This window comes from Oryza brachyantha, chromosome 2 (genome assembly GCF_000231095.2).
Source record: "Oryza brachyantha chromosome 2, ObraRS2, whole genome shotgun sequence".
Classification (NCBI taxonomy): Eukaryota; Viridiplantae; Streptophyta; class Magnoliopsida; order Poales; family Poaceae; genus Oryza; species Oryza brachyantha.
In genome coordinates this window covers 5,111,418-5,182,685 of record NC_023164.2, presented here as the reverse complement: position 1 = coordinate 5,182,685, position 71,268 = coordinate 5,111,418, and the positions used below count along the sequence as shown (strand labels likewise).

The 71,268-nt window shown below is 39.3% G+C and overlaps 5 protein-coding genes, 1 long non-coding RNA gene and 1 pseudogene across 7 annotated transcripts; 3 read left to right on the top strand and 4 right to left on the bottom strand.

Annotated features, from left to right (window-relative positions):
• Positions 1-21,025: 21,025 nt before the first annotated feature.
• On the bottom strand, positions 21,026-24,463 carry LOC102720853 (annotated as a pseudogene).
• A 6,693-nt stretch (positions 24,464-31,156) lies between these two features.
• LOC102720578 (cysteine synthase-like) lies at positions 31,157-34,748 on the bottom strand. The gene is made up of 7 exons (XM_006647015.3): positions 33,865-34,748; positions 33,633-33,760; positions 33,107-33,309; positions 32,914-33,042; positions 32,444-32,602; positions 31,865-32,058; positions 31,157-31,537 (listed from the first exon to the last, which is right to left on the bottom strand). Exons 1-7 carry the CDS (start codon positions 33,943-33,945, stop codon positions 31,406-31,408), a joined length of 1,026 nt encoding a protein of 341 aa, XP_006647078.1. The 5' UTR covers positions 33,946-34,748; the 3' UTR covers positions 31,157-31,405.
• Positions 34,749-36,126: 1,378 nt separating this feature from the next.
• LOC102709341 (cytochrome P450 711A1-like) lies at positions 36,127-44,400 on the top strand. Of its 2 annotated transcripts, none has more exons than XM_040520670.1 (7): positions 36,127-36,311; positions 37,193-37,378; positions 40,340-40,482; positions 41,771-42,264; positions 42,372-42,521; positions 42,778-43,705; positions 43,790-44,400. In XM_040520670.1, exons 4-7 carry the CDS (start codon positions 41,999-42,001, stop codon positions 44,123-44,125), a joined length of 1,680 nt encoding a protein of 559 aa, XP_040376604.1. In that variant the 5' UTR covers positions 36,127-36,311; positions 37,193-37,378; positions 40,340-40,482; positions 41,771-41,998; the 3' UTR covers positions 44,126-44,400. The 2 variants fall into 2 exon arrangements, with proteins under 2 accessions (XP_040376604.1, XP_040376605.1); XM_040520671.1 differs by having other exon boundaries at positions 37,198-37,378; positions 43,790-44,305.
• Positions 44,401-44,578: 178 nt separating this feature from the next.
• On the bottom strand, positions 44,579-48,688 carry LOC102709056 (reticulocalbin-2). The gene is made up of 8 exons (XM_006648403.3): positions 47,926-48,688; positions 46,755-46,857; positions 46,609-46,674; positions 45,833-45,994; positions 45,646-45,742; positions 45,259-45,385; positions 45,063-45,179; positions 44,579-44,966 (listed from the first exon to the last, which is right to left on the bottom strand). The coding sequence occupies exons 1-6, from the start codon at positions 48,530-48,532 to the stop codon at positions 45,269-45,271; spliced, it is 1,152 nt and encodes a 383-aa protein (XP_006648466.2). The 5' UTR covers positions 48,533-48,688; the 3' UTR covers positions 44,579-44,966; positions 45,063-45,179; positions 45,259-45,268.
• A 3,737-nt stretch (positions 48,689-52,425) lies between these two features.
• On the top strand, positions 52,426-56,450 carry LOC102708774 (glycine-rich RNA-binding protein 3, mitochondrial-like). The gene is made up of 7 exons (XM_040520672.1): positions 52,426-52,547; positions 52,653-52,882; positions 52,977-53,017; positions 54,568-54,731; positions 54,861-54,963; positions 55,041-55,210; positions 55,673-56,450. The coding sequence occupies exons 2-7, from the start codon at positions 52,683-52,685 to the stop codon at positions 56,186-56,188; spliced, it is 1,194 nt and encodes a 397-aa protein (XP_040376606.1). The 5' UTR covers positions 52,426-52,547; positions 52,653-52,682; the 3' UTR covers positions 56,189-56,450.
• Positions 56,451-61,114: 4,664 nt separating this feature from the next.
• LOC107303709 lies at positions 61,115-68,526 on the top strand. The gene is made up of 3 exons (XR_001549707.1): positions 61,115-61,472; positions 66,219-66,393; positions 67,918-68,526. It is a non-coding gene; the product is annotated as an uncharacterized LOC107303709 (long non-coding RNA).
• Positions 62,068-66,308, bottom strand: LOC102708498 (ATP-dependent RNA helicase DRS1-like). The gene is given in 8 exon segments (XM_040520769.1): positions 62,068-63,012; positions 63,154-63,579; positions 63,696-63,772; positions 63,949-64,003; positions 64,245-64,316; positions 64,319-64,543; positions 64,792-64,902; positions 65,043-66,308. Coding segments are annotated over 8 exon segments (2,835 nt in total). The 5' UTR covers positions 66,292-66,308; the 3' UTR covers positions 62,068-62,392.
• Positions 68,527-71,268: the final 2,742 nt, after the last annotated feature.

The window sequence follows — 71,268 nt, the reverse complement described above, 5'->3', positions numbered from 1 at the left end:
GGGTAGCTTAGCCGTGCATCTGATGGCCCGTCCGATTCAGAGAACGACGTGTCATATCCACAATTTAAGCTGCCTCATCAAGCCATCGGTACACCCAACGTGTTCATCTCAAACACAAATGAAATGGGCCTTACTATTCATATATATTCTCTCTTCGTATTTTAATACGTAACGCGGTTTACTTTTTATTACATATTTTACTATTCATCTTATTAAAAAATATATAAATATATAACTATGTAAGTTATATTTAAAATAAATTTAGTTGTAAATGCAACCAGCTAGCCATGCTCTCCTTCTCTTCCTCATAAGACTATAGCCACCCAATCATTTTCTTGTAATGGCTCATGAGACCCAATCCACTAAGGTTTCCATATCTATAATCACACGGTCTCCTCGTGCTTTTGTTGCCTACCCTGCTCACTAGCCTCGCTCTCCTCATGGTTCCGGCGCCTCACCTCCCACCGCGAGTCTTCCACCATCCTATCCATCTCGCTAAATCCTTACCGCCCTTTACACCCTTCCACAGTCTCTAACCTCAATACATAATTTGATAAAGCCTATACGAGTTTAGGAGTCATCGAGAAAGTTAACATCACCGTTTCTATTGATCGTCGCCAATAAATCCTTACTACATCTCTCCCTAACATGGCCACGTACGCTTGGCTGGTCATGGATCACAATTACGTAAAATGGACACATTTATTTTTTTAGATAGAAAGGAATATACTACTAATAGATTTAATGTCATGTCAATCATATATATATATATATATATATATATATATATATATATATATATATATATATATATATATATATATATATATATATATACACACACACACATCCATTTACAACCACATAATTAACAAAAAATCTCCCATGGTGGAATGGGTCGAAAAAGAAAATCATGTCACATGGTAATATTACTGTCGCAAAATCCAATTTGGAGGTGTGCATGAATGGGATCGAAAGAAGGTGGCTATCAATTTTTTGTAGGGACGATATTATCGAAAGGAGGTTGCTGCTAGTGGTGGTGGTAGGGAGGTCGATCGATCGATCGTTAATGCTCTCTTTTTGTGTCTTTTTGGGTGCATGTATGTGTATATGTTCTTTTGGCCAGCTTCACGAATTAATTCAGGATGAGATTTTTGTTTTGTGTGCGTGTGTGCAGATCACAGGGGAGTCGAAAAGGGCCGGGAATGTATGCGTGGTTGTCGCCACTCTTTTTTTTTTATTGGACGTACGTGACTTTTGGATTTACGTTTAACTATTTCTCTTATTTATAAAAAATATATAATTATTAGTTATTTTATTAGAATTTTATTTACTGTCAAATGATACTTTAAGCGTGACTTATAATTTTGCATATTTGTTTAAAATTTGTAAATAAGATAAATAATTAAATGTAGATATAAAAGTTAACAGCAGTAAATAGGGAATGGGATTCGGTGACATTGTACCGTGACATTCTGTTACTGACATGTGAGTCTAGGCATATGTGGGTCCTACATGTCAGTGACAGAATATCATCGAGAATATATATAGTGTAAAGCTCAAGCGATTTTTTTTATAGAAATACCTCAGAAATGAACTAACATTGCTTTTGGCATTATCTTTTATAGAAAAAGGGGGAAGGTGTAAGTTGTTTGCATTGAACAGATGTCAGGCTCAGAACACCGTATGCAGACACAGGTCCTACTACCACGTGAAGAAAAGAATGTGCTGGGTTAGAGCAACCACATTGTAGCTCAAACTAGTTCATAGAAGTGGGCTCTACTACAGGTGGAAGTAGCTAAATTATTAAGCACAGTATATTCAGATGAAATAGTCTATAGGAGTGGGCCCCATAGTAAAATAAAAAGTCTTGTCTACAATAGATGTTTACTTTGATGGGTTAGATCTACAGTGAAAAAAATTTGTCTTATGGGCTACCCATAGTGCTACGGTAGCTTTTGCTATTTGTTTTCTATGGATGAGCTACTTTCATAATGTTTTAGTCACCTAGTACAGAATATTTAATTTGCTATAGACTACTTTTTATTAACATTGTGGTTGCTCTTAGGGCATCACCAATGTTTATTACCTATCTTGTGAATAAGGGTGAGTCATGCGTTATTGGGTATTAGGTGTTGTTATAGCCACAATGGTAAAAAAACAAAAGTGGGTAGTAAGCTGGACCCCACCATCACTAGCTTGAGAGAGAAAAAGGAGAGAAATTATTTATTTATTCCTTATGACTAGGTAGTAAGCATATTACCTGGTATTAGCTACTTACTACTCTCACAGTGTATACAACTTAGGCCGCGTTTTGGTACTGAAGGATAAGGTAACTTATTCTCGGTACAGAAAACATAGTAGTAGATTAGTACATGATTAACTAATTATTAATTATTAAAAAAAATATAAAATAGATTAATATGATTTTGTAAATAATTTTTCTATAGAAAATTTTTGCAAAAAATATACCGTTTAACAGTTCGGGAAACGTGCGCACGAAAAACGAAAGAGATAAGGTAACTAATAGAGCTACCGAACACAGTCTTAGTAGTAGGACTATTTTATTCCTTACTACCTACGTTATATCCACATCGTGGATGCCCTTATGGTCATGGTCGAGTCTCATGGCATGGAGCCAATTGAAATAACATGCCCAATTGACATAAAGCGTGAGGAAAAAAAACACAAAGTTCAGTGCATGCATACATCTGATTTCATTTTAGTTCATACATGAAAAGTTTTTGTAAACAATCTGATATCCACTTCATCCATCTAAAAATATAAGCATTTTTCTAGGGAGGGATCGTTTGGTATATTTAGAAAAAAGCCAAACGACATATCTATAAATAAAAAATAATTTATGACTAAAATATTTATAAATGTGTTCTAGACGATCTAAAAGTCGAGTCTGAAAATAAACTATGATAAAACCCTTAAATATACTATACATTTAATGTTCAAAATTCAAAATTTTGTTTATAAGCCTGAGCAGAAGTTAAAAAAGATTGGCTGTAGGTTTAGAAAATATTAAGGTTGGATCATCTTAGGTCTTTCTTGAATTCTGAAAGGTTTAGATTCCATTTTGAAGCTTCTGATTCGTTTATGTGATGATAGATAGTTATAGGAATCAGCATACAAGTGCTTATACAATGGTTTAGGTTAGCCCTAACGGTATTTCCCTGACGTGGAATAATGTTCCTGACGGGATTTTCTTTCGTTCTGACAGGTTTTGGCCATGTAGTGTACTGTAGTAAAAACTTTGAATTTAGAAGTACTTATATTTCAAAAAGGAACAGTGTATAACTTTTTTCTGTTATATGTACCAAATCAAAGAATATGAAAAAGTTACGTAATTGTGCCTATGGATATATAGCTATATCAAATAGATTTGTGTATTTATGATTTGATTTTGTAGAATACATATATATGTGTGATGTGTCAGATGCTCAGTGCACGCACATTCTCTATCATTCTGTGCCTCCTCTTTGACACTGACAGTATATATATTTCGTGTTCATCTCGGTACGGAAACATGCATGCAGTATATATATATATATATATATATATATATATATATGGAAGGTAAGGGCTTGTTTAGTTTGTAAATTTTTTTTAAAAGCATCACTTTAAACTTTTGGACATATATTTGAAGTATTAAACATAGTCTAATTATAAAATAAATTTTAGATTCCGCTTGAAAACCACGAGACTAATTTTTTGAGTCTAATTAATCCGTCATTAGCACATATTGGTTACGGTAGCACTTATGGCTAATCATGTCCTAATTAGGCTCAAAAGATTCGTCTCGCGATTTCTCTCATAACTGTGTAATTAGTTTTAGTGTCCATGTATATTTAATACTTTATTTAGATACTTTATTTAGTGTCCATGTATGTTTTGGGAACTAAACAGAGCCTTAAGTACCAGTATATAACGTACGATGGACAACTACATACACGAATATATATATATATATATATATATATATATATATAATGATAAAAATTAAATAATACGTGGCCATATAAAAGAAGGTTTGGAGATGCAGGGGGTGGTTGTTGGTTTTCTCCTTAAAAAAAGCCTAACACTATATTCGCAAATGTTACTAATAAAACTTTTATACACGATCTAGAAGCCTATATAAAAAATAAACTTGGAAAAAAAAACCTAATCATCAACTTTAATTAAATTTAGCTTATAAGTATAATCACAAGCGAAAATGCACTGTGAGAGTATATGAGGTGATTGTTTGACTTTTTTTTGCCAAACGATATATTTTCAAACAAAAACAATTTATGAATAAAAAACTTTTACATATAAATTCTTAACGATACAAAAGCGAAGGATAAAAAATAAAATTCGATGACAAATATTAAAATTAATGTAAAATTTTAATTTTAATTTATAAATACAAGCCTAAGCGAAAATACGGGGCGCAAATATAGATGGATGGATCGTTGGGTGAGGTAGACCGGACAGGTGCTGCTCTCGATGAATGCTGCAGCGAAGAAAGGAGCGAAAGGCACAGCGCATATAATCCGGCCACCACCACCATCGATCATCTTCAACTCGTTGGTTGCGAGCTCGATCGACACGTAGGTGATGTGATGTGAGAGCTCCATGTTGCGTTACCGCAAAGCTACGTGCCTAAATGCTACTTAAGCTGTTTTATTCACCAATCAATCCCTCCATGATCCATTCGTCCGGTGGTGGATATAGCCAATGAGATTAGGAGACATGAATATTTTAGATAGAGTTTTAACTTCTTTTATTAATCTTTGTCATAAAATTTTACGGGGTTTTCGTGAGGACTTCAATGGCTTTAACGAGAGTAGCGGAGGCTTGAGCCCCTGCCATGTCCATATTGGATCCGCCCCTGCATCCGTCCGCATCCATCCATCGTGGCCCGTCGATACATCGCGTGCTATCCTTGCAGTGGCGCATCGAGAATCTAATTTTGGGTGATTCAATTTACCGTAGAATGCACAAACTACTTATACTTATTTTACATATTTTATTTATCATTCTTTAAATTTAATGGCTAAAATCACCTATGTAAGATTGGATGATTAGAACGAACTCTACCTATCTTTACATAGAATTTCTATACGTCAATAGCTTTCTAAATTAAAAATTATTTTACCAATTATAGAGTTTTCATAAGTTGAAAAATATCTTTTCAATTAAAAACACTTCCTGTATATTAGACTTCATAAAAAGATAAATATATAATTTTTAATCACAAATACATATATGCAAATATGCACACATATATACATTTAGAATCAAAGTTCAATTATAATTTTTAATCATACCGTTAGAACACCGATGATGATACTAAGGCAATAAAATTCATTATCAGTGTCATACCATATTCATGCTAAACACAAGATCGATCAAGACACTGTACCATTATTATTGGATGCCAAATAGTCAAATCATTAATAATAATATCAAATATAAATCTCTAATAAAATAGGAATGTGTATATTGTGTTCCAGAAATATTTTGTTAGTAGCATGGTTTTATGTGAAATAAGTAAATTTTCTGATATGTCAAATGATTCATCAATGTAGATTTTCTTTAAAATCATAAAAAGATATGTGCACCTCCTGATAATAACGAACCATAAACATAACTAATGAAAAAATCTTTAATAATTTCACTTTGTTAAAAACTATCATATATTTCTTTTAAGTACAGAGAACTCGTGTGATAAATATTTGCTATGAATTATATGTTCACTTAATATTTAATTTAAATATCTTTTTATGTAATATAAGAAGACATGAATAAATTTGTCTTTAAACTCGTAATAAATTTTGACTTGAGAGTAACACAGTTGTTTTGTACTTTTGATATATACGATGTTAATAAAATTTCATTTATTATAGGAAGATGGAAAGTGGTATGTTATGCAACTTATATCTGTATAAAGTGGGTTTTATTAAATTTAGCTTTATAGAGTTTAAATTTTCTGCTAATATCATAATCTAATTTATGACCATTTTCCTCATCTTAAAAAGTTCATCAGAAATTAAATTTAATATTTGTGAAGAATCTGACCATGCAATTTATTCTCTTTATAAGACCGTAGTGCAAAAATGTGGCTGCTACGGTTTGGAACAACTCTTTCAGCTCGATTTCAGCATCTGCAGCCGAGATCGCATCGACATCTACAGACTACATGCCTGCTTTGCCGATCAAGGAGACAGCTCTGCCAGGAAGGCAGGAAACGAGACAAAGGAGGTCATCTTTTGTTTTTTTTTAAAAAAAACAAATTAACGACATATTTACAAACAAAAAATAATTTATAAATAAAATTTTGATACACTTATTCCTAGAGATCTAAAAGTAAAAAGCTAAAAATAAGTGAAACACCTAAAATAAATTTTAAATTAAGATTAAAAATTTAAATTTTGGCTCATAAGCAAAAGATGATGATGGAAATATAGGATCTCTCCTATGCTCCTCTCCTGCATGTACTTCATCAGTTCATAGTAAACCTTGTTGCTTTCTTCCCAGCAAAGTGGAGTCCATGCATGGTTTTTTCTTTTTCTTTTTGATGCATATTTCGTTATCTCTCCATATGCATATAAGCCCAAAAGATGGCTTCTGTACCATTTCGATCTGTAGAGAAAGATATATGCATTGGCTGTGTACTGTACCTAACTCAATAAGATTTAAAAATCCAGATCAAAATTTTAAACTATACAAGTATGCGTTTAATTGGTTTGTGTTTAGTGTAGGGACGTGTGTCTGAGAATGAGAGGCCTTATCAGTCCTGATGAGTATACCATGACCGATATTGATGGCCTGATCGAAATGAGCTGTAGTTATGTGGGGTATGCATATTTTAGGAATGTTTTAGTTACTTTGATAAGTTTTAACCTTGTCTAGACAACACATCTTATTTTTTTTCATGGCATCATATTTTCCCTAGTAAAAAAATATTTGATGTTGAATAAATTTTACTAAAGAAAATATGACATCCCGTTTCACATTATGGACATTATAAAATATTATCTGAAACACATATATTCCTATGCATATGAATAAATTTAGATATTTGTATAAAACATATAAATGGATCTGTCGATGAATACATGGAACCAAAATACTCGCTCCATCCCTAAATGTTTGATATCATGGATTTTTTTATACACGTTTGACTATTCGTCTTATTAAAAAAATTTACATAATTATTAATTATTTTTATATTATTTTATTAATTGTTAAATATACTTTTATGCATATATATCTTTACATATTTTAAAATAAATAAATAAAACGAATGGATAAACATGTATCAAAAAGTTAACGGTGGGTACGTTATAATATGCAACAGAGGCGGTGTATGTACGAGACGAGGCAGCCAAAGCAGTGGATAAGATCACGAGAGATTGCATTAGAGCTAGCCGGAGAGAGATGCGTGCGTTGGAGCAGTACTTAGTGGGGGTAGCTATCGTTCGCTGGAATGGCGAGGAGTAGAAGCAGCAGAGCAGAGTAGTACTCCACTTTGTTTGCGAGGCGGAGCAGCAGCATAAATGCTGCCGGCTCCGGCGATGTCGATCGATGGGTGGTGGTGGGCTGAAATCGACCTCCCGCGCGCAGAGGCGATGGAATTCTCAACATTTCCTCGCTGACGGCGACGCCGCCCGGCCAGCGGCAACTCCATCAATGATTGATTGCTAACCGACGACGGACGATCGATCGCCGGCAGGCCGGCCGCTGCAGATCGGGTCTTGGATCATCATCCGTCAAGGCCGGCGATCTTCCGATAGATGTAGCTTAGGTAATGACCGGCCCGGTACCTGAAAAAGTCTGCCTTACGGAAGTCGAGTGTTTTCTTATTTGAATTCTTTAACAAAAAAATAGAAAAATATTTATTATCTAATAAAAATAAAAATATTAATCGTATTTTTTTAAATAAGATAAACAGTCAAACATTATATCTAAAAGCCGATAACTTGATTTGTTTTAGTAACGTAATTTAATTATGTGGTTACGTACATTTAAGTTTCACTGAGCCTCAAGATGCCTGGGATGGGTAGCTTGTGTGCTTTGACATGACGTAACTTAGGAGTTGAAACTCTGTCAAACAAACACTCCGTTTACTCCTATAAATTTTGTACGGGTCACTGTCTTATCGTTGTGGGTTTTATATAGCTTAATCTACAATTAAAAACCATAACAAGTATTATGACGGTTTATAGGTGCGCCTGTTCCCCTAAAATAGGCACCTGTGGGGCATTTTTCCGTCTCCATCAGGTCTAAAAGTACAAACCAATATATTAGTTTTTAAAATAAACTACAATTATGAAGGGTTATAGGTGTTGGTTTATTAAAAATTCGACAGCACTAATTGAGCCTCGCACTCTTGCTCTGTCGCTCGCCCTCCCCGTCGCTAACCCCCTTTCCCTCCGTCCTGCGTTGATCCTCTCGCAAAATTTAACTTTTTGCTACTCTTATGGATGGTCAGAACATATTTGTTACTCGATGTCAATGACATGTGGGTCCTCATTAGTCTATGATATGTGAGTCTAGTAACAAATATATTATGAACACTCATAAGAGTTGTAAAAAGTTAAGTGCCTCGATCCTCTCTGCCACCTCCTTTTCTCTTTCTAACTCTCCTCCACTATCCCCCTCCCCTCTCGAATTCCCCTCGATCCTCTCCACCACCCCATCCTGTCTTGTCTACGCCACTTGTTACTGGGTAGGGTTAGAGCTTAAGAGCAAGTTGAATAGGATAGCCAACTACTAGCTCCAATTCATCTATAGTCAATCTAATAACCAATTCATACAATAGTTACCTACGAAACGTCAATGCATGGTCCCACATGTCATACACACATTTTTACCATGGTGAATCCACTTGCTTTAATTTGCTTGTGTACTGCTTGATTATGCTCTTGCTTTGCTGGTGTATGTAGTTCTTGATGGATGATGAATATAATTAATGAAATGTGAATGGGGGATCTTCATATATATGTGACGTGGATGGGATCGATCAAAGGTACTCAACTTGAGCCCGATGCTTGCTTCTGCCCAGTGGATTCTGTAAATCGAGGAGAGCATGGTCAAATATAGGGTGTTGATGAGAAGAGGAAAGGAGCACGACGTGGCGAGGACGAAGACCGGTGGTATTGTGTAACGCCATGCCTCGTCCTTGGGTTAACCCGGCAAAACTATAGTTAGACTAACAAGGCTTCAAGCCGAATCTCACCCACCTAAAGTTTCTAACGTGGTACTAAACAACCACTATTCAATCACTTCTAAACCACATGAGCAACCACTGTTAGGCCACTATTAGGCTTGAAACGGCCCGGGTATGCATTGATACCAACTATAACACCATGCCTATAAAATAGTATTAGTCTGTTGTACACACTGAGTAAACATATGTTTTATAGTATCCCGCTTATACTTCCGTTTTCGCTTCATGTGAAAGGGTTAATCCAATAATAACATGGTTGGAGCATCCATGTTCATAAGCAGATCCTCACCCACCAAAACTTCTAAGCTGTACTAAACCATCACTACACAATCACTTCTGAGACACATGGTCTAAACCATAATACTAAGCTTCAAACATGCTAGGTGTTACACATTAATATTATTAGTGTTGTTTAGTTAATAAACTAGCAATAATGATGTGTTGTACGTGCTGGTTTTAAATTTCAACGCTCCTCGGAGCTCGTGTGGACATAAAATGGGTCATATATGATGGTTTTTTAAAAACCGTTACATACGAGGCACCTAGATCAAGAAAATAATAACATTTTTAAAATTGTGTGTCTACTAGTGGGCCTAGGTAAGATGCACTTCTGGCAAAAAGAATTCATTTTTTTAAAATGTAATATATCTGTTTTTTTTTGAAATTTTGTTCTTAATTTGGTACTGAAGAGACACGCATGATCAATTTCATCTCCCCTGTCGCCACAAGCTTTCCAGGAGTATATTTTCTTGCAGTCTTCCCTTTCTCAAGTTATCCTCGATGATTCTAATGATTCCTGGGAGTATATTTGGAATTCTGAAAAATACTCATCTTAGCGCTTCTATCGGCTTTCATTCTGGTCTTGGGCGCCGCTCCAGCCTCTCAAATGGATCTGGCAGAGCAAGTTAAACATGAAGATTGGGTGGTTGTTTATGATTGACAGGCTTAATACCAAGGATTTATTGGACAGGGAACACTGCATCCCACCGAATGCTTCTGCGGTCTATCTGAGCTGCTCCCGGTCATTAAGAGAAAACAGAGATCATCTTTTCTTCCATATAATCATCAGCACTTGGTCATACTATGTTTTTAGAACGTTTACAGGGGCCATATAATCATCAGCACTTGGTCACATGTTTGCTAATCATAATTATTAGTACAATGAAATCTGGAAGAGATTTAGAATTCAAAGCACCATTGCAAGTTTCAAATTCAATTCAAATGTATACATTGTTAGGGCAGTAGTAGTATACAGAAAGTATATTTTTAAAAGATATTTCTGATCCAAATTTAAATCTTTATCAATTCTTAAAATATTAAATTACCAGACCATCAATTTGTTGCAATATTAGCAAAATAATTGCAGATAGCTACAACAATAATGTTTGAAATTATTATGTTACTACCAGGTTCAAACTTTTAAATACGTAAGAAAAAAAATAAAGTCTAAAACATAAACTACGATAAAATCTCCTAAAATCAATCTGGAATCAATAACAACTCCATTCGAATGACCTTATTTTTACTCAGAAATTATGCTCACACGCCATACATACTGTGCTTGGCGAGATAGAATGGCGAGCCACGTCATCATGCCAAGCGCGCAATAGTTTGGACTGTAGCCACATTAGTTGAATGACACGATAATGGCTACAGCACTAGGTCGTTAGACTGGCACCCCAGCCCAACTCGATCGATCAAGGTTTCATCTAATTGAGATCAGGTGCAGTCACAACTACCGTAACGACTTTATACAATTTTAGCCATCTATTTTGATGATCAACGGTGCACAATCGTCACTATAGTAATTCTGTCAACAAAACAGTGTTTTGAGCAGTGCTCACGCAGATTTTGTTCATCTGATCTTAATCCAAGGCTGATAGCACCAACTGCATAAGCTGCACTCACAGTAATAACTAACGCTGATTCGGATCCGGTTCCAAGGGTTATCCACGTGTTATCTGACGTGTCATGGCTACACACAGTGCAGACGATGACATATCTAACTGTTTCACGATAATAATCAAGTTATATGAAATTCATTCTAATGTTCAAATTATTTTTATAATAAAGTAGTTAGTCGTTGATAATAATCGAGTTATAGATCATGCCAAAATTTTTTGATGAAGTTCTCTGTATTGGATCATAGGAAACTGACTATACACAAGCAGCTTTAATAACTCAGATATTTTTTTGAGTCCTATGTAGACACCAGCTAGAGTAACAGGTACCAAGATGGGTACATGTATATGGGACCATGTTTATCTAGAGGCCTAGAGACACGCAACGATAGTAACCCGTACTTAATTACCTTTTGTTGCACTTGATCGAGAAACATACCGAAAAATATCTAAGAACATAAGCTGGCTATTTAGGTGTCGTCGAAGCTATATACGACATTACAGTGACGGATCTAATTAGGCCGTGTTTAATTCCTAAATTTTTTTAAAAAAAAACATCACATTAAATTTTTGGACACCTAAATAAAACATTAAACATAGATGAACTAAAAAACTAATTACATGGAAAAAATCTTGAGACGAATCTTTTGAGCCTAATTAGTTCAGGATTAGCCATAAGTACTACAGTAACCAACATGTGCTAATGACGGATTAATTAGGCTCAAAAGATTTGTCTCGTGTTTTCTAGGCTAGCCGTGAAATTCGTTTTTTATTCATGTCTGAAAACCCTTTCCAACATCCGATAAAACGTTCGATGTGATGTTTTTACCAAAAATTTTGGCAACTAAACATCACCTTAGACTTAGACTTGTCCAGTTGCCAAGCTCACTATATAGTGCTAGCGTGAGTAGGTATGCCCCTGCCCTATCATAAAGCAGTACCTTAGGCTGCTTTCTTCTCGCGGATTATTATCGATTTTTTTTAGATTTTACACGCATATTTTTTTAAACTACTTATATATTCTTTTAGAAAAAAAATTATACATAAGTTAATCATCACATAATTTTAAAATAGATTCTTAATTTTATAATAGTTAATTTCATTGTTAGATTCTTAATTTTATAAAGTTTTATAAGAGTTAATTTTATTTTTTATACTATTAAATAGATGCCATAAAAGTTAAATAATCTTTTATCCTTTGTAGAAAAAAAAACAAAATCATAACTGGCTTCGACAATCGAGATCAACCAGTACCTACAACATCAACTATAGGAAAGTATGCTCTGCCTATTTTCATATATAAATAATGAAGATGGTTTATATCTTGGTTGTTTAGCCATGCATGCTCTCTCATTTTTTGGAAAATTTCTTGGTACACCAATGTGTAGGCCTCAGTCTGCTCGAGAAGGTGAACATTACGACAAATAACTGATATGGTTGACGATAATGTAGAAACGTTGTCGGTTTCAACAATCATTGTTTCCGTACTTTCTAATGCAACCGCAGATCATAAAACCAACAAAAACCACTCAGTTTGTGACAAAATTTTGATGTTTTGAGCCGGCTCAAAGTTGCCAAGACCCAGGAGCGGAACCAGAAACTAATCACATGTAGGACTGAATTAACATGCGCTTTATTATTTTTAGAATTTACATGATAAATTAACAAGATATAAGTGGGATTATAGAGCTAAGCATAGGGCTTAAGCCCTAGCCGCCCTACACTTGATTCCGCCCCTGCCAAGACCGTCAATAAATTGGAACGATTTTTAAAAATATGAACAAATTTTAATGAGCATTTTTTCATCCTTAAGAAGGTGCCACCATTTTTTACGTAAAATTTGATGGGGTTTTTTTACCATGCTTAAAAAATACCTCAAGGTATCAAGTACAAATATTTGGTACCTCAATGTACCCCACTTTTTATACTATAAAAAGGTGGAAGCTTGAGATATTTTTTCAAGAATAGTAAAAAAACTTAAATTTGATACCTTTTAATATCTAAAGTACCAAGAGGTATCAAATTTTATATAGAAAACAATTGTACCTCGAGCTACCTTCTCAGGGATGGTAAAATTGCTGAATTTTCATTTACTTAACAACATTAGGCAAGTATTTCCACGTACTCTTTTAAAACCAATAAAACCACCATTGTACTATAGGCGCTTTTTTTTCATAAAGTGACGACTTATAAAACCTGACCAACTTAAGACAGGGCCATAGAATCATGAAGTACAGAGAAAAAAAACAAGCATACCACATGTAGCAGGTGATTGTCAAACGGTATATTTGTAAACGAAAAATAAATTATAAATATTTTTTTACATACATGTTGTGATCTAGAAACCCAGGCTAGAAAATAAACTACGATAAAGAAAACTCAAATCAACAAATCAAATTTTCACTATAAACATATGTAGAAGAAAAAGATGGAGGGTGATAGCCTCCGCGAATCATTATGTGTGGCTAGAGCGATTCCGGATCAGCAAGCCATACGCACATGTACCAAACTAAAATTAAGGAAGGTGTTTGCTATCTTTCATCCTATTTTTTTTATATCTGCTCGTGCTTATAAGCCAAAATTTGAATTTTCAACCTTCAAAGTTGATTTTAGGATTTTTTTACTAAAATTTATTTACCAGTATTTGCTTTTAAATCGCTAAGAATACGTATATAGAAATTTTATTCCTGTAAATCATTTTTTATTTGTAAATATACCGTTTGGCGGCGAGCTAAACAATCACCCCGTTTTGGCGGCAAGCTAGATGTCCTTCTCCTACCTCCGGCCGTGCGTACGTCTCGTCTACCTCCAGCTAGCCCAGCCACGCCGCGATCGACATGCGAGCGGCAACAGTGGTCACTACTCACTACCCACTCAGATCTCACTCCATCGATCGATCGATCACTCCCCCCATGACGAATTTCTGCAGGAAACCGGAGTAGCTCGCCTCTCGATCTCTCGCCGAAAGCGAGAGCTTAATGGAGCACACACCGATCGATCAGTTAATTAGCAAGCTCGCTAGCTAGGGTTCGTTGAGGCGTCCAGCTCGCCCGACCGTACTGCCCGGCCGTACCAATGGCGATCGAGATCTATAATAATGAAGTAATGGTCCTAGCTAGCTAGCTGCTGGTTTGTTTAATTACAGACGTCGATTTTAATTTCCATTTTCCTCCTTCTTAGTGTGATGCTATATACCTTCTTCGAGGTAGATGTTTGCACGAAAATATCCGGAATATATACACTAAACATATGTGTTTATTTAGGTCAAAAAGATATATTACCTCTGTTCCTAAATATTTATCGTCATTGACTTTTTTATACACGTTTGATCATTTGTCTTATTCAATTTTTTCAAAACATATAAAGTTATATATATGCATAAAAGTATATTTAACAATAAATAAAATAATATAAGAATAATTAATAATTATGTAAATTTTTTGAATAAGACGAATAGCCAAACATGTATAAAAAATCAACGACGTCACATTTAAGGACTGAGAGAGTAATTGTTTATAGGTTGGTTACCAAACATAAATATTCGTCAAAAGATTCTGTTTTGGTTATTTTGATGGCAAAAAATGAATTTTGAATTGTTCATGTTTTTTTCAGGCACCTAATTAACTATATATAAAAACCAATAGAATCACGTGAAACCATAAGAATTAACGCAGAAATGCTTATACCGTGATGCAAAATTTGAATCCTCGAAATGATTACAATTTCATGGCACATATATATGTTTGGTGTACGTGGAGTTATAATCGATTGGGCAGTTGGGCGCGGGTTAATGCACGGGGGCCGGTGTGACTGTTCCCTGTCAAGTCGATCACCGTCTCTGCTTAATTATGGGAAGCTAAGCTGGTATTATCTTTGCAATTTGCAACCAAGTACTTTCTCTCCAAAACTCTAACTCGTGTGGGCGCCAGCACCGGTCCTTGCTTTCAACGATCTTATTTTCATCAGTTGGCACGTGAAAGCTAGAGCTATATATAGCTCGATCTGTTGTTACATGTGTGTGCGAGAAGGAAGAGAAAAAAATATCAAAGTTGGGAGTTAATTAGCACACAACCATCGCCTCGTCTTTTCGGTTTTGTTTATGCTTATAACTTACTCCCTCTGTCCCACAAAAAACCAACTTTTTGGTTTTTTTACCGAGCATTTGACCATCCGTCTTATTTTAAAAAATTAAAAAAAAAATTAAAAAAATTAGTCATACACAAAGTACTATTCATGTTTTATCATCTAATAAAATAAAATTATTAATCGTAAAATTTTTTTAATAAGACAAAGAGTTAAACATTGTATCTGAAAACTCAAAAGTTAATTTGTTTTGGGGACGGAGGGAGTATAAGACATGATTTAAATTATTAACCTTAATTTTACAATTGATTTAAATTATTAACCTTAATTTTCAGCTTGTGATTTTAGATTGATAAAACTCATATATAATTTTTTTTCATAAATTCTTTTAACAAATAAGCCGTTAGGAGAAGAAGCCAAACAACGATCGCCCCGTATCCGTAGGAGCACCTACCGAAACTAATCCTACCGAAATTTGTTAGCATTAGGTGTTAGCGATAACAAAATTTAAGTGTTTTCTTCGTTACAAAATAAGTTGTCTTTTACATTAAAATTTAAATTTATAAGATTGAATTATTTTGGGATGGAAACAGTAGAGTCAGAACATGAAGACAGTGTTTGGTCCGAAACCTTACAAGATTTCGGTGTATAATTTTGTGAATAGAATGTGCCAAATTTTTAATGATGCTTATGAAATTTTCACCAAAGCTGACATACCAAGAATATGTTACTTAACTATAACATACCCACCAATTATAATGGATCTATATAGCTGGAAATGGAATACACCAGGGTCCCACAACTCGGAGCATGGATCAAACATAAACAACTTATTTCCTCCACTTTCATATTTTTTTAAGTGTATAGATGGAGCTTCTATCTAATAAAAATATAAAATTTCTCAATATTATACGGGTTTAATAATAAAATGGAAGGACTTAACTCAAACCGAAATGAGCAGTAATTCTTTTCGGAGAAATTAAAGCGAGGCTAAACGCAATCATTTTCTAGCCCTCAACTCCTCAAGGCCATCAAATTCTGAATTTATGGGCCGGCCTTCCTCTTGTTTCTTCATCAGATTTGGCCCAATAGCTCGCCCATCTAGGTAAATTCAAATTCTCCGTTCTGGGTTATAACTGAATTCAAATGTATTTATTCATGTTCAACTTTTAGAAAAAATATATTGCACAAAAAATAAGGCCCTCCAACTTATAACTACACTGGCTAAATGCTCGTGATTTGCTACGGATAAAAGAGAAAAAAAACCATAATATTGCCTAAAATAAATTAAAACATATTTTCATGTGATATGTTCCCCACTTTTTTGTTACATGAAATGCTCACATCAATTTAATTTTATATGCACCTATCCATATAGATTTAGTTGTTATAATGTATAATGGTTAATAAGTTTTAAGGGGTAACATGTAAAAACTATAATGGTATTAAGTAGAGTGGAAGATTCGCTGCTATTATAACAATTGGAATCTTTTAAAGGTGTATAGGTATAAGGTTTTAGGTTTCACGCGACGGAGGAAGAAAATATTGGTGAAAAAGAAAATTCTTCCAATACATATTAGTTAAAATGAGGAATATATTTACATCTAGTGCAGAATGGTGTAGGCATGAGGGACACGGAGTGTAGATAAAGTGCACTTAGCATGAGCTCATCACTAGGTATACAATACACTTAGATTTTGTATTATGTTTGCAATGCCATTTTCATTCATCAATTTAGTCCATTGTGAGTAGGGTGAAACAGAAATCAGTTCTACCCTCGCTAATTGTAATGCGTTGATTTTTTTTTTCTTCAAAAAAACAGAATTAATGTTGAAGGAACGTTAGAAATTGTTAATTGTGATAAGTATTATGAGTTATTGGGATTGATGGCAAAGGATGAGAGAGCCAAGAGGGCTAGAGAGACAACTGCTAATGGTGGTGATGTAGATGCAAATGTGCAGCAAGGAAATGCCCCTCAAGTGGACGATAATGTAGGATCAAAATACAGAAACAAACCTACCAAAGGGCTGAATAGCAAGAAAAACAAATCAACCAAATCTTTTTAGTTGAAATAAACAGAACCCTCTGACCCAGTGAAGTCATCGCTACCGTCTCACCACCAAAAACGTAAAAAGATACACTATAAGTAGATCAACTTTATTGTATTAAGTTGTATTTACAAAGTGCACACAAAGCACTCCTCTCAAACCATAATATTGTCTCTTACACAAGTTATACCTATAGGGTCTCAACCCTTCATCTATTTATAACTAAAACTCATCACCAACTAGGAGCAGAATTTCATGTACTAGTAGGACTCATCCTCTTAATTTACAAAACCAAATTTAATTTAACAAATTAAATTCTCTCCTTCCAAATTCCACTGCCCAAATCATATTTTTCTTTATTAACTTTTCATTCATATTTTTTTACAATTTCCCGGATGTTTACACACACAACTTGTAAAGCATGTTAGATATCTACCATCCCCATAAAGTGTTCCACCACCGTCACGTGACACCTTGTATTCAACATTATCATGGACATACTCGACCATCTGGACCTCAACTCCTCAGTAAATCTAGTTTCAATTCTATTGTTGACCAATGTTGATCGACTACATATGGGTTAGTTATGTAGTATATGTTTATGTTTGTTTCACTCTAACATCTCGTATGCAACCAAATACTGCTTCACCCCATCAGAATTTAGATCCATAAAAGATTTTAAATGATTCGACAGTCAGATCAAAAGTAAACTAAACTTTAGTACAAACAGTGCTCTAGATTGCATGGTTCTTAATTTCCTTTTATACTAATCCTTTTGTTTGAAGCAAGGAAGCACACCAGTAATGTGTGCACACCTCCAGAGCTAGCCTGGGACTGATACTGTTCATGAGATAGCAGTGCTTTTAGCTTGTTGGTATGAGTAAGATGCCAGTGAAAGAAATATAGTTCATGATCTGTCATGCTTGATCCATGATGGACTGGAGGATAGCTCATGCATATGTTGATGCACCTTTGACAATTAGTCCACATGAAACCTTTTTTTAGTTCTCTTAACATGGATCTCCTTTTCTTTTCAAGAAGGAAAACAGAAAACTTGTGCCTTCTTAATTCTCATGAACTCAGGACGTGCCAGTGTCCAACTAGGCAACTATCCTCTCTTATCGTCTCTACTTAAGTTGTTGATTCTGCCCATCCGACACCAAGAAAATCAACTCGACTGTGCGAGCAGCGACGGCCAGCACATAGATTATTTAAATTTTTTCATAGTTATTTGATAGTATAAATGACAAAATTAATTACTACTCCGTATAAAATAAAATGTGAGATAATGAACTCCTACATATATATTTTTTTTGCAGAAGAATATACCGTTTGATAGTTCGAAAAGCATGTGTACAAAAGCGAGGAATAATCTAGCAAATAGAACTCACATTGCTTGGGGTTGGCGTGATTCTTTTAGCTTACTCTCGGCAGGGGTGGGCATTCGGTTCCACCGGTTATTTTGATTCAGTGTTATTGGTCACAAGTAAAATTCACTTATCAGAAAGTCAGTGCGAAAATTAGTTTGAAAAAATGGCAAGACCAAAGCACTTCGATTTTAGTCATGACCCGTGGAAGCCCAAGTTTTTGCCCGTGCCGATCACCGACGACGGATCAACGACCTATGGGGAATTGGGAATCAATAGGAATCAAGCCACTTAGAGCATCTCTAATAGCATGGTCATTTGACTCTTCAAGTAAAAATTTGTTAATTTTGGCCAAAAATAACTTGCCAACCTAGCCTCCTCACTTACCAAAATTGACCAGCCAAACCAGGGTTGTCATACGTGGCCCCATGCCTCTCTCCCCCTTCTCCTACCTCTCTCCTCCCATGCCTCTCTCTCTCCCCCTCCTCCTTCCTCCATGCCAGGAAGCCATCGGCCGGCCGGCCTCCACTCGTGTCCTCGGCCTCCTCCCCGCATCGGCGCCACACCACGCCTCCCCGCGCTAGCGCCTGGCCATGCCGTTGTTTTCCGCCTCCCCGCACCCCGCGGCGTCATCGCCTTCCATCTCCCCGCTCTAGCATCCTCTGCGCCACCGCGCCGCCTAGCATCTCCCCACGCCGCCTCTGTCTCAGCAAAAGAAAAGGAAAGAGAAAGAGAGAGAGAAAAAAGAAAGAGGGAGAGAAAGAGGAAGAGAGAAAAAGAAGAGGATGACAGGTGGGGTACTAATGACCAAATAAAATATAGAGTGACCAAATAGGTATTTGGAGAGTCCAATGCTCTTATGGAGTACTTAGGCTGTTTTCGGTAGAAGGGGTGCGGTGGGTAAGTTATCCGACGCGAAAAACGTAGTAATATATTAGTAATTAATTAATTATTAAAAGAATATAAAATATATTAATATAATTTTTTAAAATAACTTTTCTATAAAAATTTTTTTAAAAAAATATACCGCCGTTTAGCAGTTCGGGAATTGTGCGCGTGACTGCCGAATGTGGCCCAGGTATCTGAAGTATTCTTTCTTTTTTGTGTCATCCATAGAAAAATTGGATAATGTTTGAACATTTAGCAAAAGAGGACATTTAACTTGTCGTCACTCTTATAAATGTTTATAACAGATTTTTTACTGAATCCACATGTTATAGACTCGTGAGAGTCTACAGTGAGTGGCAAATCTTTTTGACCACGTGGCAAAAAGTTAAATTTCGCGGGGAACAGTTTCTCGTCCGTGTATGCGTCTCCACTATGCCATGCTGACGGCTGGGTCCACATGTCAGTCTGTCGGTCGCTCAGGGCCTTCGCATCTTGTCTTGCTTCCTGGCTCCCCCACACCTCCCCCGCCGCGGTCGCCGCAACCGCAAGCCTTCTTCGAACCCTTGCTGCTGCTGCATTCCCACCGGAACGAAGCCGCCAGCCGCCACGCCGAGTAGAGCCTTCCCCGTGTCGGCGGCGGCGTTCCCGTCGCGCAGTCGCCGGGACCGACCGGCCGGCGGCTCCTCCGCCGCGGGCGGAGCCTTCGTCGTCCCCGCTCTTCGCCGTGACCGTGCGGGGCGGGAACCTTCGAGTAAGCCCGCCGACCCTTGTCCCTCTCAACTCCGCGTCTTGCATTTCCCATTTTAGATGGATTTCGACTAACATGAAAAGTATACGCTTTTTCTCTGGCAGAAAAATATATTTTTTTATAAAAAAAAGTGTCTTTTTTGAATTCGATTTTTGAAACTCCGTGTCTTGCTTTTTCTAAATAAAAGTATAGTGCATTGTTTTTTCCCCCGTATAAATATAAATTGTTGGAATTAATTCAAATGTCCGTTTTCCTGTTAAAAAAGCTGTGAATTTCGCCTCCTGTAAGAACGAACGAAGTTCTGCTATCTGGGATGATCGCTAGTTAATTGCATATGCACATTGCATTTTCGTTTCTCTGGAGATAATAAGGCTCGATTTGTCTTCAAATAATAAGGGATTTTCTGCATTACCATTTTTTTGTTAATGCAAATGTTCATATAAAGCTAACATAGACACATGGTGCATGCTGGTCAATTGAATTCAAGAAATTTCATTGTCAAACATGAGGCAACAACCATATATAGTTCCATACTACTTACTCTCAGTGGCTGCGCAGTGCCCTTTTTAACGATTAAAGAATAATTTATGTGTGCCTTTCATTTGGAAAATGGAGTGTGCGTATGCGAAAGCATTATTTTAACGATTAAAGAATAATTTATGAGTAAAACTTTTATATAAGTTTTCTTAGTGGTATAAAAGATGGGGGCCATGATCTGAAGATAACTTTATGTACTGTGTGCTGGCATTTAGTTTGCATGTTAAACAAAATTTAGACTGCACACTGGCACTTCACATTCTTTATCCTGTCAGCATAGAAGTTAAAACAGTAGTAATAAAAAGCATGTCCTAAACATCATCTAGTTGTAGCAAATGAGAAGAATAATCACCTATGCCATGAACCATATATTCTCATTAGGTGCAGTTTAGCTATGATTCAAGATGTGCTGTTTCATCAGAGATAGCATGGTTTAAGCTTCCCTGAGTCCTTGTAGTTTTACAGCCAAATTGGATAAGCACATTCAGTATATCCTTCATTGATGGCCGCATTGAAGGATGCTCCCCAGTACAAATCATACCAAGTGTAAACACCTCCAATGCGTCTTCAACATGGCTTGGGTTTCTGATACCCTCATCAAGAAGATCAACCGACAAACCATATTCTTGGTACTGTCTCCATGCCCACTGTGCCAAGCAATAGTATTCTCCACCATCATTTGCCACTCAACCAGTTATGAGTTCTAGAAGAACCACACCAAAACTGTATACATCGATCTTCTTGTTCACCTTGACATGATGTCCATATTCTGCAAGGTGCACACAATTTAGACATTTAGTGTTTCAGCTTAATATGCAGTATGTACTTATCAAACGGCAAACGACATATTTGCAAATGAAAAATAATTTGTGAATAAAATTTTATATATGTATTTTTAGCAATCTAAAAGCCAAGGCTGAAAAATAAACTTCATTGAAGAAACCCCAAAATCAACTCTAAATTTAAGGTTAAAAATTCATATTTTGACTTATAAGCATAAGCGAAAAGATGGAGGGGGGGTGCAAAATTACTCTTTTCAGCTCTCACCTGGTGCCATGTAGCCAAAAGTTCCAGCTATAGCAGAAAATGACTCGGAATCTCCAGATCTGAGAAGAATCCTTGCAAGCCCAAAATCTGCCATCTTTGCTCTGAAGTTGGGATCTAGAAGGATGTTGGCAGACTTGACATCTCGATGCACTATGGTAGGCGAGCAATCATGGTGCATGTAGCAAAGACCTCTCGCTGAATCGATGGCAATTTGCAATCTTGTGGGCTAATCCAAAGGTGCTGGTGCACCAATTCTCTCCCTCTGGTGAAGCCACTGATACAGGCTACCATTTTCCATGTACTCGTACACAAGAAGTTTTGCCTCTGAACTTGAGATGCAGCAGAGTAGCTTGACAATGTTTGTGTGCCTGATCTCCCCCAATATCTGGACCTCTGCAAGGAAGTCCTTTTCCAGCTTGTTATCAAGATTTTGCATGTTCCATATCTTTTTGACAGCCACCATCCTACCACCACTTGCTGCATCGCCTGCATAAATCCGGTATACCTTGCCAGACCTGCCACTTCCAATCCAATTCTGCTCACAGAGCCCGGAGAGAATGCTGTTCTCAGTGAAATGCAATACGTGAAATGGTGTTAACTTCCATGACAAGTGATCTTGTGTATGCCTTTTTCTTCTTAAGCGCATGAAACCAACCACTGTTGAAGCCAAAAGCATGATGCTAGCAACTGCAGTAAAGAGCGCTATAAGCTTCCTGGATAGATCATTGCTGATGTTTGTTCTCGCCCTGCAGATAGGGAAATTATGGAAAGAACTTTTTGATGAGAGACAGATGCCTGGGTTGAATAGGAAGCTTTTCTCATACACGTCGTTTTGCAATGATGCTGGGATTCCTCCTGTGAGTTGATTCATGGAAAGGTTTAGAAAATTCAACCTGAGTTTATTGAAATCATCTGGGATTTTGCCAGATAGCGCATTGGATGACAGGTCAAGGATGGTTAGCACTGTCATAAACCCAAATGCTGCCGGGATATTGCCAGATATCTTATTTCCACTTAAATTAAGTTCATTTTAGCCTGCTCAGCACTCCAATTGTCATTGGTATTGAGCCACTAATTAGATTCCTAGAAAGGTCAAATTCTGTTACCTGTGAAATACCTGTCAGATCCCAGGGAATTTCACCGGAGAGCAAGTTGTTTGCTGCTCTGAATACTTTCATTTTGCCTGCCAACGTTGGAATGGGGCCTGAAAATCTGTTGTTGCTGATTTCAAGACGTGTGAAGTTCCATGGGAGCTGGTTAGGAAATGTGCCAGAGAAGTTGTTGTTATGTATCATAACTGTACTTAGCTGATTTGTCACCACTGACCAAAGGCTCTTGGGGAACTCTCCAGAAAAATTATTATTGTACATCATCAAAATTTCCAGTAGATAGCAACCGTCCAACGATGATGGAAGTTTTCCAGAAAAGCTGTTATTGAATACAATGATTTCAAATAGCTTCCTGTTGATGCAGAGGCCTTCTGGTAGCTCACCTGAGTTTGTTATTATTGGAGACCTCAAGATTGCCCAGTGGTGAGTGCTTACCAAGCTCTGGTGGGAGGGATCCAGAAAGCATGTTGTTGAATAGGCGGATGTCAGCAAGCTTTGGTAGCAACCCAATGCTTGGTGGAATTGATCCATTGAGTTTGTTATTGTAGAGAAACAGTATGGTAAGGTTGGTAAGCTTACCAAAGCCATCCGGTATTGTTCCTGTTAATTGGTTTGAAGAAAGATCAATCTCCAGCAAGTTCAGGGCACTGAATTTGGGTTCAATCACCCCTGTGAATTTGTTACCATACAAGTACAAATACTGAAGTTTCTTATGCCGCCATATCCACGTTGGGATTTTTCCTTGCAGCTTGTTCATTGAAAAGTCAAGGAGGTTGAGCTCGCCGAGGCTGGACAGGCTTTCAGGGATTTCACCAGTGATATTCATATCTGACAGCCACAAGTATGCAAGGCGTGTCAACCTGCCAAACTCCACTGGCAACGGAGCTGGCACAAATGGGTTGACTGCTAGTGTCAATGTCTCAAGTTCAGAAAGATTGCTGATATCCACAGCTGGGTACCTCCCACAAAACTGATTGTTGTCAATGATCAATGACTTGAGCCTTGGTAACCTTCCAATGGATGGTGGAATTCTGCCGGTGAATCGATTAGATGATACATTGAGATGCTCAAGCATTACTGATAGACTATTTATGTCATCTAGGAGCTGTCCAGCAAAGGCATTGTTGGAAAATATCTAGGTACTTGAGACTGGAGCAATTGTAGAGCAGGGTTGGGAATGATGTGGAGAAGTTGTTGTAGGAGAGGTCCAGGTGTGTCAGGTTCTCAAGGAGGCAAATGGAGGGAGGAAGTGGCTTGATGAAGGTTTGATGTGGTAGAGAGATGGCAGTCACCACACCATTTGTGCATGCAATTCCTCCCCAGTTGCAGTGAGCAGCAGAATCGGAGTTCCATCTACCAATCAGAGGTGAGCTCCCCCAATGTTTCTTCAGTTCTAGGAGGATTTGGTGTTCATCATTTGATTGATTTGTGGACTGTGGGCAGGATTTGTGCAGAAGAGAAAATGATATCACAAAGAACAAGAAGAAGCTCACATACCGTCTTTTGGCCATCTGCTGAATCCTTGTGACTGGAAATCTCTTGCCAATAAAGGAGGAATGCTTGAGAGCTTAGCTTATATGCTCCAGTGGAACTGAATTTTATCAGTCTGTGTGACCATTGACTGGCAAGTCAACGATTCGCCTTGATCCGGAACTTTGCAATTGGCTATTTGGTACATTTTGCCCCTTGATTGACTATGAATTTTGTTTGATAGCTTCTAGAATGGAGATTAACAATGTGGCCGGCAACGACAAATATGTATGTGGCGTCGTTGGTGTTTCCACCAGATCGGCTTCACTAGCTGTGGTGGTGACAAATATTTAGCTAATTTACAGCTCAATTAATCTCCAATTTTATCTTCTGCTTCGTTCGACGCTAGTCACTGGTGGTGACATGGGCCAAATTTCAAAGATTTTGTTTCTTGGTTTGAGAAAGATGATGATCACACGACTTGCAAGCCTTTACACAGAAAATGATTAGGGATATTTCCATAGCGGTAGGTGTTATGGTTGTTCAAAGTAGTTTTATTGTGTTTCAATCAAGTTATGATACTAACCTGTACAACAATCTAAATAATTGGTTGTGACATTTTTTTTAAAACAAAAGTATTATGATCCTTATTAGTAACTAAAAAATATTATTTCATATAATACATAAGTAAACAATGATCAAATTTTGGTCCGCGCTGATAAGAGTCATCCAATTTCTCGAATTTCTGATTATCCAATCCATGAACTTGCGGTGCCTTCTGTCTTAGTGCCCGTAAACGATTTATTTTGTATACAGTATTTTTTTGGGTTAACTAGATTCATGCCATTATAAATATAACGGTTTAGAAAAATACCATTACAATTCACCTAATCGTAAATATGCCATTACAATTCTCACTCTTTCAAAAACAAAAACATACCACTTTATACATCTTGAGAGTTATTGGATCCACATGCAGACTAATGTATTTCTTTATTAGCTAAAATACCCCTGCTTCATCTCTTCTTTCACCACTCAACCCCACCCCGCACCCACCGGCGAGCTGCTCCGGCTCCTCTCCGCCGCGCCCCCCGACCTCCGACCTCGCCCGCGCCGTCTTCTCCGCCTCCCGCACCGGCAACGTCGTCCTCGTCGTCCTCCGCTTCCCTCTTCGCTGCCCCATTCTTCCTCCTCGCCTCGTCCCCGCACCCCCTCCCGGCTGTCCCAACCCTACCGTCGACGGCAGCGCGCCGGCCACCCGCCTCCGCTGTCAGCGCGCCGCCCGCTCGCCACTGACAACTGCGCCGGCCACCCGCGTCCGCCGTCTTCGCCTCCGCGGTCGACGCGCCGCTCGCCCGCCACCCAATTTAGTGTGAAAATAATCCATCGCCAAAACCACGACGCAGCAGCATGTCGTCGTCGATACACACGAAGAACAAACTTAACTACGTGTGACACAACACTATTACATGAGTCTTGCATGTAACATGTTGCTAATCTGCTTTCTTCGATTCCGGCATGGCGGCCGTACTTGTCGAAGGCACGGGGGAGGAAGTTGGGGATGAGGAAGACGAGGAGGTTGGTGGAGTGGAGCAGGTTGGCGACCGCGAGGTACCGGCCGAACCACACCCAGGCGGCGTCCTACACGGTGGCGTCGCGGCGGTTGGCCCACGCGCCGTAGACCTAGTCGACAATGACGAACACGTGGCGCACTGTGTAGAGCAGCGCCACCAGCGCCCTCACCGGCGGCGAGAACAACCCCACCCGCATCCGCCGTCTTCGCCTCCACGGTCGACGTGCCGCCCGCCTGCCGCCGTCGATTGCATCGGCCGGCAGCCCTCCAGATGGGGAGGACCGGAACCCAGCTGCTGTCGCCTCCCCTTTGCCGCAACCGTCGGCGCGCCACCGTCCGCCGTCGTCAACTCCGACGTCGCCACGCCGCCCTCCTGTCGTCGTCCACTCCGACGTCGCCGCGCACCGCCCGCGCTCATAGCCGCGCCGCCCACCTACCGCCACCTACTTCACTCAGCGCCTCTGGCCACTTTTCTCTCCAGCGCTTAGCAATATGGACATTTTGGTCAATATGGAATTACATTAGTCGGTATGTAGACCCAATAGCTTTCAAGATGTACAAAATGGCATGTTTTAAGAGAGTATAATGGCATATTTACGATTAGGTGAATTGTAATGGCATTTTTCTAAACCGTCATATTTGTAATGGCATGGATCTAACTAACCCTATTTTTTTAGAAGAAGTCCAAAATACACCCTTAAACTACTATTGGGTGAGTACGAACATGAACCTAAAAGTCGAATATTTTTCATCCTCAACTGAAAATATTGAACGAAGAACCCTCTCGAGCGGCTTTGAGACCGCTGTTAGCTTAGATTAGTACACATAGCTATTACAAAAGAATCATGTGTAGTCCATCTCAAGGCCGTTCGAGGGGTTCTCCGTCTGATATTGACCGGTGAGAGTGAAAAATATACAGTTTTTAGGTTCAAAAGGTAATTCATACTCGCCCAATAGTTTAGAGATATAATTTGGATTTTTTTCATATTTTTTCACTATCAGCGTTCTATTAGATTTAATTGGTTTGATACATTTAAATCAAATAAGTTTCAAGGTTTATGATGCTAGTAGTTGTGTGTATTCACATCTCATTTGTTCGAGTGGAAAGATAATGCAACTGGCATCTTCCGTGAGACCATTGATCTTCATCTTTCTTTTATTCTATAAAAGGAGAATAAAGTTAAACTACATGTGTGTAAGAAAGAATATAATTCAACTCTAATTTCCACACCAAGTTTTTGCTCGTCCTCAAGCACAGCACTACTTCTCCTTCGTTAACTCTCTAATTGCCCCGCTTCATAAATTTTGCATTATTATCTGATCACAATCAACTCTATTAAAAAATTAGGTAAATTATTTATTATTAATAATAATACTAGTTATGTCGACAAGTCACTTTTCTCTCTTAGACGGAAATCTTCGTAACGTTATCTTGCACATTGAGTCATGGAGAAGTATGAGAAGTATAGTTGGTTTTCTCCAACATCCTATATTCGTTATAAGCATGTACTATCAGATTGAAGAAACATGAAAGAAAAATTAAAAAGTTTTATGGGTATAACATATAACTACCACTTTCGAAAGACAAAGACATGCTCCACCTCTACTTATATGTAAGACAGACAGTTGATTCATTTCATTTTTGCCATGGGTCACACATATATGAAATATGAATACTCCACGTCTAGTTCATTATCCTCCCTCTAATGAGATTGACCGGTTCTAGTTGTAGCATGCACATGATTCTCTTGTCCTCTCTCATTCTTTCTTAGGCCACCATTATGTTTATTCTTAAGGCCTTGTTTCGTTCCTAAAAATTTTCACGCTCATCCGTTATATTAAATCTTTAGATACATATTTAAATATAGTTAAAAATAACTAATTATACAATTTGAAAGAAATTCGTGAGATGAACCTTTTGAGCCTAATTAGTGTATGATTAGTCATAATTGCTACAATAACTCACATGTACTAATAACGGTTTGATTAGGCTTAAAAATTTCATCTCGTGGTTTCCTAATAACCTATATAATTAGTTCTTAGTTTAGCCATTAAAATAGCCGTCCGATATTCTGTCAAACATTCAATAATAATCAATCCAAAAATTTACGCGAACTAAACAAGCGCTTACCAAAACCCAATACCCGTCCAGCACCATAGCGTGGAGAGTTCATACACAAAACTCACATGCAGGAAAACTCCCCACGTCATCTCTCTGTAGCAGCTCAGTAGGTGACCGAGTCAGTCGTGCCGCCTGTTGAATTATGGTTGGTTTATCTCGCCTACCATCTATTTCTCTTTCTTTTGTATGGTATGGCATAGGGTAAATTCCCTATGTATCTCTGAAAACTTACCCAATCCCTTCTATGTCCCTGAAATTTATCCGATCATTTTTATACTCCAGAAACTTTAACTTGATCCCTTTAGTGCCCCTATAGTTACATTTTCTATCATTTCACTGTTAAGTTTATGACAAATATCTTTAATGCCCTCGATTGTTTATGTTTGAAATTAAGCTTGACCAAAAGATTAAAAATTTTGTTTGAGTGCATAGTATCTGCATTTTATGTAACTAATGAAACTAAATAATTAGTGTAAAATTTTAACATAAATTGTAAAACTAAAACAATATAATAAATTAATTTCTTATTTAAAATTTAACATGACAATAGATTTTTTTTACCTGAGAGCACTCTTAAAAAATATCGTGAGCATTAATAGTCCTATCTTTATATGAACGCTCCTTATTTTCATGACTTTTAAAATAAAATAAATATATATTTTTTTATTAGCTAAAATAAATTTTGGCATAAAATATATCGCACAATAAACTCATAATTATTAATGGTCTCATGCGTTTTACATTTTTAATAATAATTCATAAATTTCTATGTTCATCCAAAGGATAAAATAGTCAATTTTATAAAAACTAGACAGTCAACTGACAAGAGGGCCATGGAAGAGATCAAAATTAAATTTTAGAAATATTTAAGAAAGTAAGCAAAATTCAAGGACATTGAAGGAATTAGCTAAGGTTTCAGGGGTATATAAGGGATTATCCCTATCACATAATAAGGCTAAACAATAAGACATATTTAGACTCAACTTCCAGATATATTCTATAAATTCATTTCTGGTACATGGTTAGACTTCTAAACCATGTCACCAATCACAATTAGACAGTTCAGTTATATAAGTCTATAATATAATAGTCCATAGCACACGTGTGAGTCATGTGTCATGATGATATTGTATATGAATTTAAGATGATATTGTATATGAATTAAGTCCAACATGATCATGTGGATCGACCGTTTATAGAACTAATCTTGTTAACAAACCCAACTATTCCAACTTGTGTTATGCCCAGGTAAAATATATATGTGCATAGATATGAATTCCGATAGAGTATTCCCCAATTAATCCCGTTATCGTATTCATAGAGTATTCCCCCAATTAATTCCGCTATCGTATTTCAGCAAAATCGTCCTCGGCTCCTCGAGTATTAATTTCTCGAGTTAAATTTGGCACCAATAATCCCCCATCACATGCAACATAAATACTTTCCACATTGAGTAAAATAAATACCATAATATATACAAATGTTACAAACCACGTAAAATTCCAACACCTCCAGGCCCCCAATCTGTCCACATGCCACGCCGTTGCTCAAGCAAGTCACCGAAAACCATGTGGCCACAAGAATGGTGGGGTAGACTCCTTTTACCCTGGTTTTTCTTTCACTGGAAGCTATGTTGGAATGCAGTGGCCCAATGGTCCGTGGTGATGACAGTGAAACAATGTGGTGTCTCAATGGGGCCACGACGACAAATGGCACAGCGGCCTAAGATTTGGGCAGCCAATAGCATCTTCAGCATGGTATCTTAGTGGGGCTATGGTGAAGACGGCATTGCCATGAGGTGGTGACGGCCAACAACATTGCCAGCATGTGCAGTAGGCAATGGAAGACTACGGCATCGACAATGGGCACGATTAGTTGCCCCTCACCTAGAGGATGCCTTGGTCGCATAGCGAGGGCAGTGTGTTGGCCTTCTATATCTATGGTTGTGTGGTACTGGCATTCAGAGGCGAGGAGGCCAACTAGAGTAGTGGTGGGTTTGTTGTGGAGGACTAGGTAGGGGGTCTGTGGCAAGGTGGTGGTAGGAGTGATAGGTCCATGTGCTATCTTGAGACGAGCAAGGGCTTACACAGTAGAAGGGTGCCGGTGCACTGGAGTATGTGTGATAGCTAAGTTTGTTTTGGTGGAAGGCAAGGGGGATGTGATGTCAAGGAAAAGATGGCTATGGACAAAAGCCTAGCATGAAGGTTTTCTACTAGGCTAGTAATAGGGATGTCTTAGGCATTGTATTCTGACACTTTCCTCCCCCTCCCTGGCCAGATTCTGCCGGTGGCGTGGTGCTTTCGAAGTTACAACATCCCTAGAGATGTTGTATAGGAGGTACCGTTTTCATGCCTCCAAGCAGTTTGAGTTTCAACGATGTTCTTGAAAATCGGTTTTAGGTTCACCCAAGGGACAAGTGGATCTTGTCATGTCTCACCCTCCCCCTAGAGGATCCTTTTCTTTGGAGATGATTAGGAGTACATGCGTCTCTCTGCTTGGAGATGTGTAGGTTAGTGCAATTGGGTCTCTCGGTGATCGGTCACACGTAGCAGTGGCTGGGTTGGTGTCAGTTTTTTTTTCTCATTTCTGTGTATATGAAATCTCACACCGTATGTTTCATTATCTTTTCAAAAAGGAAAAAAAAAAGGCTAGCCAGCTTCGTGCACTGCGGCCCCCATGATCGACGTACCCGTCAGTTAGGGAGTGTGATCGACACAGTGATACATGCCAACAACGACCGATGTACTGCTGCTGCGGCGACTTGTTTGAGTGTTGATAAGAATCCTGCAAATTGCATTCTCTTACAATCTTGCAGACATGACACATGGTATCTTTTTTCTTCCATGCTTTTTCTTCTTTCACTCGCCTCGGCGTCATCAAAAATCTTTTGTGGTGTTTTTCTAGCACTCAGGTTCAACCTAGAATTAATTTGACGTAGATTATTGAGTCAGATTAGACTATTATAAACTTAAGTAGGTAATGGATGATAAAATAGATAATTACTTTAAAGTGTCTAATGATAGTGGGTATTTAGCCAACCAATAATCTAAAAAAAAAGTACATTTGAAAATTTTGTATGAGTTGCACGTGTCCTTGGTCAGAATGAACTCTGTAGAATGACAGTTTGGTGACTGAATCTTCACTGCACATCATGTTGGACTCTGTACAAGAGTGATAACACCAACAGAAACTTTCTTACAATATTACAGTAAAACAACAAAATCAAGGATAGGCCTCCAAAGGATCACACATTTACACTTCATGGTCACCCCTACATTGTCATCACTCATCAGAATGTATTGTTGATGTCGATGCATTCCTCCTTCACCTGGGCAAAGAGCTCCGAATTCAGGTACCTCTCCCCACCACTGGGGAACATCGTCACAATCATCTTGCCCTTGTTCTCCTCCCTTGCTGCAACCTATCAGGCAGTACACAATTGACAGAACCATGTAACAAACAGGTTTCTATAACAAATCATCATTGCAGCATTTGAGGGGGGAATGAGAAAAAAAAATTGAAAGGCTGATTGTTTGGCTTTTTCGTAAAAAAAAGCTAAACGGCATATTTACAAATGAAAAATAATTTATGAATAAAAATTTTATATACATATTCTTGACGATTTAAAAGTCAAGGCTGGAAATAAACTTCAGTAAAAAAACCAAAATCACCTTCAAATTTAATTTTAAAAATTTAAATTTTGTCTTATAAGCATAAGAAAAACAAAAGTATGGGGTGGAAGCCTTGCCTTCAAGCACGCAGCTGCATTTGCCCCTGAAGATATCCCAACGAGCAATCCTTCTTCCCTTGCCAACCTCCTTGCCATGTCCATAGCTTCTTGAGTGGTCACTGTTACTACTTCATCTATTTGTGATCGATCCAATATTTCTGGGATAAAACCTGGCCCTATGCCTTGGATGTTATGGAATGCTGGCTCACCTCCTACAAGTGATGATACACGATAAATGAAGAGCAATTTTATAGTCCGTAAAGAAGGTACTAGGAGGTATCACTTTTTCTATGTAAAATTTGAAACCTTCTAGTACCTAAAGTACCAAGAGATATTAAATTTTACACTAAAATTTTGATATCTCTCGGTACCTACTCAAATACTGTAAAATTGCTCTAAATGAAAACTAGGGGTACTAATGAGCATTGTCTGGCCATATATATTCAAGTTGGATGTAGAAGCGGGGTTTTAATCCATTATCTAAAAAGAACTGATGAGCATTGTCTGACTTGCCATGCTTGATCAGTTTTACAACCATTTTGTGCTGCTTTGCTGACTGGAGAACAAATATCAATATAGTGGTCGAATATATGTTACCTGAAATTACTGCACTTTCAGCTGGTTCAACACATATTAGCTTTATGTATGGATTCTTCATCTTGAGATACCTCCCTACTCCTGTAATTGTCCCTCCTGAACCAGATGCGGCTACAAATATATCCACTTTGCCTACTGTATCTTTCCATATTTCAGGTCCTGAGAAACAAATTCTAGTTCAGTGCATATTTCAGGTCAAATATGTTGCCTGAAACTAGTAGTCAAGGCTTAAGAATTCACTGATTGCATGGAAGCATGACAATAAAAAAGCCAACACAAAATTTACTGTATGACATTGTTAAACAAACTTCAACAGTCTAAGGCTCATGCATGGTTTCCGACTTCCCCTGCTGTAATTCATAGTTTACAAGAGTACACAGTACTTCTAATTCCCTGGTTCCATGAAGATTATATATAATGCTACACAACACTGCTAATATCAATTTTACTCGAAAAGAAAAATATTTTACCCGTCCATCTGAAGTGCGCATCAGGGTTAGCGGGATTGGTAAATTGATCTATAACAAACACATTTGCCATATCCTTCTTCAGCTGTTCTACTCTATCAAGTAGCCCCTTGAATCCATTCAGTGCAGGGTCTGCAGGAGACAAGCATGTTACATCTGACCTGTAATGTGAGGGCCATGGTGCTAAGCTTCTTACCAACTAATATCACTTCAACGCCCAAGTACCTCAGCAGGATCTGTTTATCTATTAAGAGTTTAGCAGGCATGACAGCAATGAATTTGTAGCCTTTCTGAGCAGCGACAAACGCCACACCAATACCAAGATTGCCACTTGTGACCCCTGCTAGTGTTGTGATTCCAGGTGAGATCAAGCCTCTCTCCTCTGCATCTTCGATCAATCTGCAAAATCAGAATTTGTACTTGTCATGATAGCAATCTAATGACTTCGTTCATTTTTTTTTTTTGTCAAAACTCAAAACAGGGTTGGTAAATATGAGGCGAATAGCTTATCCCTACCATGTGGCAGTAACAAGAAACCTTTGAATCTGTCATTCCATATGATCAAATGCTTTGTAATAAGTAAGTTCTATCGAAATGACCCTTGTTTGCACTAAAAACTACTGTCTCATAACTCAATATGTCGGTATGGTGTTATTACACTCTACTTAATCCTTGGATAATATGTTGGTACATCAAGATGATCTAAAGAATTGGCCAATCACCTGAGTGCACTTCGATCCTTCACAGAGGAAAGGGGTTGGTATGGCTCAATCTTCCCAACCAGCCGAGCAGATATGCCGTCCTTCTTTGCGATATTTTTCAGTTCAATCAGTGGCGTCCAACCAATCAGCTGAAAGACAGAACGAACTACAAAATTTACTTAAACCAAATTTGATGGCAAAAGGAACTTACTTTGCAAAAAAACACAAAGGGGGAAACTAAAATATACTTGACCTGTGTGATGTTGGATGCAATGCACTCCCCCTGGGATGAAAGCAAAGATGGTATTCCTTTCCTTCCTTCCTGCATCTCCATTCTGTGGTGCTTAATTTACAAGAAATTAACTAAAACTTCACAGCTTCAAATCTCTTGAATAGATTGATGGCTACAAGTAAAGGGTGATCAAGCATGCTATGTGCCTATTTATACATCCCAAACTGAATTAGATTAAATTTGACAGTTGAAGGGAGTCCATCAAAGATGTGGATTTAAACCATTACAGGAAAGGAGCAGTAGCCATGAACCTTCCCTTCAGACCAACTTGCAAGAAAATATTACTAGTTCATTGACATATCCAAAACAACGATGCAAAGAACAGCATAATCCACCAATTGGCATGGAAGATCAGATTGACCACATCAATTCAAACAAGGTTGGAATTTTGCTGCTTGGAGTGCAAGGCAACCAATCGCAGCCATAGTGAAAAAGTCACAACAAATTACAAATCCCCCCAACACCTACGATTAGCGAGTGATTATACGGCAGCACTAAAAATTATTAAAAAGAACTGCACAAAGAAAATTTCTGTACACTTGCATAGAACAAAAGCCAAGAACTGTTCATGGCAGGGGAAATCAATTTCCAATAATTTTTGTTGAAATTCCGGCATGTACTCCGCACTTGAAGATCCTATACCGCCGGCGATCTTGGACTCCTCCACAAACGAAACTGCGGAGAGACACTGAGCTGAACTGGATTGCAACACGAGGCCGTTGTTCCAATTCTCCAAGCCCGTCGTGAGAGCGGCTGATCGAGAGAAGGCAGGGTAGGGCGGTGGCCGGCGGCGGCGCTTCGCCGACGGAATCGGAGGGGACGGGGATCCACACCGTCCTAAAATATAATTCCTCCGTATTTTCTTACATAAAGTCGATCGTTCATCTTATTCAAAATTTATATCTAAATATGCAAAATTATAAAGCACACTTAGAGCAACCACAATATTGATAAAAAACAGTCCATAGTGAATTAAATATTCTGCACCAGTTAAATAAAACATTGTGAAAGTAGTCAATAAGAAATAAATAGTAAAAGCTATCCATAGTTCCACAAGACAATAAAAAATATTATTTACACTATACATACATCTGATACGTCATATTAAATACCAAAGAGTCGTTGACTTTACAAGCTAGTCGTTGAGCATTAGGCGTTGGCATGTTTGTCTACGGGACTTCACTGCTCTACGTCTCTAATTTCTGCCTACAAAACTGAATGAGCTTGCTGCTCAATCTCCACCTAAATTTAACTCTAGCACATAACTGCTTCCAATGGAACCCTCTCCTAGAAACATTTCAAACCTCCTGAACCATCAGAATTCTCCAACCCAACACTCAGAGGGTATAGGCCAAATCTCCCCTCCTACACCCCAATCTCAGTTTCCCTTTGGAACATCTCAACCCTTTTGGTCCTCCGAGCATCCCCCACCATATGGCCATTCTCCTCCAAGATTTCAAAGTGTTCAACAGCAAGGAGTTGGCTACAAGCCTCTCCTCCACCCAACTTTCAAGGATTTCATCTCTCCTCCACCCAACTTTCAAGGATTTCATCTCCATGAAAGTGTTGGTCCTTTAGGTGCACCTGCAGCTAGAACGCCATCACTAATGTTGCATTTTTCCTATTTGGGTGGAGTTACACCCAATACTTCTTCCCATAGATCTGAGTCCAATTCTCGATGCTCTGCACAACAAGAGAAGCAATCAGTCAACATTGAAGAGTTGAGTGATAGCAGTGAAGAAAAACCAAAGAGGCGACACATCAATTGAAGTGAAGAAGAAAATGATCGACTATTTAGTTCATGGACTCCATCGATCCCGTAATCGGCATTAATAGGAAATCCGAGTACTATTGAAAAGTTGTAGTTGCTTAGTTCAATGACTATATATTTTTAATAAGACGAAATGTCAAATATGAAACTAAAAGTAAACGGCGTCATATACAAAAATATAGAGGGAGTAATTATTGTTATTATTCAAATTTGTAGGACAATCACATCATTTCTGCGTGAGTTTTCACAATTTTAATTATTCTTATGATTAGAATCTAATTAGTTTAAATTTGAAAGTTGAATTAGTTTAAAATTCAAAAATTAATCACAAACAAGAATCTTTTAATATATCTTAATCCACGTGAAATTAGTTTAGAAATGTTTTTTTATTCGGGAGGTATTTACCGTCCACCTTACTTTTCTTTTTACGATTTTACTATTATTTACACTTTTACCCCTCCTCCTTCCTTGTCTCATCCGTCGCCGGCGACGGCGGCTCCTGCCCATGGTTTCGGCGGCATTTGGGCGGCGATGGTACGGATCCCTCGTCGCCGTACGGTCATAGCCGCTCGCCGTCCCCTCTGCAGCCTCTGCCAACTCGCGCCTCCGCGATCCTTCCACGCCAAATCTCATCCAGGTGACCAAGGATGCGTGCGACCAGATTTGATCAGCTCCTTTTTTTTAACCTCAAATCACATGCTTAACTTTTGGGGATTTGCTGGATCTGATGGTAAATATTTGTCATGTATGAAATTAGAACCTCGATTGGGACTAACATTTGTGCAGCTTGTTAGCAATAAAACCCTTATGATGTTACTGTCTGCAGAAGTACCATGAACAGTGTTGTTTTCATCAGTTAGTAACATCTTATAAGCTACAAAAAATGTGCATTTACGCATTTTTGGGGAGAGGGACTCTAGAGTATATTTGAGTGTTTTACATGTTTGAGCATTCGCTTTAAGTTACAGAAGCTTCACCGATTATTTGCTTGCATTAGCGTTGTAGGACACATGGTATGAGCATTCCTATAGAGCTAGTGTAGCAGGCACTGCACCCCCAACAGGCATATTATTACCATAGTCACATGAAATGTCGAACTATGCCGTGTTCCTTGTCCCGGGATCATTGTCCCGCGTTCCTTTTCCCGGGAGTGAAGGACAATCTCGCCCATGTCTTGTTAAAATCTTTCAAAAGTAGTGTTCATCGACCCATCAATCTGGGAAATTTTGTGATAATGGTTACTATTACTTAGTCCAACATACATATCATTCATGAATCCTTGAAGCAATCAGTTGGTAAATGTAGAATCACATACAGTATCTGCAGACAATGCCATAATCCAATTAATGCTTCTTTCGCATCATAGCTTTTTTTTCTCCTGAGAATTGATATATTACAAATCACTATGTAGTGTCAGAACAAAACGAGGATTATCCATGTTGAATTGTTGATCACCTTGCTATCAGTTACTCCAAATGCAATGAAATACAAGGCAGCGACTGATGTATTTCATTTCAGTTTAGCTGGTTGGATAGAAGGAATGGAGAGCACTATTAACATCAGAACCTGGTTGGAAAAATGACTTGGCAGCAGGTTCAAGTACCTACTTGTCTATTCATCAATAAGGGATTGTAGATTCCAAAGCAGAGTTATCGAAAGATTTGTGATTGGCTACCTTCCCTACTCACTAAAAGAAGCACTAAGGTATGTGCTATGTAGCAATCATCTTTATTTTTTCTGATCAGACTACAGCTGTGTTGGAATCATATTGCTTATGTATTGGAATATGCTTCCTTCTCACCTCCAATTTGTATTGGATTTCTTAAGAAAACATTCATTGAGACTTGAGAGTTGACTGTCTTCATTTACTCTAATCTCCCTTTTACCAAGAGGTTGATGCTCGAACTCTATGTACCACACATGATTTTTTCAATACATTTCATAAACCAAATCAATTATTTGAATCTATATATCGGACCAGTATAACATAACTTTTTGTGGGACTAGCTCAGTAGCATTTTGACCTTAGAGAAATACTATGTGACCATTGTCCGTTAGTGCCTGTCACACACAAATAGCAAGGAATAATTAGGCCAATGCAAATTCAAAGACTACAGAGGGACTTTATCATGGCATAAGAGACTTTATGTTCACCTTCCATGTAAAGGTATGCAATAGCCAATGGTGGGACAACTTCCATCTAGCCAAGAGAAAACACTATTGTAAATACACACCAATAATGGGACAACTTGAGGTTGCTGCTCATTGGCTATGAGCCTTTTGCCTATTCGGTGTTCAGAGATTCTTCAGTATCTAGATTGGATTCGTGGCATCTCCCCTTTTTTAACTTGATGGTCCAAAGAGTACTACTCACCCACGAGACCGATGTTCGATTGGAAGTCACCAGCAAAGATGAAGTAGACAAGAAATCATTGAAATGTAACTGTATACCACAGTTCCTCATCTCCATCTGAGTCTCCTAACTTCTGATACGATGGACTCTGCCCTCATGAATGGGGTATGTATGGGAATTTTGGATGATTTATAGATGTATACTACTTTCTTTAAAGTTCATATGTGGCTGTTTTGAAACCTTTATTGGCATCATGATTCATGATCTGGGCCTTCTCCTTTGCCTTCCATATCCACAGGCTGGAATAGCTGATTGTGAACAAGGATCGAAGAATTTTCCAATTTAAGTAGAATATTGTCATCACATGATGTGATGAGAACATTTCACTTTCAGCTATTAACACCTCAATCCTTGGTAGCCACATCAAGTCATACATACTTACCTTGCTATCTGCATACTGAGATACAGTGACTGGCCCACTACCTTAGCCTACAGTGGAAGAGCCTCCCCAGCATTCATTGCCAAACACTGAGCCATCAGGTTGCATGTCCAGGGATGAGGGTTTATATGCACATCATTGTCAGCTAAAGTAAGTTGTAGATTCAGTGGCACAAATTAAAATGCATAACATATTACAAGCCAGTGAAACAGCAACCGCTGGATATTCGCCATCTCCCTGGTGACTTGGTACAATAATTGTCCAAGTAGGTTTCTTTTACTATTGACCTTTTCCTCCTACAGTTACCATCAACCCTAATCTTGTACTGGAGGAATCTAAACTGGAAACAAAAGTTTTTGTTCTTTCATCCTCATTGAATTATTCATGCAATCCAAAAACTGACACTGGAGGTTTTTTTTTAATAGATTCTGGAGATTGAATACTCAAGTATCGGTGAAAAATAAACCATGGAGTCTGTTTAATAACCATAAATTAGGCCCCATTTAGTTCGCAAAAACTTTTCGCAAAAACATCACATCGAATCTTTGGACACCTAAATAAAGCATTAAATATACATGAACATTAAAACTAATTATACAGTTATGTGAGAAATCGTGAGACGAATATTTTAAGCCTAATTAGGACGTGATTAGCCATAAGTGCTACAGTAACCAAAATGTACTAATGATGAATTAATTAGACTCAAAAGATTCGTCTCGCGGTTTCCAAGCAGAATCTAAAATTTGTTTTGTAATTAGAGTACGTTTAATACTTTAAATGGGTGTCCAAAAACTTGATTTGATGTTTTTGCAAAAACTTTTTGCAAACTAAACAAGCCCTTACTCATTCTGTCCAATTTTTGGACCTAGTTTGTCATCATGACAACTGATACACAACCAAGAGATTGTTCATGGTACACTATAGTTGGATCTGTGGTTTATCTATCGTCATTCTCAGTCTGGTGCATTTGCACGTAGGGTCAAAAAGTGACAGGTTGTCTGTCACCTTTGTTGGCTCGTGTATCATTCGCGCATTTTTTATGGAAACTACTCTGCAGCTGGTGTGTTTTTCTTCCTTTTTGGCGGGTGTCCACAAATATTTTAGGTTCTTCATAGAGCCTATCAGCCTACAAAATATCTTCGGTCATCCTTTCCATATTTTTTTCCTGATTTTTTGTTGATTAGGGGCTAATTGATGAGTGCTAGTTGTGATAACTAGATAAAATCAAATCAGGATAACATTAGAATGTGAATATATAAAGCATTGTCCTCGGTCATGCATGTCTTATGAAGATTCATTTATTTAACTGGTTATTAATTTTGAGAAACGAGGCCTGAACAGGTCAACTCTGAAATATATTATCTCTGTGTGCTTTGTCATTTTCCTTCTTTTACTCTTCTGGACTAGATAGTCCCCTTATGTACTTTGCCCTATAGCTCATAGTAATTAAATGTGTATATTAACTTTGAGAGAGAAGCTTGAAACAATATTTTAACTAGACAATATTTATCAGCAACTTGCTAAGTGGCCTGAATAGGTGAGAAGAAAACTATGCATTCTAATATCCTTCTTTAATTTTCCTCTAGAGATAACTACTCATAAACAAAAGCTCAAAGATATACACACATAGAATGGAACATATTTAGATGCTAGAAGCACAGCCTCCTTATTAGTTTGGGAAAAACAAAAAAGCATATGTGGGCTCCATGATGGCTAGAAAAGAACAGCGCTGGGGGGCCATCTTTCTATCAGCCTTGAAGAAAAGGATACCTCGAGGAGAGAATATTTCCTCTGGGAGATGGCAACAGGAGAAACAGTGTTAACCCTGCAACCAATATCCAGAGAATGTGGACCATTGTTTTTCATTTTGTAGGCCATGCTGAAGGGAACTGGATCCTGGAGTCTCTCAGACACCTAAGTGATGATACTGCAGTACTACATCATCAGGAATCAACTGGGGGAGGGAGGAATGCTAGTAACCAGATGGTAACTGCCAATACATGGTTTTCTGACAAGGTATGGACTTGATGTAAATCCATAGAATTGAACTGATTTTGTTGGGCCAGTTATTATCAATTTTTAAGTGAATTTTTAAAAAGCATGATATATGTCACAAGAAATGAGAACTTGGCATTAAAGCATGACACCTGGTGCTTTCGATAGCTCTTCTCAAAAAAAAAAATACTGCTGCTTTTCACGTAATTTTCAATTGACGTCGGTATGTCTAATCAAATCCCACGAGGTTTGGTTTAGGTTGAATATTCAAAACTTCATGTTCACGAATAATTTTCCACTTAGTTGTGTACAACTGATGGCATGGTGGATTAGTGAGTTAACATGCGAACAAAGCAGAAAAGAGCATGATCTGACCTACGAGTGATACTTGCACATTGAGCTTATAATGCATAAAGCATAGCACAACAAAAAGTGTGGAAGATCCTAGCCGGTCAAGTATTGTGGTGCCAGTACCATCTTTGTCAGAATCCTAGTGCCAATTCCATCCCACTTAGAATCTCAAGATACTTTCAAAGTTTATTCCTTTCACATGGCAATATTGACAGCCATTTTGACTGTCACCGGCAAAAGATTGCAAACCAAGTTATACTAGCCAGTGTGAAATTTCTTGAACACATTACAGTGCTAAAATTGGTGTACTAGTCTAGACAAGTCTTTCCATTGTCTTCTATGATTGCCGTCAGTGATATCTTTGTTGTCACTGAACATGCTTATGTGAAAGAAATCAATGCCACCACCAATACCCATTTCCCTCCGAAAAGTTTATAGATCCCTAAGTTTCTGCTTCCTTCAGTTTGTGCTGTCGTGTTTACACCATCTGCAGGTTTAAGTGGAATTCGATCTGTGGTTCAGATAAATCAGTGGACTCCTGTGGAAAATGTCGCAGATTGACTATTGCACTCATTATATACTATTGCTGATTTTATTTTATTTTTTTTGGTCACACAATTTCTCCCTGTTTTGGCTATAAAAGGTACAAAATAATAGTTGGTCATTGAAATTTCTTTTTCTTGTTAACAAAGTTATGGTTGCAAACTTGCAATTAAATAAACTTATAGATAATACAAAAAGTTTGGGTGTAGTGATTAGGCCAATTGATTAAGCAGATATTGGTGCAGACATAGGGTGGTAAATCAGAAAAAATATGCCTTTGTATGTAAACTGTTGCCTGTAGACAATCTATAGGAGACATTGCTAACGATTGGTGGAAATGAAAATTCAGCACTTTTACAATTCAAGTTTCGATGTTTTTAATGAAATAATTGGATTTTTCACTGGTCTTACACAGCTCAAGAACTGCTGGTGTGTGACGCATGTCACCACACGTTCTCTATCGTTCCTCTAAAACATCCATCCTGTGGAACGGCTCCAGTGCTACAGCAACAGTGAGAATAGCAGCATGAAGAGGACAGTCACGCGTTCCTCACGTTTAAATTGGCATGAGCAGCACCAGTCCAGAAACCAGAACACTGATCAGCTGACCAGCTAGCAAACTCCCTCTTGCAAAATTCTGAGCATGCAAGCATCTTCCATGGAGGCAAGCAACTGCTCCATTGCACTGGAAATTAGCCATGCTGCAGCCCCAAGCTTACCTGTTCTGCTTCTTGGATCTTCACTAGCTCTACTCACTGTGTTTCTGGTATACTTCTATGCACCTTTCTGGAGTGTGAGGACAGTTCCAGGGCCTCCAACCAGGTTCCCTATAGGCCACCTTCATCTTCTTGCCAAGAACGGACCGGATGTCTTTCGCGCCATCGCGAAGGAGTACGGTCCAATCTTCAGGTAATGCTAAACTTTCTAATGGGCAATGATACAGTTTTCATGTCTGAATGTCATTTTGTGTAATAGTTAGTTACTCATGGAGAAGAAGGCCACCACTGTACATGCAGGTTTCACATGGGAAGGCAGCCACTGGTGATTGTCGCAAATGCTGAACTGTGCAAGGAGGTCGGCATCAAGAAGTTCAAAGACATTCGCAACCGGAGCACCCCTCCTCCCAACGTCGGCACGCTTCACCAGGACGCCCTCTTCCTCACCAGGTAACCATCATGTTCATGGTGACTGAACTTTGCTTATCTGTGCCAGTAGATGAGTAGAATCTGAAATTTTGAGAAGTAATGATAAGGCAAGGTTGTTTTCGTTGTCGAAAACCTGAAAATATGCGTTGATGTGTGTATGCCAGTAGAATCTGAAGCTTTGAGAAATAATGACAAGGCAAGGTTGTTTTCGTTGTCGAAAACCTGAAAAATATGTGTTGATGTGTGTATCACAATGCTGATCTCTCGGTGGTGCCAGGGACTCGACATGGTCGTCGATGAGGAACATGGTGATCCCGCTGTACCAGCCGGCGAGGCTCGCCGGACTCATCCCGACGATGCAGTCGTACGTGGAAGCTCTGGTGGACAACATCGCCGGGTGCCCAGACCAGGACTGCATCCCTTTCTGCCAGCTCTCGCTGTGCATGGCCATCGACATCATCGGCAAGACGGCCTTCGGCATCGAGTTCGGGCTGTCCAGGAAGGCGGCTGACACTGGCGCCGGCGGCGAGAGTGGCGACGAGGGCGACTACGACGTCAGGGAGTTCTTGAGGGAGTACAAGAAGTCCATGGAGTTCATCAAGATGGACCTGTCGAGCTCGCTGTCCACCATACTGGGGCTCTTCCTCCCGTGCTTGCAGACGCCGTGCAAGCGGCTGCTGCGGCGCGTGCCCGGCACGGCGGACTACAAGATGGACCAGAACGAGCGCCGCCTGTGCCGCCGCATCGACGCCATCGTCGCCGGCCGGCGGCGGGACCGCGAAAGCCGCCGCGGCGGTGGCGACGGCGGGGGGTCACCCCACGCCGCCGCGCTGGACTTCATCGCGGCGCTGCTGGACGCGAGGGAGAGCGGCGGCCACGGCGGCGGCAGGGAGTTCGCGCTGGAGGACCGGCACGTCCGGGCGCTGGCGTACGAGCACCTGATCGCCGGCACCAAGACGACGGCGTTCACGGTGTCGTCGGTGGTGTACCTGGTCTCCTGCCACCCGCGCGTGGAGGAGAAGCTCCTCCGGGAGATCGACGGGTTCGCGCCGCGCGGCCGCGCCCCCGACGCCGACGAGCTCCACGCCGGGCTCCCCTACCTCGACCAGATCATCAAGGAGGCCATGCGCTTCCACCTCGTCTCGCCCCTCATCGCCAGGGAGACCTCCGAGCCCGTCGAGATCGCCGGCCACCTCCTCCCAAAGGTACCCACCACCGCCGCCCCACCGTAGCTCAACCTGCTCGACCACCTCGTTTCTTGATCCTGACCGCCGCCGAGATCGCCGCAGGGGGCGTACGTGTGGCTGGCGCCGGGGGTGCTGGCGAGGGACGCGGCGCAGTTCCCGGAGCCGGAGGAGTTCCGGCCGGAGCGGTTCGCGCCGGAGGCGGCGGAGGAGCGGGCGAGGCACCCGTACGCGCACATCCCGTTCGGGATCGGCCCGCGGGCGTGCGTCGGCCACCGGTTCGCGCTGCAGCAGGTGAAGCTCGCCGCCGTGCACCTCTACCGCCGCTACGTGTTCCGCCACTCGCCGGCGATGGAGTCGCCCATCCAGTTCGACTTCGACCTCGTCCTCGGCTTCCGCCATGGCGTCAAGCTCAGAGCCATCAAGAGGAGCCACACCTGAGCTCAGTGCCACTGGTGTACACGTGCGTGTATTGTGCTAGCGTGTTTGCTAAAGAAAGCAGATTGCAAATCTGGCTTAGCTTGTGTGTACTAATTTAGAAATCGCAAGATGTGGTGTTTGCATATATTTCTCTCGCATGTACAAAATTTATATTATGTACAGTTGAAGCTTGGAGTGTTACTGATATGTGAAAAATGTTAACATGTGTCCCTTGAAACTATATTGACGGGATTGTCAGCCTCATCGGCCTAAATGATATATTTACAAATGAAAAATAATTTATGCATACAACTTTTATATGTGTTCTTAGTAATTTATTTAAGAGCAAAGACTGAAAAATAAATTATGATAATAAAACTCTAAAATCAACTTCAAATTTAAAGTTGAAAATTCAAATTTTGGATTATAAGTATAAACAAAAGTGATAAGATCAAATTTAACTTTAAGGCCGAAAATTTAAATTTTTGTTTATAAATATAAGCAAAAGCGACAAGGACGAGGCCCTATGGTGTACACTGGACACTAGTAAGAATTCTATGCCGTGCTTCAGGTGCTGGATGATTATGCAGATCACATGTCTTTCGAGGTTGAGGTTTACACAATATTGAGATCAGGAAAGCTGATATGCAGCATTTTCCTTGTTTGTGTAGTATACAAGTGCGTGATCCCAAACAAAAAAGGAGATGGTTGTACTTGGCAATTAAAAAGAAAATGAAAGAACCAACGCTACCTCATCATCATACATATGAAGAAAATAATTCAAAAAAGGTTAAGTTACAAAAGAACCCTCTACTTATAGAACAGTGCACATGAAACACGCCCCTGTTATACATGGAATCACCTGCCAGAAAAGGAGAGATTGTTGAAACAAATACGTTCTAGACTAAAGTGCAAAGGCAAACATGGAATAACAAATAGGACAGCTCAAGTTATATACCCTCAAATGTTTTTGCAGCCCGTAGGGTGAAACCTACAGATGATGGAAGTTAACTATTCACATCGGTGTCCTAATGAAGTGTTCAAGAGGTGGGTGATTCCTGAGTACATCCTGGTGCTAAGCATGCAAATTCATGGGTTAGTGAAATTTTAGTGATTAACAAAGCAAACAATGCGCTTTATTGTCTCTTACATACCATCGAAGAACTACCGGAGCTCATCATGAAACCCGTAATCATCTTCTGTAAATAAAGCACTGTAAAATACATATGGGTTCTCAATCATCTCTTGCAAACTCAGCTGCCCATCTTTGTTTGTGTCAGCCTACATTGGACAAACCAACAAAAAGGCTATTAGATAACAAATTACCAGACCTGTCTGGTGGAGGAAGATATATTGTTGAGTTACTCATTTCATTCAACTTGATTGAAGCTGCATGTTTATAGAGAAAAGAAAGTGCAACCTGCTGTATAAACACTGATGACACTTCATAAGTGCAGAATATAGATGAAAATTGACTGCTTTAGACTGAAAGGTAATCCAAATATCCTGAAAGTAAAATGAGATGCAGTCCGCAGTAGTACCTGTGTTATTACGTAGTCAGCTTGTTGCTTGGCATAGAAGTGTTCTGGTGGATGGAGATTCCCAATAATAGGTTTTAGCTCATCTGCTGACAAAAGCCTACAAAATGGGGGGAGCCTCCTAGCTAAGACTCGCTGGTTCTTTATATATTAAACAAGATAACAAGAAAACATTAAAGCATTAATATACCCATCATTATCCAGATCAAGCTGTGTAAATGATTTTCTTGCTGGTGCATCAGAACCAGAGTCATCTGTTGAAGCCTCCTCATCAAAATGCCGAATAGAGTAAAATAGTCCACTATAGAACTCTTGAAAATTGAGTTTTCCATCATTATCTTTATCTCTTTCCCTGAATAGTGCACAAATGTTGACCTTAAATTATTGAAATTGCTTAATTCTCTAGCTAATCCCTTAAAATAAGCTAACAGAGATGATTGTCGCAGAGCCTCAACCAAGGAATGAATTGGCTACTTTTAATTGTCGTGAATTTTCATTTAAAATTACATAATTTTTTGAGGTTTTCTATATTGATGCTTGCATGAAAAAATGATCTGAAATTAAACAAGTATCGGCGTAACTTGTGCATAGCAGAGCAAACTTCAAAGCATACATTTCATTGAAGCCCTAGATTTCAATCCTAAAACAGCTTGTTTTGACTCTGAAGAATATCCAGGACAATCGCCAATCTGAAGTAAGAAGTGTTCCAGCTATAACGATTGCACAATACCAGGAAGCACAAGCCAGGATGTAGTATCACTAATCAATGGCGTAGTTTCAGCCAGTAATAACCTAAGGATATGTTCTAGGGCTCGTAGTTGTTCTTTTTTGTTTTGATAATTTCACCTCTCTAAATCCAGCAAGAAAACATCTCTTTCATCTCCGATATTTTTGTGCGGAACTGAATTCTAGTAAGAGAAGGATGCAAATGGAACAAGGAAATGATGTTTGGAGAGAAAGATGCACCTGACTTCTTCTTTGCACAACCAATCTATTAGCTTTGGGTTCATAGTATCAGCTGGATGTAAGAAGCTGCACAGAATAAACCAAAGAAAATACTGTAAAACAAGAAAGCAACTTCAGAAGATTAATAGTCAGAGGAAAGGTTATACTCGTTAAACTCTGTCAGATTCAGGAAGCCATCACCGTCCATATCCGAAGCATTAAAATGCTCCTCCTTCCACCATCCCACCCCATCATTGGATGAGTTATGATCTACACAAAGATGACACTTAGTGCTCACGTTGGTAAGGCATGTATGAGAACATTTGGATATGACAGGCATGGTTATTTTGTCCCCCACCAATGTAATATATAGAACTCAGTCAGTACACACAAGAACTATTTAGGGTGGTTCGATGTGTAAATTTTTGTTAAATATGTACGCAACATAAAATTTCTTACAAGCAATGTAAAAAATCCAAGGTTGACCAAGGGATGAATCACAAGACTAGGATATATGTGGCTGACGATGCCTACAGGAGCATAATTCCAACAGATGTATTGAAACTAGATGACTAGACTATATTCCATCACAGGAAAAAGCAGAATGTTCCTCATGGGCAGTTAACTCTGACGACCAGATATGTATAAAGTTCAGGCTTGGAGAACAAAATTACTTAGATTTTCTAAGAACAGAAGAAAATAATCCAAGTTCTATTTTATTAAAGAACGCTGCTATACGTCCACTAACGCGTACGACTCGAACGGCAAAACATGACGACGTGAGGCAGGGCACTTAGAAGTCTACACCACAAACCACAACGAGTGACGTCGCAGTCATACAAGAATCGTACGGTTTTTTTTTCTGTATAGCAATTTCGTTTATTAAAAGCTAAAACCAAAGAATTCATCAAACATCACTGCAAAGTGCAAACTAGCTCCTAGTAGGAATTTCGTGGAAAAAATGGAACAATGTCTTTGTAAAACAGCATTTCTAGTAAATTGAAATTGGAGACATTTTCAAAGATCTGTTTCTCCACCACGGTTGAGCTGGTGACACCTACATTGAGGTGTGAAGCCATTCTCATTTTGCAAATGCCTCGACATCACAACGTGCTAATGTAGTCCAAAAACCTTGTGATCCAAAGATCTGATGATGGATCACCAAATTCAACACACCAAGATCGAGAGAGCTCACCCTAGGCAGCTAGTCAACTAATAGCATCTTCCCAAGAAACGAATTTTTTTTTCTCTAACTAAGAAGGCAAATGCGAGGCTTCGATGAACCAAACTGGGACTCTTCTCAGTTCGAAATGTGAAGAACGACGCACGCATACGTACCATCGAACCGCCAGGCCCAGCTGGGCCGCTCGTACTCGGAGAAGGCGATGCGGCCGTCGTGGTCGCGGTCGTGCAGGTCGAGCTCCCGCGCGGTGCGGTGCAGCACCTCCCGGCGCGCGGAGGCGAGGTTCCAGGCGGTCAGCTCGGCGGCCGTCACGGCGCCGTCGGCGGGGTCCACGTCGATCTTGGGGAACAGCGCCTCCACCCGCCTCGTCAAGTTGAACCGCGCGGCGTCGTTGATGTAGTCCTCGTCGGGGTCGCCGCCGTCGAGGTAGTCCTCGGGGACGGGCGCCGACTCGAACCCCGGCGCGTGCAGCCCCGCGGCGGCCAGGCGCTCCCACTCGCGGTCGTCGCGGCGGCGCTCGAGGTCCGCGATGACGGGGTCGAACGGGATCTGCTGGCGCGGGGATCCGCCGCCCCGGTCCCCCGCCACGGAGCGTGCGCCGCGGAGGCGGAGGCGGCGGTGCGGGTGCGGGTGCGTGGAGGGGGAGGACGGGGAGAGGTGGACGAGGAGGAACAGGAGCCCCGCGGAGGCGAGCGCCAGGGCCAGCGTCAGCACCACTGTGGGCGCCGCCGAGGGCTTCCTCGCCGCCGGCGACCGCGCCATGGCCCACGAGTCGCGACGCGCGGTGGCTGCTCCTCTCTCTCTCTCTCTCTCCTCTTCTCTTTTTTTTTCCCTTTGATTTTAACCTCTTTTTTGGCTTTTTTTTCTTTTCTTTTTTTTTTTTTGCTTTGAGAAGTGGCCGTAGCCGGCGATCCGGGCACTAGTCCACTCGCATATCGGTAACACTGTATGACATGTGGGCCACCATTTCCGTGGGTCAGTCGCTGGGTTATAGGGGGCGGTGCCTATCCAACCGGAGGGATGTTGAATATGTTTTCTTGAGATAGGGGAATATTGATGTCCCAACTGCAGTCACATTTTCCTCCTTCGTTTATATATGGCGTGTTTGTTCGAAGAGGGATAAGTTATCTAATAGATTAATACATGATTAATTAATTATTAAAACATATAAAATATATTAATATGATTTTTTAAAATTACTTTTTTATAGAAAAATTTTAAAAAAAATATACCGTTTAGTAGTTTAGAAAACGTGCGTATAGAAAATGAGGGGATAAGTTAACTTAGAGGGGATAACGAATGCGGCCGTAGTGGTAGAAGTCTTTTAGTGCTCGAAAATAATTAGGTGTTTCAAATGATTTTTAAATGCAGTGTGTTGGTTTGCCGAGAATTCTTAAGGGCTTAGAGGAATTTCAACACAGAGGAATAGGAAATGTGGACGAATAGAGATGTATGGCAACATCAATTCATAAGAATTTTTTCAAGAAGTTTGAGGGGATAAATTTTTTCTATGTTTTCTCTCTATATCTTGTAGGAAGAGAAAATTTAATTTGATTTTTCTATAGTTCATTCCTACCGAATAACTTTCAAAGCAATTCAATTCTTAGGAATTAGATTAATATGCCGTAAGATGAGAGTTGGAGGGGAAAAGGAGGACGATATGTATGAAAAAAAAATGATAACAAATTATATGGATGGGTGTCGGCATAGCCACAGTTTTTGTTATGTTTTGCTTACCAAGCTTTTAGTAAGCTACTATGATGTTGCCTAACTGCATTTATATGTTTGTGAGTTTTACCAAACCATTACGGGGTTTAAAATGACATCTTAGGCTTATAAGTATTACAAAAGGAATTAAATTTTAAAAGTTTACTCTGGGTTGATGTTGTTTTTATCATAGATATATAAGTTTTAACTAATATAAGCAAAATGATGAGGTTATCAGAATCGGTGAAACAACCTTAAAATGTTTATATTTGAAAATGAAATGGCTGGTCAAAGGCAGAGTTTTACTTACCGCGGAACTTGCGAAAACCGTGGCACTGCGCACCGCGGATACCAAAAAACCGCGAAAACCACGATAAATTTGAATCTATAAATTTTGAATTTAAAATCTGCGGTTATCGTGCGGTTTTGGGTCAAAACCATGCGGTTTTGGGTCAAAACCGCACGGTTTCGGCCGAAAACCGCAGCTAGTGTAATATGACAATTAGGTGTAAATTAATTTTAAAAAACTGTAAAAATACAAAAAAAAATAGAAAGCTAGTACATAGCTATATTTGTGATGTTTAGGACATGTTATATGGGAAAAAGAAAATTTTAACATGATTTTTTCTAAATTCTTGATAAATTTTGGCATCACAAGTATATTTACAATCAAATATTACGTATAAAACTAATACATATTTACAAACATATGACTACATCAATACATATATAATTTACCTTAGTTTGAGTACTGAAAATTAACAAAAAGCCTACAACAAAATATTACTAGCTATCTATATCACAAATAGCTAATGCAATAAAAAATATGCATCATGTATCAAGTATCAGCTACATAGTCAACTAAGTGCTCCAAACATTCAAATATGTACCTCATGTATCAAATACATACTCTTGCTATGAAGTGTGAACAATACCATTTTTTGTTTTACCCGACCATTTTTCGGTATTGGATTTTTATTCATTCGTAAATTTAGTTTTTTCATCAATTTTTTCACCAAACATCATTACAAATCAATCTCTGCATATTTTTTTTCCATAAATTTCCTTAAATTTTTATATTTGGATCAAATTTGCGGATGGACCGTGGCATACCGAAGCCGTGCCCTGGCGGAGAGCACGGTTATCGTGGTAACCGTCACGGTTTTCGTGGTTTCATGAACCCTAGTCAAAGGTAAATTCAAAGGTCAACGATATTAAATAAAAAGATAGACACTTGTTTTCACTTTTGCTTATGTTTATAAGCCAAGATTTAAAATTTTTAATCCTAAAATTGGAGTTGACTTTGAGGTTTTTTCATTGAATTTTTTTCAGACTTGGTTTCTGATTGCTAAGAACATGTATGTAAAAAATTATCAACAAAATATCTATCGTTCGTAAATATGCCGTCTGACTTTTTCCCCAAAAAAGCTAAACAATAACCTCATATATAGTATTACCGTTAGCTAGAGATTGGTTACAGAAGGCTATAAAAGTTTATCTTTCAAAGTTTCCATTTTAGAGCATATAATATAATGGTTAGTAACCAACGAATATTTAACATAACCAATAACTACACAAAGTGAATATCTGTACAGTTCATGATTCGATCTATTTGTTTATTTTCATTTTTATTTTTAACGTAGCTTTGTATCATTGCATTTACCCAAAATTAAACAAGTGAATAAAATCACATATGTAGTATAAGAATTTGTTCCAAGTCATGTAGAAGCAGATGCCATAACGGAGCTTAATAGAAGGGTTCTATGAAGAATCATAACATGAGGCATGGCATATAGTTTACACCGTATAGCGCACAATGCTTAAGCTAAGTTCTTTTTCCCAGATTATTCTTAACATCTTTCTTGGCTTTTACGTCCACACTTCTGAACTATTAAACATTAGGTTGCGGCTTTTACGTCCACACTTCCGAACTATTAAACATTAGGTTGCTTTTAAAAATTTGTATACTTTTTCCCAGATTATTCTTAACATCTTTCTTGGCTTTTACGTCCATACTTCCGAACTATTAAACATTAGGTTGCTTTTAAAAATTTATATATAGAAGTTCATTATATCACCTTTATAAAATACTCTCTCCATTTCATAATGTAAGATGTTTGACTTTTCTGCTCTCAATGTTTGATCATTCATTTTATTCAAAAAATTGTGGAAATATCATTTATTTTGTTTGTGACTTACTTTATTATCAAAATAACTTTAAGCACGACTTGTCATTTTTTATATTTGTACTAAAATTTTGAATAAGACGAATTGTCAAATGTTACAACCAAAAAAGTTAAACATCTTCCATTATAAAATGGAGGTGGTATATTTTAACATGTTAGCAGTTAATTCATCATCTATATCATTAAATAGCAATAAAAATTAGATAATATTTTATCTTTAATTAATTAATTATTAGATAAAAAACTTTAAAATAGTTTAATACTCCATCCATTTCATAACGTAAGATGTTTGATTTTTGTTGGTTGTAATGTTTGCCCATTTGTCTTATTTAAAAATTTATGAAAATATCATTTAATTTTCTTGTGACTTACTTTATTATCGAAAGAACTCTAAGCACAACTTATTATTTTTTATATTTGTACTAAATTTTTAAATAAGACGAATAGTTAAATGTTGCAAAAAAATCAAACATCTTACATTATGAAAGAGGAGAGATGTAGTATATATTTTTAAACAATTCTCTATAAATTTTTTTAGATACTTTATTAATTTAGTTTATTAATTTAGGAAACGTGCGCTTAGAAAATGAGTTAATCCGGTTTGTTTTTTTTTTAGTTAGACTGCGGAAAAGAACGCGGCCGAAGGAGTGATAGTCGTGCTGCCTCAGACGGAACGCGTGCACGGCTGGCTTTATAAGGCCGCGCCCTCGCGCTCCTGCAGCCGTTCACGCGTTGGACTCCCCTCGCCGCCGCCCTCCTTCCTCTCCCTCTCCCCCTCCTCTCTAAACCCGCACCCCACCTCGCCCTAGCTAGGGTTTGCTCCACCTCCACCTCTCCCCCCTCCCCCCCAGCCCCCTCCACCCTCCGATCGATCCGGCTCCGAGGTAATCCACTGCTCCGCGCCTCTCCTCCCCCCACCTCCCCCCGCCCGACGCGGCCTAGGGTTTTCGCGACTTCGCTCAAAATCTGCCTACCCGGTTCGGTTGTAGGCGGCGGCGGCGGCTACGAGAGGGTGCGGCATGGCGGGGTACCCGGAGGAGAACCAGCACGGGATGAACGGGTACGACGAGGAGGAGGAGGTCGAAGAGGTCGAGGAGGTCGAGGAGTTCGAGGAGGAGGAGGGCCGACCCGGGAGGCGCGGCGGCGGCGGCCGGGATGGGGGCGATGGCGCCGGGTACGGCGGGGACGACGGGCGGGCGCCCGGTGGAGACTCGTCGGGGTGAGTTGGTTTCGGGCTGGGTAGGGATTTGGTTTGGTTCGGATTGGGGGAGGGAGAGGGTTTGAGAGCTGATGTTTTTGCTTTTCTGTTGCAGGAAGATTTTCGTCGGAGGTGTTGCTTGGGAGACTACTGAAGGTGAATGATGACTTTGTTTTGTTAAAATTTAGTACTGCTAGTTGGTAGCGCAGCATAGGGCTAACGTTTTCTTAGGGTGCTCTGTACGTTAGTTCCCCTTCAAGCTATGGTGAGGAAGTGCTACAGCATGTTTGTAGAAAATTGTGAAAGGAACATTGGTACAAACATGCAGTAGCATAGTACTTGGTCCTATGTCTTACCAATTTCCTTGCAACATAAGGATGGTCTTATCTGGCAAATTGCACTGTCAATTCTGTCAGTTTTATTTTATTTTTGTTAAAATTCTGGTGTAACATTGTACATGATTTATATTGCTTTGCCCAACATTGTATATAAGTTTAATGGATCCAAAATTGACCTTTTATGTTGTGTCGTCCTGTGATTTGGGCTTAGGTAGATAAATTTTCATTATGGTTTCTTTCTGTTGGTGCTGTAATGTTGTTAGACTGTTAGGTTTCCTACATTCATTCAGTAGTGTATGTGCTACTTTCAATGGGGGCAATATGATTTGTGTGACATAAGAGACGAACAAATTTGTGTACCTAATATGGTCACTGTCTTCCAAATAAGTTTTGTTTTTACGACTGCCAAAACAAGGCTTATTTGTTCGTGCTTCTGATTGATCATTTCCATTTTGGATATTCGATCAAAATACCATTAGCACCCATGCGAACCACAAGAATCTGGGGATGGTTACATGGATGCATGGCATATATGTTTATTAGTTTAGCTATATAACTGTATTTTTCAATTTGTTTTTCACATTTTATTGCACTGCCTTTTGTTTTGTTTACTCACTTAGGTCTATATATTTGTATTTTGTATGAAAGGTATACTAACAAGAAGGGACTTGTTTGATCTTTTTCGTGTCTTCTAGTTCATAGTTCTTTGTATGAACTTCTGTTGTTAGTGCAGTGAATTATCAAATTCCATTTATTTTTGTGTATTAGTTTGGGATTAATGGTACTGTGAGTGGATATTATGCCAATATTTGCTTATCTCTATCAAATTAACCATATAAAAATGTACTAATAATAACTTGCATATGATCATTTAACCCCATGAATGCTACTCCCTCCCTTTCATATTGTAAGACTTTTTAGCTATACCTAGATTCATCTATTGATCAATGTATATTGGTTGTATATGTGTCCAGATTCATTGGCATCCATATGATTCTAGGCAATGTTAAAAAGTCTTGCATTGTGAAATGAAGGTAGTAGAAAATTGACACTACATTTTACTTACATTTTACTTTCTTTGACGAGGTTAAAATGATTTGTGCTTAACTGAAAGAACAAGTGAGTATGAACTTTGGTAAGTAGAATACATGTAGACTTGCATTAGTGCATCTAATATTATCCTTGATTTCTGAATGAAGGTCTCTATGCTTGCTGCTCTCATGTGAACTGTTTTTCTATCGTCACTTAATTATATCCCACCATGCTATTTCTTCAATACTCTGTTGTTTGGCCCCCTAGTTCTCTCTTTTGCTGATAACTCCTTTTTCCCATTTGACAAAGCTGTGTGGTTTATTTGTTTGTATGTAGAATCATTCTCCAAGCATTTTGAGAAGTATGGGGCTATAACTGATTCTGTAATTATGAAGGACAAGCATACTAAGATGCCTCGTGGATTTGGATTTGTTACATTTTCCGATCCATCTGTTATAGACAAGGTTTTGGAGGATGAACACGTTATAGATGGAAGAACGGTAGGACATCTTGATTTAGATCAGCCGTTACGTGGGACTTCAGTCTGCAGTTGACACTATCTTGCAAAGTCACACTTCTGGATTTTATTTTGTCTTCTGTTTATCTTGCTTAGCTTTTTATTTATTCAGGTTGAAGTTAAAAGGACAGTCCCAAGGGAGGAAATGTCATCAAAAGACGGCCCGAAGACAAGAAAGATCTTTGTTGGTGGATTACCATCATCACTAACTGAAGGTACTTACTAGATTTACAAACAAAAATCTTAAGCATTTTTTAGTTACAAGGAAAACTGACAACATATTAAATTTTAGATGAGTTGAGGGAGCACTTCTCCCCATATGGTAAGATTGTTGAACATCAAATAATGCTTGACCATAGCACTGGGCGTTCTAGAGGATTTGGTTTTGTCACTTTTGAAAGTGAGGATTCCGTGGAAAGGGTTATATCAGAGGGAAGAATGCGTGACCTTGGTGGAAAGCAGGTTAGAATCTTCTTTAAATGTTTGCAGACATTCTTCGGTAGTTATCGACTTCTATTAAACACGTTTACAATTATCATGTGCACGCCTTCTGGTGCTGTAGGAGCATTTAGTAGGAAATGTAGAAACAACAGAAAAAATGTTAATAGACATAGTTCTGGTCACATTATATATCTAAGGAGTTGAGGGTGCTTCCAAACTATGAATGGAGTACGGGAGCCACTAGAAGCAGCTGGTGCTTTAGTGGATTTCCTTTTCATCTTTTCCTGATACTACTCGCTCTATGTTGCATAGTCTGTAAAATGTTGTTATTTATGCACTGCTACTCAATTGCTTGCTGGTTCAAATGATCTGGAAACTAATCTCAAATGTTTCTCCCGAGTGATGGTAGCTTGGTAAACATGATGCTGTACCCTTAAATGGTAACTTGACGGACTTGTATATTTTTACTCTTCTAATTTTCAGGTTGAAATAAAGAAGGCCGAGCCAAAGAAACATGGGGGTGATCACAGCAGTAATGGGAGATCTAGTCATGGAGGTGGGGGTGGTTACCGCAGTTCATACCGCAGTGGTGGATCTGCTGCATCTGGTGGCGGTGGCGGTGGTGGCGGCGGCAGTGGGAGCAGCGGTGGCTATGGGTATGGTGGTGGTTATCGATCAGCTGGAGGAGGTTATTATGATAGCACTGCATATGGTTATGGCAGAGGAGGGTATGGCTATGGAGGTAATGCTGGATTTGGGTCAGGCTATGGTGGTGGCTATGGTGGTTCCTTGTACGGAGGTGCCTATGGTGCTTATGGGGCATATGGTGGTGGTGCGTACGGAGGGGGTGCATATGGAGGAGGTGCTTATGGCGGTGGTGCCTATGGTGGTGCTCCAGGTGCCTATGGTGGTGCCGGAGGATATGGCAGTTATGGGGGAGGAGCAGCAGGAGGTGCTGGTGGCCGGGGTTCCAGCAGGTACCATCCATATGGGAAGTGAGTCACAGCTCATGAGAGTTTTTCCTAGGATACAATAATTGCAATATCTCCTGGAAAATCAGCAGTTTATCTTATCCTGGGTTACATAATCAGCAGCACCAGAACATTTTTTTAGTTTGGTCGAATTATCTCGTAACTGGAACAACTGTGTACTTTTAGTTGCTGAACCCATCTGTAGTTTGCTGTAGAAGCTACACATGAAAGCTATGTTGTATTCCTTAGTTTTCATATGCAGAGAGAATTAGAACCCACCCTTGAAACAACAAAAGCCTTTTGTGGTTGGAACAGTATTGGTGTGATAGACCTATTATATTTTGTGCGGTAGTGACACACTTGCCTACGCAAGCGGCTAACTGTTGCCATCTGCGCTTATTATATGTAGGGGAGCCGTTGAAAGGATTTGCTTTATGCTTCTAATCTGACTGCTTTCTATGATCTTGCTAGTACCATCTGTATGTATGTAATGTCATCTGAAACATTTCATTCGACAGCGAAGAGCTGCGTCTTTTTCCATAGTCCAATCCAAATCTGTGCATATTTTTTTACCTGATTTGTACATTTTGCCCCTTGTAATCTCCGATTCTCTTTGCTCCTACCTCTCTATGCAATGGCCACGAGGAAGTTAGACGTAGTTAGCAGCCTTCCTCCATGTCAATCTGGATCAGATCTGGTCTGTCTCGTCATTAGGTATTTCGTTAGCAGCCTCCATGATGATGATGATGGTGTGTATATCTGGTGATTTGTGCCAGGGAGGTTGGATGTTCGAAGCACAATAAAAGTACTAGGGAACTCAATAAAATTAGTCACATGGAGGTTGGATGTTCGAAGCACAAAAAAAGTACTAGGGAACTCAATAAAATTAGAGGTTGGATGTAGCGATGAAAACGGTGCAAAAACGTACAAACCATTTTAATATGGTCATATTGTTTCTAGGAAACAGAGTAAAAACTGTAAGCTGGAAATGCAAATGATATCAGAAATATCAAAAAAAATAATTCAATCAGAAAAACGGCTGTGTTTGTAGGAATCTGGCAATTGAGGTTGGGAACATCGAACAATAATATCATTAGATTACATGGGTATAACAAATTCACACTCACTCCATTCAATACAAATACGTAGGAACGGAGATCCGCCCCGCTGGCCGTTGGTGACGGGAAATTTTTTCTCATGCATGCAGTCTCGAAATGTGTATAAGCCCACTAAATTTTCGTTTTTAAAGCCCAATAAACCCAATTGCCTGGTTATTAGAGCATGTATAAGCCCCTAACCAACCCTAAACTTTTCTCCCACCATGCATTCACGTACGTAGCCGCCGCCGCCACTCCTTGCGACTCGCACGCTTGGGCGCTCGCCGCCGTGCGCGTGTCGCCTCTCCCCGTTCCACCCCTCGCCGCCCGTCGGCCGCTGCTGCTGCCTCCCGTCGTCGCCCTCGGCTCCACGCTTATTGCCGCACCGGTCATCTAGATCTTATTGCTGCAGATTGCAGCTACGTAGACAATGCATATCTAGTCGACTAGTCATGGAAGTTAGATGTCCGAAACTCTCTCTTAGCAGATCGAAGTGCACCAATATGTAGGGATGAAACGGTCGGAACCGGTCGGAAACGGTATCATATTTTAATAATATTTTCGAAAACGGTATCGGTACGGTTAGAAAATTTCCATATTTATGAATTACACTACTTAGTGTGAAATTCAATAAAGTTCAGACAGAAACTGAAAATGTTAAATTTTAAAAACGGTAATGGTCGGTAAGATATCATTTTTATATTATTATTTTCGGAAATGGTATCGGTCGGTCGGTAAATTTCCGTACCGTTTTCAGCCCTACCAATATGGGTAACAACATAGCCAGCTGGAGGCATATTTGTTATTGCTTTATTAAGGATACAAGATTCATATTGGTTGAAAGCAAATGCAAAAACAATGAATCAACGCAAGCAAGTTTGGCCCATCTGATCATATGGACCTTACCACCGGCAACTGTAAGCGGCTAGGGTGCAAGTGGACCGACCCGCCAAACACTTATAGGCTAATTAATCGGTGAGTACAAAACTACTGTAAAGGTTGGACAAAGCATAATAACATTACTTGCAAAACAATTTATAGAACCATTACTACTTTCTTTAGTGGGACTGTAGAATACATATTTGGTTTTAGAAAATGTATGATACATGTTGAAATGACGTGAGGAAATTTGGTCCATCTAGTCATTTGGATCTCATTGCCGCCGATGATAATCAAGTATAGCATCGAAATACTATTTCTACCATGGAGGGTACACGTCTAATCCTCAAGTACACAATAGTGGTGTCAATATAATAATTGATAGAAAGCACAACTAACATATAAATCTATCGTGTTTGTGTTTCTCTAGGCCAAGAATGATCATTTGATAACATATTGACATATTGGAGATACAACAGTGCATGATTCTCTCTTCAATTTCCTCTTGGTATTTGTATGCGTATATGCATGCTTTCCAGATTGTTACTCTTTCTCATTTTTTTTCACTCCAAGCAATCCATCGCAAAGTTCAAACTTTTCTTCTTTGAAAACTTCACAGTTCAATTGATAGGTACCCTCTTATATCCTTCCAGCCATACCACAAATAGAGACAAAGATAGGATTCTAAGCAAAGGAGTATCTAACATGGGGCGGTGAGGGCTCGAACCCCCATTGACCTCATTGGGTCTATGGGATCCTGCAATAACCCACACTAAATTTTATGTCAAAAATCAATGAAAAGGGGGCTAAAGCTCTGTCTAGTTTATTCAAAATCTTTTAGGACTATTTGCTAGATCCACCACTGATTTTAAGAACGGGTATTGTAGGATCAAGATGTCGACTAGAGGAGGGTGAATAGACGATTAAAAATTAAATCACCTCTAATCAAAACTAACCTAAGTTGCTAGGCTTGGTGGAGAGCAAGACTACACAACCAACTAAGTTATGTTTCGCAATCCTAGAGTAATAGTGGCTCAATTATATACTAGAAAAGTAAAACACACTTCCTAAGTCTAGTTTTACAATCCTAGGATGAAATGATCACAAGTATATCTCTAGAAATGTAAATTGCACAAATATAAATGTGGCAAGCAAGAGAGACAATGAGACAAGTAATTTTTCACCGAGGTTCGGAAAGTCGCCGGTTTCCTACTCCCCGTTAAGGCGAGCCCAACTCCACCGCTCAACTACAAAGCCACCGCACGCCCCCTTTGTCAAGGGGTGGGCAAGGCGGGAGCCGGTCCAAGGAGAGGACTACCCAAGCCTCGATCATTAGGGTTGTTCTTCCTCCACTCCGGAGATTGCGAACATCGAGCAACTCACAAGCCGACGCCGGGCCTCTTCCACAACTTCTTGGAGAGATCACCGGGCAACTCCTCCAGAAGCCGTCTAGGAGGCGGCAACCTCCAAGAGTAACAAGCGATGGCCCGACGTGGAGATGATCAAGTGTCACACTAGCTCTACAATGAAGCAATGCACTTGACTCTTGGCTAGAACTCACTCTAACACACTAAATGGATGAACTCTAAGCTCAAATGTGTGTGAGAGAGATGCAAGGGATGTGAGCAATTAAAATGGCAGCCAAGAGAGCTCCCTTGCTACTGGTGGGGGGTATTTATACCCCCACCAACAAATTCTAGCCGTTGGGGTCGAAATGTCCCAAATTTGTGTGCTGTCAGTTTGACCGAAGGTATGTGGCCGGTCAGACCGTGCTACTATGCAACGGCTAGAAAACTAGCCGTTGGAGCTCTGACAGATGGTGTCAGGGGCCTGGCCGGTCAGACCAGTGTTGAGTGGCCGGTCAGACCGACCTCAACTCAGTTAGACCGTCATCAGCTCGGTCTGACCGACTGCGGCTCCGTCGGCTCTGTATCGGCCACCCCGAGGGGCCAAAAATCGGCCTCCAGGGGGCCGGTCAGACCGCCGGTTGAACCACGGTCAGACCAGTCTTACTGGCCGGTTAGACCGCCCCTAGGTAGCCGGTCGGACCGGTCTTAGGCCTGCGGTCGGACCGACTTCAATGAATTTTGCATGAATAACAATATGTTTCAAGTGTTTATGCAAATGACCTAATGTGGCAATTAAAATCATCTCTTTGCTAGGTCATTACCCCTCTTAATAGTACGGCAAAACTAAAGATGAACTAGGAAAAATTTGATCGCCCCTTCACCTCGATCAATTTAAAACTTAAATGCTAGTTTTACCGACTCCTTCTATTTTGCTTTGCGCCATCAAATTTAATCCATTAATAATCATTCATGGACACACATGAGTGAATCTAGACTGAAACACATATCTCAAGTGTAAGGGTTAGTTCACAATTAGCGCTTGTCATTAATTATCAAAATTAACGACGGGGGCCTAGATGCTTCAGGTATTCAATATTTAGCAAATAACAAGAGAAAATCTAAGATGTCATTAACAAATACTTAAGTCTAAGAAATGTCATCGACGAGCGTGAGTTATATAAAATGTCATAATACAAGTGAATTTGTCTAAAAAATGTCATCGTCGTTAGGGTTCCGTCGATAACATTTCTTAGACAAAGTCATTTGTACGATGTCATTTCGTAAAACTCACACTCGCCGATGATATTTTTCTTAGACTTAAACCCATTTGCCAATAGTATTTCTTAGATTTTCCCGAGGCAGGCTAGTACTAAAATATTGCACCGAAACCAACCAAATTGCAGCCTCAAAATTCTCTCTTGAAAGACTTGCCAATATTTGAACTAAAATTTGTAAAAATGGGTCACCAAAATTCGTTAAAAACTTAAAATCCAAGCCTTTTACACGTCCCAATTCCCAACAAAAAGGATAGTATAACAATGGAAGCGTGTTCCATATCCCTTGGGCCTTAGTGGGCCACAAAAAGCCCACGAGCTAAGCCCACCATCCATCCCTGATCCCTCCCTCCATCCTCGAGCTCGGTCTCGGGACGAGAGAGAAAGAGAGGATCGCGGAGCAGAGGCGGAGCAGAGCAGCATCGGATCGGATCGATCCTCCATGGATCCCGTTGCTCCGCTAGGGTTCCCTGCTCGATCCGACCACGCGCTAGGGTTTGAGTTTGCCTCCGCGTGGGATGTCGCCTGCCAGCCCGCGAGGCTCGCGTATGGGTCGCCGTCACGCTCGCCGGCGGGCGGGGGCCGCCTCGATCCGGCTTGCTCGCGGGCCGTGAGGTGAGAGCCCGAGGAGAAAGCGGAGCGTCGTCGTCCCCTTCCTCCGCGCGGCAGGCGCCACGCACTGCCCGCAGCGAGGAGCGACAACCCTACCTGAGGTGAGTGAGATCTACATCTCTTTTACTCCTGTAGAGTAGAACTGCTTGTGGATCGTGTGAGGTTGAAGTGTTTTTGAATTTCTACTAGTAATCACGGCATGGAAAAATATGGGTCTCTTGATACACAAAATTGTTTTCGAATTTAATCATCATGGGTGTAGTGCGCTTGTTCATGCTGTGCCCTAGACCTAGAACTTCACGGAGGATGCACTAATATTGTTCCATTTTTACTCTCTCTTTTTGGAGGGAAAAATGTTGGCTTGAGTTAAGCAATGTATAGTACTAGTAGTTAATGCTGCGCTCTCTTGCGCTGCAATGACATGCTATTTTGATATTTGCATGATTGTATCAGCTTTGAACTGAACCTAGCCAAGAAATCACCATACCAATTACCAAGTTCTTGCACCATCATCCAATAACAAATTCACATATACAGATATGGTTACGGCAACATGGGCTGGTCCGAAGTTCAAAACAAAGGCTTTTGTGCGTTGTTTCTCTTGGCCACAATATATTTAGTCTTAAAACGGAGACCAAAATATTTTGACATGTTATCATGTGTGCACGACATTTTGCATCTTTGCGATATATTCTGCCATGCATGCTGATGGTCAAGAAATTAGAACATTCAAAATGAGAGATTGGATAAGTGCATATGAACATTTCAAGCAACAGCCAAATTCACACATCCAACCAGCACCGACGGTAAACAACTAGTAAACTTTTGAGTTCAAATTTCATAAAATTGCAGACTAGATTTCCAGTCCTGAAAAAGTTTCCCCATGAAAAAATATTAAGTCTATTTTGCCAACACAACTAGGAATATATACATAATAAAGTGAGGTCTGTTATAAGGTTAATGGGTAAAACATGTACCCCCTTGGATCAGTTCTGCACACGATAAACGACCAAGAAATTTGTCAGAAAAAATCAGAAACATTGGAGGGTAGCTCCTCTATTTGGGTGTTGACAAACTTCCTGATACTAGAGAAATTGTGCTCATCAGCATGAGTTATGAAGCTGATGGCCGCACCCTTCCTTCCGTGTTGCCTGCTCCTTTGAACATGACGGAGGTAGCTGACTTGTTGTGTCGGGAGATCGTAGATGATGACCACAGGAGCATGTAGAACATCGATGCCACGAGGATCAGTGGCGATGAGGATACTCGACGATCCAGACTGGAAATCCTGAACAGCTTGGTCTCTGGCTCCCTGGTTCATGCCTCCATGAGCTGCTGAGACAGTGTACCCCTTGGCTCTAATGCTTTTTGTCAGTGACTTGGCTTGACGCCGAGTGTTAACAACGATGCTACGTGTGATTGCGGCGGGGTCCAGAAGATCACACAGTTTGTCAAGCTTATAGTCTTCCTTCTCAATGTTGACATAGAACTGCTTGACATTGATACCCTCAAGTTCTTCATCTCTTGGCACAATGATTTCCACAGGCTTATTCATGAACTTGCGGCACATCTCAAGAGCTTCGTGGGACATAGTGGCAGAGAAGAACCCAAACTGGGTTTTGGTTGGGAGAAGCCATGAATCTGCAAAGATATTAGATGGCAATTAGCAAGAACTGTATGTCGAATTGCGCAGTTTCAAATAGTGCATGCTATCTAACTAGGTTGCTTAATGCCGTAATTCTTTGTGATTCCTACAAATGGGATGGCACGAGAGTGCATAACCAACCTGGTCCTTGCAACATCTGAATATGTCATCTGCTTCATCCAAGATGAGCATTCTAATGTGATCTGGACAGAGTGCTCTCCCTTTCAGCATGCCAAGAACATGACAAGGAGTACCAACAACCACCTGAACTCCGCTAGACAGAATTCGCTGGTCCTCACAGACATTAATCCCTCCATAAAAGGCATCAGCTTTGACACCTAGGCAGTGACCAAGTGCTCCAATCACCTTTTTAGTCTCTTGTGCTAAGTCACATGTTGGTACAAGAACCAAAGCCTGGCATTCTTTAGATGCATAATCTAGTCGTTGCAGAATGCCACAACACAATGTCACAGTTGTGCCAGACAGTGCCTGCCGGATACTATCAAGACCCTCGCATAGTGGGACAATTCCTCTTTGATGGACTACAGAAGGCCTATCCAGACCTGTAAAACATGACATTAGGGTGTAAACATAAACAGAATTTCCAGTAAACTTTTTTAAAAGGTAATTTCTGTGTATATAGGCATCTCGACAAAATAATAGATAAAATGGGGATTACCATATGCATATATTCCCTCCAGTAGGTTTTCTTGGAGACCCATCTCACTGAAACTCTCAAAAAATTCATTGTGTGCGCTATAGTACCTGAAATTGGGAGTTAGCCTATATCATGCCATGCCCATGTTGGATATAATTGAAAATTCATACATGACGACAAATATAAATATGAATGCAACAAGTAGATCATAACGTTGAAACAATGAGACAAGAGAATAAACTAATATATAAAAAGGAAATGTTAGATCACATACTGTTTGCTCATTTTGGAAACATGTTGCTTTGCATCAAGTTGAGCTCCTCTGGGTCCTGGACCAGTCATGCCAACACCTTCAGAGACAGTTCAGCACAACTAAGTAAGAACAACATACTTCTAATCCAAGAATTCCAGAATTTGGGATGGTCTTCGCTATTTCAGTAGAAATACTTTTTAACACAATGTTGTTTACACATTTTTCCTTTTTCTCTATATTAGAATAATTTGTTTAGGACAGGACAGGTATAAGGAACATATGACAATAAACTTTACATAAATAGGATCCTTGCTCACCTTTTGTTGGGGTTTCTCCAATCGAACTACCACTGATAGATTGAGCTCCTTGAATTGTCGCAGAGTCTTTTATGTTTGTTTCTTCTTAGAGTTGATTGCAATGGCAGATGGAGCAATTGCATTGTTTCCATCTCCTCCAGACTCATTATCTGATTTCTGCCCTTGACCCCCTAGGGCTGTTTCCAGTTCATTTAGATGTTCTTTTTCTCGGAGGCTTTTGGAATCCTGATTCTCCATGGATCTTTTTTGCATTTTATTTCTTCGTGCATACACAATCTTGACAGTTGGTTTTTGTATACCTTCAGGGGAAGTGTTATGAACATAATGTCAACCAAAAAAAGCAGTAACTATTTATCTCCCAACACATTCAACTACATGCATGCTAAAATTACTTACATAGTGTACCGATACATTTACTTACATACATGTTAGAACCCATTTTTTTCAAAAGTTATTAATCATTTAGTTTTATATAAAAGTATTTTCCTTCTGATGCGATTCATAAAGAAAATTAAACAAACTTTACGAATATAGAATTCTCACTTACCTCTGAATGGTGTTTCTTGAATCATGCCTATTGAATTTCCACTTGTGGATTGCACCCCTTCAACTTTTGAACTGCCTTCAGTTATTTTCTTAGAGTGGATCACAGTGGTTGCTGGTGAAGCATAAAGAAGACGATGTTAAGAAAAAGTAACGTACCAATGGTTATTTTTGGAGAAACTGAAAATGGATTATCCTATTATGTCGAGTACATTAACTACATATATGCATGATTTTGTGTAAATTCTAACTCACCTTTGAAGCATGTGTCTCCAGTCATGCTAGTTGACCTTCTGCTAATGGATTGCTCCCTTTCAGCGCTACGACTGCCTTCTACTGTTTTTCCAGAGTTGCTTGTAGTGCACACTGGAGCACTTGTGTTGTTGTCTTTGCTTGTGATCTCTGTTTGAGCTCTTAACTCCTCAACAAAGTTAGGCTCTTCCACTGATACAGCTGGTTCTGTTGTCCCCAGTTCCTTGCCTGAGCAGCCTTTAACGTCCAATGTATGGTTGTGTGTTGAAGCAACAATTATAGTATCATGGTTATTGCTCTTCAAATCCACCCCTTTATTCAGTATTTCTGGAGGAATTTCAATAACTTCGTTTATGTTGTCTTTGCATTCCTTATCAAATACATCAAGATGATCTTCACCATTGCTATCTTGTAAGACCTCCCTTTCACACACTATATTTTGTACTTTGTCTTCCATCGTGAATGTAACCGATCTTGAATACCATCCAAACACAAAATGGCATGAGAAAGGAGCACCATCAGCACTTCGTAATGCAATCTTTAGCTTAATAGGCTCCTTATTGTCACCTTCCAAACTGTCCTCATCCACATCAATCAATACTCCGACTGCTGATGCAATCTGATATAGCTCCTTCCAGTTTCTGTATATCCTTGGGACCCTATAAACCAAAAACCATGCTCTAATCAATTCAATGTTTTCTTCATCGTCTTCCTTCCACCTTGCTACAGTAAAGTTCACCTCCTTATCATTTATAGACGTTTCTATTCTGGGAGTCTGTAAACAGCTTATTAGGTCATCCTCTGAGTTGAAGGATACTAGGAAATTCTGTCTACCTTCTGTCCTTATCTCCCAGTTAGTCAGCTGCCAGGACTTGCTTACTTCAACTTTCACTTTTCTTGGGTCTAAGTTACTGACATCAGATGTGATTAGCAGGCAGTGATGATAGAATTTCTCCTTCTCAACAACTTCCTCCGAAGGTTGAATCATGTAGAATGGTTGCCTTGTAGAATGGGCAAATAATTGTGCACCAGTAGCCAGTCTTTCTTTTATGCTACATTGATCCAGAGTGTGTGATGCCTCGTTACATGCAAAGCAGTTTCTTTTATTGAATAAACCAGTAAATGCTTGCCCTTGCACAGCCTTCTTTTCGCTACTCTTACTTCTCATGGCTTGTGCAGAAATCTGTTTTTCAACCCTTCCTGAAACCATGTTCTGCTCTTGTTGTGCCATGCACACTTTGCTGCTGTCCATATCAACCTGTGTAAGCACCTGATGTCAAAAGAAAAGGGGAAAATCAATACCACATCCTTCAAAAGAAGAAAACAAGTGCACGTTACGTACTATCCTAAAAAGGTATATTTGCACATCTGAGTTTGATTCTCTAAATTGTGTGTAAATTCTTAATGTATTTCACACTTTTGGGGGGCATGCCAGTGTTACCTAGACATGGACATGTGTTGGAGCCCATCTCGGATTTAGTTGTCCGATTAATGCAATACTAGTAAAAGCTGCCCCCATGCATGCAGGCAAGCCCAAACTTTTGAATGCATATTGTGATGCAGCATTATTGGCTTATAGCCTACTACTGTAGTACTGAAGCAATGTGCCAAACATAGAGTTAACTGTAAATTTTACTGTATTTTCAAAAATGGTGCAATTACATAACAGTAGGACTTTCTGATTTTGTGAAATGTTTTTAAACAAAAGAAATCAATATAAAGTGGTCATTATGCACGTTTAAAATGTATATTCACCCCACCTTTTCTTTGTCAATATGATAAAAACAAGTTAGAGTAGTTTTTACCATTATAGCCCACGTGTCATTGATTGATTGACTAACATAGCCTCACATGTCATTGTCACATACAGTGTCAAATCACCATTTTTTTTCTCCATTTTTGTGATATTCCCATACTAGAACTCAATGAATAACTCTGATTAATATCAAAGCCTCAGTAAAAAAAAAAGTATTACCTCCGTTTCATAGCGTAAGACTTTCTAGTATTCACTATATTCACATAGATGCTAATAAATCTATACATATAAACAAACAATATATATTGATTAATAGATGAATCTAGACATAGACAAAACATGTTACAATAAAACGGAGGAAGTAGGTAGCAAAAAACCATCATTGATAATAGGATATCTTCAAGAAATATTGGGAAAATCAAACAAAACAATTTAGAAATGCCAAGCCAGCGCCAACCAAAGGTACATCTTTGGTATCATAGCCAGAAAAGCCTTGAATAAAGTATCGACAAAACCTCACAGATCTATCTGCAGAGACTGTTGTGACATGATGACCTCAACTCTAATAGCCCAGTCGGGTCAATCTATGCCGTTCAATTCCAACAGTTGGGAGGGTAATTAATTTTAATAAAACCCTAGAAAATCAATTAAAAGATCATAAACGAGACCACACAAATCTATTTGCGGAGACCATCCTCACGTGAGGACTTAACCCTAATCATCCAATCAAATCAATCCGCGCCACTCGATCCCAACGGTCGTGAGGCTAAAGTTTTCATGTGGGCATGTTCCACAGGGAGTAGCATATGATGGTTGTAGCAATCACCATCATCCTAACCACACCAAAACCCCACAATCTCCAGTCTCCAGACAAACAAAACAAGAACAGATGGTCTCATGGTCCCCCATAAGGTCATACATATATGATTCAAGATCTATATCAACAGGTGATGTTTGCCTCTCCACTCCCCAACCAACCAAGCAAAATCAAATCACTAAAAAAAACAAGAAAACATCACAGAACAGATGGACCTCATAAATCAATCTCCATTTCAGATTCATATCCAGTCCAGATGATCCTCTTGCTTCTGCTTCTAATCGCTTCTACATATCTACATACAGGAGGAGCAAAAGGATTGGTGAGAAGAAAACATGAGCAAACCTTTGCTTTGCCTGACCTGACTGATGGAGGAGCTTGACGGCGCTTGACAACCAGAGCACCTCGCCGCCGCCGGCCGCTGCAGAAACCCTCGCCGCCGCCGCCGCCCCAGACGCGCCGCCGACTACCCGGAGGAAATGCCTTTGCCTGAGGGAGATGAGAACTAGTGGATGAACCTGTGGAGTGCTGCAGTGGGGAATTTTGGGGGGGATTAAAAAGGATCAGAAAAACCCTAGATCCGAGTGTGTTTTTTGCACTTTAGTCACAAATGCGCAAAATATTATTTGTAATGAATTTTGGTTTTTGTGAATAAGCTGTTTTGTTGTGTGCATTGCTGCAAGAAGAGAGGAGAAAAAAAAAAGTATCTGTTTTCATGTGCCTATTCGGTGGCACAAATTTTTCCGTTGCTTCCTGTTTAGACACGCAACATTTAATTACTACCGGTCTTGAAATGTGAACTGGTTTTCGTTTTTTTTTCTTATCACGAAATTTAGCACAACTCATTTGGATGATAATTAGTAAAATGAAATATCAGGAGTACCTTGGAATGATGTATCCTTGGATGAAGGAAGGAAAACAAATTAATGAACAGTTTTTTTTACGACATCTTGGCATGGTTTTGCTATAAGTTTGTTGGATTGCCCCGTGATATTGGTTGCTATGCGGCACTTGTTTATTGCGGCTGACATCGATGCTACTGTGTGTTTTCAAAGTTTGTTGGTGATGAATTTAGCGTCTGGGTGAGGCGTTGACGTACAAAGCAGAGCAGCGATTTTAATTGAGAAGTGTCCTATCCACCCGATGTGGCGAAAAAAATCAGGTTTTTGCCTAGAAGCATTCCTCTAACCGTCTGCGTTGGAGTTGGAGGTGGTCTCGGTCGTTTAATTTATCTTAAGTTGGATGGGTGACTCACCTATTTCAACTTTTTCATCCAATAGCTTTTTTTTTTAATTTCCCGCGCAATTTGTACTTATTGATGAGAGATGTCATGGAGTTTTTAATACGATGACTCCAATTTTATTTCCCTGTATAATTATAGTTCCTCAATTCCCGCGCAATTGTTGCACGTTGATAAGAGATGATGTTATGGAGTTTTTATAATCCAACTTTATTTTCCCGCAATGAGTTTTATAAGCTATAATTGCGATCCTACTTTTTCTATAAGACAACCATTGATCAATCTATGTCCATTATAGTTTGTTATAAATAGATTAGGTTTGCTGCGAGAAAAAAGTTAAATCCATGCACGTCTAAACTTTATGTTTTGTGAATAATCAAATTTGGATTGTGTATTGCTGAAGAAAATATACTGTATTTATTTCATATTATCTAAATTCATCCATAATTTAATAGCTTAATGAATATGTTATGTGTAGATTTATATGGATATAGCGAGAGTCAGAGTATCTTATAACGTGAAATATGTTTTCATATGCTTATTTGGTGGCTGAATTGTATAACATTGTGTTCGACAGTTTGGATCGATTTGGTGACGTTTTGCTTCCTTTTTTATACAGAGAGCATTTTATCACAGCCGGTTTTGAAATGTGAACATGTTGTCTGTATTTTCTTCCCAAATTTTAGCACAACCCATCTGGAGATGATAGTTAGTAAAATGAAAAATCAGGAGTACGTTTGAACGATGTATTCTTGAGTTTTATTTGAGTTTTATAAACTGTTTACTTTGGGTTTTATCTTAAGTTGGAACATGTGGCCTTGTCATTGGTCCTGCTTTATTTTCCCAATAGTTTTAAAATTTCCCATGTAATTAGAACCAATCGATTAGAGGTGTCCGGGAGTTTTTAATGCATTGGTCCAAATTTCATTGTTTCTTATTTTCTCGTGCAATTAGGATCTCTTTATTAGAGATGGCCTGGTGTTTCTAGGTGCATGAATCCAACTCTATTTTCCAGCGCAGAGATGGCCTTGGGTTTTTAGTGCATGAGTCCAACTTTATTTTATTTTCTTGCGTAATGGGTTATAAGTTATTGTTATGATATATATTTTTTCTATGAACTGGTTAATTTAGGTGCATGAGACCGTTATCGATTAATACTGTCCATTATATTTTGTTACAAATGGATTGTGCTTGCTGCAAAAGCTTAAATTACCACTTGTCCAAAATTTTAGTTTTATGAATAAGCAAATCTGTATTGCGCTTTGCTGCAAAAATGTAATTTGCCTATTCGGTGGCACAGAGTTGTGCAGCTTCCATTTGGAGGTGACGTTTGCTTCCTGTTTTGACACGTAGCATTCAATGACTACCAGTTTTGAAATGTGAAGAGGTTCTATATTTCCTTCTCAAGTAGTACAACGCACTTGGATGAAACTAGAATGGAAACCTTCGAGTGATGTTTCCATAGATGAAACGAACAGAAAAAGAGGAGGGGGACCGGGCTGGATGTTTGATTTACGTTGAGTTCAAACTCATGACACCTCTCTTAAAAACCTACCAAGTAGATATGTCCTAAAATTTGTAGTATCATAAATCCAGCTTTATTTTCCTACACCATGTTTATTACTTAGGGTGTATTTAGTGGATGGGACCGGGGCTGTGTTCGGCTGCCCTCTTCTTACTCAGATTCTCTCTTTTCCACGTGCATGCTTTCTAAACTACTAAACGATGTATTTTTTTTAAAAAAATTCAATGCGAAAGTTAATTTAAAAATCATATTAATCTATTTTATAATTTTTAATAATTAATAATTATATACTAATTTATTACTATTTTTTTGGCGAATAACTATCTCTTATTTCTCCCTCGCCGAACTCAGCCTGAATGGGAGATAGTTGCTTAGTCTTTTAATGTGTTTAGTTCATGGAACAAGCATGTGATGTGGTGATCATCGAGGGATTATTCATCTAATATATTGGATGAGTAATGAATCTAGCCAAATCATGTCCATAGAACTGTTCATGTTTTGCACATGATGATATGGTCTATTCTGGTTGGCTACCGTGGATATAATTTTTCCAAAGCTTCAGATGATTTTTTCTTCTAAACCATTTATCCCATTTATGATCTAATTACATCATTATATTTATTACTGTTTACAATATCAAATAATTAAATTTTGAATATTTCCTCCATTCCATATTATAAGACTTTATGACATTGGCTAGATTCACATGTGTGCTTATGAATCTAGACTCATATACATTGATACATGTTTAAATCTAGGTAAACTTAGAAATTCTTATAATATAGAACAGAGAATATATAACAAGTGGGCTCCACTATATTTGGGATTATCACATCCATGTTATATCCATCTAACCAAACAAGAAAAAGAAATTAGATCATTACATCCATA

Excerpts from the sequence above, each read along its gene's own strand:
- LOC102708774 (XM_040520672.1), top strand. The coding sequence starts at position 52,683 with ATGGCGGGGTACCCGGAGGAGAACCAGCACGGGATGAACGGGTACGAC. Across the intron at positions 52,883-52,976 it reads CCCGGTGGAGACTCGTCGGG|GAAGATTTTCGTCGGAGGTG; the intron begins GTGAGTTGGTTT and ends TTTCTGTTGCAG. Across the intron at positions 54,964-55,040 it reads ACCATCATCACTAACTGAAG|ATGAGTTGAGGGAGCACTTC; the intron begins GTACTTACTAGA and ends ATTAAATTTTAG.
- LOC102709341 (XM_040520670.1), top strand. The coding sequence starts at position 41,999 with ATGCAAGCATCTTCCATGGAGGCAAGCAACTGCTCCATTGCACTGGAA. Across the intron at positions 42,522-42,777 it reads GACGCCCTCTTCCTCACCAG|GGACTCGACATGGTCGTCGA; the intron begins GTAACCATCATG and ends CGGTGGTGCCAG. Across the intron at positions 43,706-43,789 it reads CCGGCCACCTCCTCCCAAAG|GGGGCGTACGTGTGGCTGGC; the intron begins GTACCCACCACC and ends AGATCGCCGCAG.
- LOC102720578 (XM_006647015.3), bottom strand. The coding sequence starts at position 33,945 with ATGGAGATGCAGGAAGGAAGGAAAGGAATACCATCTTTGCTTTCATCC. Across the intron at positions 32,603-32,913 it reads TGCGCACTTCAGATGGACGG|GACCTGAAATATGGAAAGAT; the intron begins GTAAAATATTTT and ends TTTGTTTCTCAG. Across the intron at positions 31,538-31,864 it reads ATGCAGCTGCGTGCTTGAAG|GTTGCAGCAAGGGAGGAGAA; the intron begins GCAAGGCTTCCA and ends ACTGCCTGATAG.
- LOC102709056 (XM_006648403.3), bottom strand. The coding sequence starts at position 48,532 with ATGGCGCGGTCGCCGGCGGCGAGGAAGCCCTCGGCGGCGCCCACAGTG. Across the intron at positions 46,858-47,925 it reads CTGGGCCTGGCGGTTCGATG|ATCATAACTCATCCAATGAT; the intron begins GTACGTATGCGT and ends ATCTTTGTGTAG. Across the intron at positions 45,743-45,832 it reads CTTGATCTGGATAATGATGG|GCTTTTGTCAGCAGATGAGC; the intron begins GTATATTAATGC and ends CCCATTTTGTAG.